This window comes from Blastomyces dermatitidis (assembly GCF_000003525.1).
Source record: "Blastomyces dermatitidis ER-3 genomic scaffold supercont1.8, whole genome shotgun sequence".
NCBI classification, from domain to species: domain Eukaryota; kingdom Fungi; phylum Ascomycota; class Eurotiomycetes; order Onygenales; family Ajellomycetaceae; genus Blastomyces; species Blastomyces dermatitidis.
Genome location: NW_025544781.1, coordinates 2,701,692 through 2,755,610, shown reverse-complemented (window position 1 = coordinate 2,755,610; position 53,919 = coordinate 2,701,692). Strand labels below are relative to the sequence as shown.

General features: G+C 34.6%; 5 protein-coding genes across 7 annotated transcripts; 2 read left to right on the top strand and 3 right to left on the bottom strand.

Annotated features, from left to right (window-relative positions):
• Positions 1–16,470: 16,470 nt before the first annotated feature.
• On the bottom strand, positions 16,471–19,274 carry BDCG_07414 (AT hook domain-containing protein). Of its 3 annotated transcripts, none has more exons than XM_045423206.1 (5): positions 19,201–19,274; positions 19,093–19,132; positions 18,664–18,998; positions 17,165–18,591; positions 16,471–17,082 (listed from the first exon to the last, which is right to left on the bottom strand). In XM_045423206.1, the coding sequence occupies exons 1-5, from the start codon at positions 19,208–19,210 to the stop codon at positions 16,849–16,851; spliced, it is 2,046 nt and encodes a 681-aa protein (XP_045282129.1). In that variant the 5' UTR covers positions 19,211–19,274; the 3' UTR covers positions 16,471–16,848. The 3 variants fall into 3 exon arrangements, with proteins under 3 accessions (XP_045282129.1, XP_045282128.1, XP_045282130.1); XM_045423205.1 differs by having other exon boundaries at positions 16,500–17,082; positions 17,165–18,594; XM_045423207.1 differs by having other exon boundaries at positions 16,520–17,082; positions 17,165–18,594; positions 18,664–19,005; positions 19,093–19,267.
• Positions 18,542–21,698, top strand: BDCG_07413 (uncharacterized protein). The gene is made up of 2 exons (XM_045423204.1): positions 18,542–20,026; positions 20,106–21,698. The coding sequence occupies exons 1-2, from the start codon at positions 19,535–19,537 to the stop codon at positions 20,601–20,603; spliced, it is 990 nt and encodes a 329-aa protein (XP_045278650.1). The 5' UTR covers positions 18,542–19,534; the 3' UTR covers positions 20,604–21,698.
• Positions 21,699–22,980: 1,282 nt separating this feature from the next.
• BDCG_07412 (chromatin assembly factor 1 subunit B) lies at positions 22,981–26,922 on the top strand. The gene is made up of 6 exons (XM_045423203.1): positions 22,981–23,447; positions 23,511–23,526; positions 23,599–23,701; positions 23,765–24,004; positions 24,077–25,178; positions 25,242–26,922. Exons 1-6 carry the CDS (start codon positions 23,344–23,346, stop codon positions 26,020–26,022), a joined length of 2,346 nt encoding a protein of 781 aa, XP_045278649.1. The 5' UTR covers positions 22,981–23,343; the 3' UTR covers positions 26,023–26,922.
• On the bottom strand, positions 26,433–32,353 carry BDCG_07411 (protein phosphatase). The gene is made up of 5 exons (XM_045423202.1): positions 31,234–32,353; positions 29,170–31,092; positions 28,942–29,094; positions 28,720–28,815; positions 26,433–28,604 (listed from the first exon to the last, which is right to left on the bottom strand). Exons 2-4 carry the CDS (start codon positions 30,610–30,612, stop codon positions 28,786–28,788), a joined length of 1,626 nt encoding a protein of 541 aa, XP_045278648.1. The 5' UTR covers positions 30,613–31,092; positions 31,234–32,353; the 3' UTR covers positions 26,433–28,604; positions 28,720–28,785.
• Positions 32,354–43,935: 11,582 nt separating this feature from the next.
• BDCG_17527 (uncharacterized protein) lies at positions 43,936–44,175 on the bottom strand (the record flags this gene model as incomplete). Its single annotated transcript, XM_045426638.1, has 1 exon — positions 43,936–44,175. One exon carries the CDS (start codon positions 44,173–44,175, stop codon positions 43,936–43,938), a length of 240 nt encoding a protein of 79 aa, XP_045282127.1.
• Positions 44,176–53,919: the final 9,744 nt, after the last annotated feature.

Here is a 53,919-nt window from a genome sequence, read left to right as displayed (position 1 = left end):
CAATTGCTCATGAATTGATTCACTTTTCTATGTTGATTTGAATAGAAGACACTCTTATTATTCAGAACAAGTGTGCTTTAATAAGTAGATATGTCTAGAGACTAAGAGATTGTGTTCTTTCTTTAAGTTAACAACTGAATAAGATTAATCTTGTCTGAATCTCTTTTCTTAGATCTATACTCAGATTGTAATAACTGATAAGTAGCTTGTTTACTTCTCAGAGTAATAGAAAGAAGACTCTACACTCTCATTCTTATACTCAGACAGCTCAACAGGCCTCTATTGACAAAGAATCAGACAAAGATGATATTACTCTGTACATGAAAGTCATAGAGAAAGCTATGAAGTTATTTCTCAGTCAAGATACAGACACTTATCATGAATCTGATAATGAAATTTCAAGCTCAAGTGCTATGCATACAGCACTCACAGAAGCATATCCTGCCAGCAGTTCTATGTCTAGAATGAGTCAAGATGGCATGATATTTATATTATTTAATAATCTTATGATGTTCTGTAATAGAATAAGTGCATGTCAGAAGATCATCTCTACTGTGAACAATTTCAAATCTCAGATTCACAAATATCAAAAGAATATTCAAAAAGTCATGAATACTAGGACTGTAATCATGTTTGACAGTATCAATTATCAGGCCTGATGTACAGAAATTCTTGCAGATGCTGAAGTTGTCAGTGAATCTGATATTCTTATGAAGAATTAACATGTCTGTTCAGAAGACATCAGTCAAGACACATTAAGTGCTGAAAAATGAAGTATTTATATCAAAGCACTGTATTGATATATGTTGCAGTTCTTATTAGAATCTGTACATACAATCATTGAAACCCTGGAGTCAGATAATGCAGTCGCATTGAACCGCTCCACTACGAACTCGCTCGATTTTTTGAATAAGAACCCGCCGATAGATCCATCGAAAAGCCCACCCGTGTGATGGTGAAGATATTCAGCCAAATGTGAACCAGATGTTGTTCAAGACTCCTGTGTGAGATTATCCCCTGTTCACCCCTATCACACCACAACCCCGGGCCAAATTGCCATACAAATTGTAAGGTGAAGAGACCTAGTCATATGCATCAATCTTCTTGATTTTGAAAGATCTCTGATCTGTGATTGTGAAAATATCTGAGAAGCAATCTCCGCGAAAACCCTGTTCATCTTTGATGTTTCAAAACATCAACATCAAGTCTCACCCTTGTACCGCCCTTCTCAATCTGACTCATTTTCAGCAGAAAAATACAAAAAGATACCTTAGCAACAGCATTTGATACATAATCAGTGAATAATGAGTCAACAGCACATCAATAACTATAAAATCAGTATATCTCAAGATCTGACTGAGTCTTTGATCTCTGCACAGTAAGATATATTAAATTCAGTTTTAATATCTCAATATTCAATAGATTCTGTAAGAGATTAAGAACAGTAATATCAGATTTCTATTGAATTTAAGAATTAACTCTATATTAATATAATCATTGACAAAGTCTTCTATTTTGAGATATAAATAACCAGTTTCTCTACATCTCACTGATAATATTTATATTATTATATAGAAACAGACTTATATTCTCTATAATATCAAGACTCTGAAGAGAGAAAGTCTTGATAGAGAGTATATAGTAGTACATATCTTAGCAGTTTCTATCTCATTCTTCTGCAGCAGTTAATGTAAAAAAAAGATCTTAGAAATAGTTTTTTACTTCTCTTGAAAAAGTAAGATTTTTTTCTCTGAATTTTATATAATATTCTTATAAAGAATTAAAAACAGAGCTGTTTTCTGTTATAATTTTATATTCTTTTAAGTAAGAATTACTTTTTCAGTGACTGAAAAGCTTTTATTAATACTTAATTCTTTTTTACACTCTTTATTAACTGATTTGAGTTGCACACTTATTGTGTGAGAAGAATTGAATGATTTAGAATAAAATTAAATAGTTTTAATCAATTTCTCTGTAAAAAATTGATTTATTTTTTGTCAGTGTTTCTGTTAAAAACTGTCATATTATCTGATTTATTATCAATTGATATCATACTTTTTCTCACTGTATTTCAAGAAAGAGATTATAAAGATTTTAGTGATTTATCTTAGAAATCAATTTTAGTTTATTACATTCTCTTCAAAAATCTAATCTAGTTACTGAACTAGTGTGAAAAAAATCAGATATTTTATACATAAAAGTCTGTTATTCTTCTTTTGAAACAGTCTGATCAACTTTTCAATTGAAAACAGACTTAGAAACCTCTTAATTAAAACAGTCTGATCAACTTTTCAAAAGAGTTTAATAAATATCTCAATTGAAACAGTCTGATCAACTTTTCATTGAGTAAGAATAATGAGTTTAAAAATAGACTCAGTTGATATGAAAAAAGATGCTTTCTTAAATACTATTCCTAAGATTGAAATTTTGAAGAGAAGAAAGAAAGAAGAAATAGAGAAATAATAAGTTCTTAAAATACAGAAACTTGAAAAAGTAAGCAAGATTCTTGAAAAGCAGTGTCTGAGTGAGATGAATGAAGAAGTTCTGTTAATTCTTCATACTCAGATTAGACAACTACAGAAAGTGATCAAGTTCAAACTTAGAATTTCAAACACAGTTCAAAAAACATTGAAAATTTCTAGTACAATCACTGACTCTTCATCTTACTCTTCTTCTTCTTTTTCTACTTCTTCTTCTTCTTTGAATCAGAAGAAAATATATGCTTAAGCAGCTGAATCTACTGTCTCTAAATCTGCTATCTCAAAACCTGCTCAAAATCCTGAGAAAACTGAGAAGAATACTACTCATACTTCTATTCATAGAAAAGTGAAGAAAAAAATGTAAAAAGAGAAAAACTTTCAAATCTTCAGAAATAGAAGACTTATTCTTAAAGACTTAAATCAGAATATTCTGGAAAGAAACAAGCTAAGCTCAAATCTCATTTTCAGAATTAGAAATGAAATTAATCAGCAGTTCTTTTCTGAGTTAATAACTGATATTAAAGTTCAAAAATTAGTTATAGCTTCAATTGAGTTATTCTTCTTTGAAAACTTCATCATTCTGACTACAATATCTAAATTCAGTACAGAATTTCTTATTCAGAATGAAAATCTCTGAAAATCAGCAGTAGAACCTTTGTTAAACATAATAATTCTATCTAAGAGAGATGAAAAATGAGATAAATTCATTCTTTATAATATTTTAGTTGAAAATTTTGAGTGTGAAGAAGAAATACTATATCTCAAAAATAAAGTAGAAGAATACAACTCTATTCAACTGAGAAAAGAGTCTGTATAATTAAATTCAATTGAGTTTAGATAAAGTAGAAGAAATGTCTCTATTCTAGTATATATAAAGACACTTGAACAGTCAAAGATCTCTGAAGTAAGAGTAGTAGATTTGAAAATGAGAGTTCATGAATACAAAGACTTAAGAATGAATCTCAAAGCTCTAACACAGTATTCACACTGTTAAAGATATAATCACTTTATAATCTTTTATTTTAGAGACTCAAAATATGTATTCTGTGTCAGAGATTACAAAACTAGTAAATATAAATATGAAACATGCTTAAAAAGAGATGAAATATATCAACACACTCTACTTAAATGCTCTAATTGTAAAGAAAAACATGCATCTAGCTCAAAAGAATGTATATTTACTTCAAGAACTCAAAAGAACTAAAGAAAAGATGAAGCTCAAAGTAAATCTAGAACTGAAGAGAATAGTCAATTCAGTAAACTCACAACTGTAAGTATAAAAAGAAGAAACTCTTAACTATTTAAATCTTCAAACTTCAATTCTTCAGCTAAATGTAAATAGAATTTGAATTCTCAAACTTCTGTTAAGATTAGAGAATTGAGAAATGACTCTGATAATAAACTAGATATAATAGAAGCAGTTGAGATTTCTACTTTTCAGAATAGTTATAATCTACTATCTGATAATAGTGATTAGATTCTACTCTACTCTCTTTTAGTATGAATATACAATAAAAATAATAAAAAAAGTTTAAAAACTCTTTAAAAATCATATTTATTCAAAATAATGTGAATAGAAACTCAAATTGCATTTATTCTTATCTTTAAATTGTATTTGAATAAAAAGTTAATTTTATACTGCTTCAGAAGCTGAATTTTAATACTGAGTAAAAATATGTCATTTCTCATTTAAGCTACTACTGCTTTCTATCTCAAAAGTCTGAGATAAAGTCAAGAGTAGTGATCTATGAAAGAAAGAGATTAAGATATTAATTTAATCTAAGATTTAATATTATATCTGACTCTGATATTCTGATGAGTGATATTATAGATAAAGAGAATGAGATTGATACTATACAGCTTATAAATATCTATAATGAAAAATCATTGAAGAAAAATAACAATATCTGAATAATTAATAGAGAGTTTCTAAACATAACTTCATTAAGAATCTCTATAATTATAGAAGATTTCAATGCATATTATCTCTGAAGAAATTCAGAATATAAAAAAGTAGTAAGAGCTGATAATCTGATTGAATAAATCTTTGAGCATTCAATAGATTTAGTTAACAAGTCAGATTAATAAACATTCTTTAGAAAAGACATGAAACAGAAATCTATCATAGATCTAATCTTTATATCACAAAATCTAATAAAAAAAAGACTTATAAACTGATTTATTAATTTAAATAAGACATCAGAATCAGATCATGAGATTATTCAAGTTAATATTAAACTGAGTGAGAAATAAATAAGTGAAAATCCTCTTCTCTCTAATCAGTTTAACTTTGAAAAAGCTGATTGAAAGACAGTTAAAGAAAGTATAAAATTATTAAAATCTGAAAGATAGAGTGAGCTATATTGAAATTCTGATCAAGATATCTCAAATAAAATACTTAAGAATAGAGTAAAGCTTATTACATCTATTATTTTAATAAGTGTTAAAGATAATATTTTAAAGAGAAAGTCTTCTAAGTATTCAAAATCTTGATGAAATAAGAATATCATATCTAAAAGAAAATAATTAGCTACTGCTAGAAGAGATTGAAAAAATAATATAATTTCTGATAAAGAGTTCAAAGCTGTCAGAAATGAATATTTTTTAGATATTAAAAGAGCTAAAATAGACTGCTGAAATAAATTTCTGAAAGAAGTATAAGAAAAGAAAGTTTTTAAAGCTTTTAACTATACTAAAACAAGAAGTATAGCAAAACTTTCAGTCTTAGAATATAAGTTTCAGAATGAATTATATACAGCAAACTCTTTTGAGAAAAAATATTAAGTTTTTATAAGAACTCTCTTTCAAAACTCATCAGATTCAGATTCAGAGAAAGAGAATATATCACTTCTTAACTATATTGATGAAAATGACTAGGAATAGTCTGATCTTATATAAGATAAATTAGAGTCAGCTATCTTCTCAAGTTCAGTTAAAACTGCTGCAGAGCCTGATTCAATTAATCACTTAATTATTCAAAATATATACATCTACTTAAAAGAATGAGTATTTTAAGCTTCTTTTTAATCTCTTGAAAAATGAATATCATTCTGAATGCTGAAGAGAACTCACTGAAGTGATTCTTATAAAATTTAATAGAAAAACTTCAATTTCTAAGTTATATAGAGTAATATCTCTATTGAACTGTCTAGAAAAGGTTTTAGAAAAGATAATAGCTACTCAACTATCTTTTATAAGCTCTATTAGTAATTCTCTTTTATTCAGTGAATAAATGAGAGATAGAAAACAATGTTCTACAATTGACACTATTCTCTCAGTTATTCATAATATTTAAATAACAAAGTATGAAGATCTGGTCTCAACTGCAGTTTTCATTGATATAAAAGAAGCATTTAATCATTTTTCAAAGTCAAAGTTAATTCAGACTTTGAAGATGTGAAAACTGTCACTTTCTTTAATAAAATGAGTTCACTATTTTATATCTAAAAGAATTATACAACTTTTCTTTAATATAATGAAATAAGACAAGACTGAGATAAAAATAGAAGTACTATAAGAATCTTCAATCTCACTCATTTTATTTACAACATACACTGTATATCTATTCAAAGATAGAAATATAAGAATAGTGCAATCTCTGAGTTATATAAATGATATTGATCTAGTCTACAGCTCAAAAACTATTAAAGAAAATTTAAAAGTGATTGAAGAAGCTGCAAAGAAAATCTTTATTAAAGCAGATATCAATTAAATTCAATTTAATATGAATAAATCTGAGTTAATTCATTTCTTTTCTAGATTCAATGAGAAAGAACTATCTCTAACTCTTTTAAATAGAGAGATTAAACTCAGTGTAAATATCAAATGATTAGAAGTATGATTAAACTTCAAGTTGAATTTTAAATATTATATTCAACAAAGAACTGTCAAGATAGAAAGACTATTAAACAACATAATCAGACTATTAAATACAGAGAGAGATCTATTCTTTCAGACTATGAGACAGTTATATATAGCCTGTATTATCTCCATAGCTGATTATGAAGTTTAAGTTTGATGAAATAATCAAGAGAATTTCACTGAACTCTTTCAAAGACTGTAAAACAGAACTTTGAGAAGAATTCTGAAAGTATTCAAATCATCTTCTATTAAAGTAATGAAAATTGAAGCTTCAATTCCTTCTTCTACTATTAGATTTGAAAAGGCCTGTATAAACTATGCTCTGAGAGTTATAAAGATGAGTTTAATTTATATAATTAGAGAAAGAGTCTCTTCTTTATTTTTATCAATTAATTCTGAAAATGAACTGAATTGAAATAAATTTCTTAATTGAAATGAAAATAATACTTTAAAGAAAATATTTTCTCAACTGTACAGACTATACTCTCTGATTAAAGATTAATTTTCTTCTTTAAATATTGAAGAAGTTGATTATAGAAAGATATCTTTCTGAAGAGAAAAGCTTGAATCTCTTATAGATTTACAGATAAGTGAACTATCTAACAAGAAAGAATATGAACAGCATTTAAAGAGAATTTTCACAATTAATATAGAAGACTCTGTTCTGATTTATTCAGATAACTTTAAAAATGAGAATTTAAATAGATTAGACACAGACATTGCTTATACTGAAGAGAATATCAATTTTATCTCAGATTTCTGAAATTTAGACTGTGAATCTGAAGTCTTTGATACTGAACTATTTATAATAGTGAAAGCTTTCAAACTCATTGAAATAAAATCTTATAAAAGAGAAAATAGTTTGAAAGAGATATAAATATTCTCTGATAGACAAGCTGCTTTAAAAAGACTTAGAAATAATCAGATTCATAATAATCAAATAAATCTTAAACTAATCTTAAACTCTGTTTTGAAAATTCAAAAGAGAAGAATATTAAAGCTGATAATTCATCTACACTGAGTTCCTGCTCATATGAATATTCATGACAATGAATTGACTGATTCAGCTGTAAAAAGAAGTGCAGAATTAAGCAGATCTATTTAAAAAATTATGTTCTGGTCTTTTATAAAGAGAAAAATAAAAGAATCTTGTTTAGATAAGTGAAATGAAAGCTGGCAGAAATAAAAGAAGAGTGTACATTATTCAATATTTGAAATAAAACCCAAGTGGAAATCTTGTTAAATTAAATGTAAAAAGAAAATATTCTCATCTATAATACAGCTAAAACTAGAATATGACTATTTCAAATCTTACATACAAAGATTTGATGATAGATTTGACTCAATAGAATGCTCATTCTGCAATGTAAATAAAAGTCCTGAGTATATTGTAATGCACTGTGCATTATACAACAGTCTCAGAGCCAGATTGAAAGAGAAGTATGATCTAAATCAATTAAATATGAGATTCTTATTCTCAATCAAGACAGGAATTAAAAACTTAATAGACTTTCTATCAGAAACTCAAGCAGCTACAAGAAAATGACTAAATTCAGAAATATCTGAATATGAAGAGAAGGAAATTAATCAGATATAGTCTGTTAAAACAGCTATATACTATCTTTTAATAATTTGTTTTGTTACAGTCTCTCTTTACTTTATCTTTTCCTTTTAATTCCTTTCTATTCCTTTTAATGTGTCTATCTTTAAGACTGTGTTCTCTTTTCTTTTGTCATGATATTGTCAAATGATTTCAAAGTATCAGAAGATGTTAAAACACTGCAATTTGTAAACAGTTTTTGTATTCTGAGCTGGAATTTTCTGATTTTGCATATCTGAAATTGATGAATGTATAATAGTTAACTTTACAGATATAGGAAAAACCCTGAGAACTAAAAGTTCTCAGGTAGATGTCATAGTCTCTGACTGCATACATCTATAATTAAAGAATAATAATAATAATAATAATAACCTTGATTGTTTCATCAAACTTGAACTTTATAATCAGCTACTGAGGTAATACAGGCTATGTATAACTGTCTCACAGCCTGAAAAGATAGACCTCTCTCAGTATTTGATAGTCTGATTATACTATTCAGTAGTGTCTCTGCCTTGATGATTCTTTATTGAATATGATATTCAAAATTCAACTTGGAGTTTAATCATACTTCTAGTTATTTGACATTTAAACTGAGTTTAATCTCTTGATTCAAAAGAGTTAGACTTAGTTCTTTCGCATTAAATCTGGGAAAAAAGTGAATTAACTTAGTTTTATTCATATTAAATTGAATTAGATTGATATCTGCTCTAACAAAGATTTTCTTTACTGCTTTCTCAATCACTTCTAAATTCTCTTTGATTGTCTTTGAACTGTAGAGTAGATCAATATCCTCTACATAACTTGAAGATCTCACTATTTTCATCTCTTTATTCTTGAATAGATATGCAGTGTATATTGCAAATAAAACAGATGAGATTGAAGATTCTTATGATACTTCTATTTTTATCTCAGTTTTATCTTGTTTTCTTTCATCAAAGAATAGTTGTATAATTCTTTTAGATATGAAACAATCAACTCTTTAAATGTTGAAAAAGTTGATCATGAGAAGTTATCTCCCTGGAGAAAAAAGCTTGAATCTCTTATAGACTTACAAATAAGTGAACTATCAAAAGAGAAAGAATATGAACAGCATTTGAAGAGAATTTCTACAATCAATATAAAAGACTCTATTCTGATTTATTCAGATGGCTCAAAAAATGAGAACTTGAATAGATTAGACGCAGGCATTGCTTATACTGAAGATAATATTAATTTTATCTCAGATTTCTGGAATCTAGGCTCTGAATGTGAAGTCTTTGATGCTGAACTATTTGCAATAGTGAAAGCTTTCAAACTTATTGAAATAAAATCTCATAAAAAAGAAAATTGTTTGAAAGAGGCATGAATATTCTCTGATAGTCAAGCTGCTTTAAAAAGACTTAGAAATAGTCAGATTCATAATAATCAAATGAATCTTGAACTGATCTTAAACTCTGTTTTAAAAATTCAAAAGAGAAGAACATCAAAGCTGAGAATTCATCTGCACTGGGTTCCTGCTCATATGAATATTCATGGCAATGAATTGGCTGATTCAGCTGTAAAAAAGAGTGCAGAATTAAGCAGATCTATTCAAAAAATTATGTCCTGGTCTTTTATAAAGAGAAAAATAAAAGAATCTTGTTTAGACAAGTGAAATGAAAGCTGGCAGAAACAAAAGAAGAGTATACATTATTCAAGATTTGAAACAAAACCCAAGTGGAAATCTTGTTCAATTAAATGTAAAAAGAAAATATTCTCATCTATAATACAGCTGAAACTAGGACATGGCTATTTCAAATCTTATATACAAAGATTTGATGATAGATTTGACTCAATAGAATGCTCATTCTGCAATACAAATGAGAACCCTGAGCATATTATAATGCACTGTGCATTATACAATAGTCTCAGAGTCAGATTGAAAGAGAAGTATGATCTAAATCAATTAAATATGAGATTCTTATTCTCAACTGAGACAGGAATTAAATACTTAATAGACTTTCTATCAGAAACTCAAGCAGCTACAAGAAAATGGCTAAATTCAGAATTATCTGAATATGAAGAGGAGGAAATCAATCAGATATAGTCTGTTAAAACAGCTATACACTCTCTTTTAATAATTTGTTTTGTTATAGTCTCTCTTTACTTTATCTTTTTCTGTATCTTTTTCTTTCAATTTCTTTCTATCTATCTATTTAATGTGTCTATCTTTGAGACTGTGTTCTTTCTCTCTTTTCTTTTGTCATGATATTGTCAAATGGTTTCAAAGTATCAAAAGATGTTAAAACACTGCAATTTGTAAACAGTTTTTGTATTCTGGGCTGGAATTTTCTGATTTTGCATATCTGAAATTGATGAATGTACAATAGTTAACTTTACAGACATAGAAAAAACCCTGAGAACTAAAGTTCTCAGGTAGATGTCATAGTCTCTGACTGCATACATCTATAATTGAAGAATAATAATAATAATAATAATAAACAATCAACTCATTTTATTAGAGAAAGTGACAGTTTTAACATCTTCAAAGTTTGACTCATCTTAGACTTTGAAACATAATCAAATGCATCTTTTATGTCAATAAAAACTGCAGTTGAGACCAGATCTTCATACTTTGCTACTTGAACATTATGAATAACTGAGAGAACAGTGTTAATTGCAGAACATTGTTTTCTATCTCTCATTTATTCATTAAATAGAAGAGAATTACTAATAGAGCTTATAAAAGATAATCTAGTAGCTATTATCTTTTCTAAAACTTTTCTCAAACAGTTCAACAGAGATATTACTCTATATGACTTAGAAATTGAAGCTTTTCTATTAGATTTTGCAAGGATTACTTCAGTAGCTTCTCTTCAGCATTCAGAATGATAATCATTTTTTAAGAGATTGAAAAAGAGCTCAAAATATTCATTCTTCAAGTAGAATTATGTGTTTTAAATAATTAAATGATTAATTGAATCAGGCCCTGTAGCAGTTTTAATTGAACTTGAGAATATTGCTGACTCTAGTTCATCACATGTAAGCTCAGATCACTCTCAGTTACTTTTATCAATATATTCATGAAATGACATATTCTCCTCTTCTAAATATAATGAGTTTTGAAAGAGAATTCTCATAAAAGCTGGACATTTTTCCTTAAAAGAGTTTGCTGTATACAATTCATTCTGAAATTCATATTCTAAGATTAAAAGCTTTGCTACACTTCTTGTTTTAGTATAGTTGAGAACTTTAAAAACTTCTTTTTCTTATACTTCTTCAAGAAATTTGTTTCAGTAATCAGTTTTGACTTTTTTAATATCTGAAAAATATTCATTTTGAATAGCTTTGAACTCTTCATCATATATTAAGTTATTCTTTCAATCTCTCTTAGCAGTGACTAATTGCTTTCTTTTAGAAGTGATATTCTCAATTCATTAAGATTTGAAATACTCAGAAGACTTTTTCTTTAAAATATTTTCTTCAATACTTATTAGAAGAATAGATGTAATCAGCTTTACTCTATTTTCAAGCATTTCATTTGAGATATCTTGACTTCAATTTCAATAGAGCTTACTCTGTCTTTCAGATTTCAGCAGTTTTACTCTTTCTTCAACTACTTTTCAATCAGCTTTTTCAAAGTTATACTGATTAGAGAGAAGAGAATTTTCATTTCTTTGTTTTTCACTCAGTTTAATATTAAATTGAATAATCTTATGATCTGATTCTGAGGTTTCATTTGCATCAATAAATCAATTTATAAGTCTTTTTTCAAATAGATTTTATGATATGAAAGTTAGATCTATAATAGATTTCTGTTTCATGTCTTTTCTAAAGAATGTTTGTTGATCAGACTTGTTAACTAAATCTATTGAATACTTAAAAGTTCATTCAATCAGTTTATCTACTCTTACTGCTCTTATGCACTCTGAGTTTCATTGAAGATAATGTGCATTGAAGTCTTCTGCAATTATAGAGTTTTTTAAGAGAGTTATATTTAAAAATCCTCTATCAATTGTTCAGATATTATTGTTTTCTTTCAATGACTTTTCATTATAGATATTTATAAGGTGAATAGTATTAAACTCATTCTCTTTATCTATAATATCACTCACTAGAATATCAGAGTCAAATATAATATCAAATCTTAAATTAAATTGATATCTTGATCTTTTTCTATCATAGATCACTACTCTTGATTTTATCTCAGATTTTTCAGAAAGAAAGCAGTAATAGCTTGAATGAGAAATGATGTACTTTTACTCAGTATCAAAGTTTAGTTCTTGAAGAAGTACAAAATCAACTTTTTATTCAAATGCAATCTGAAGACAAGAATAAATGCAATTTGAGTTTCTATTCACATTATTTTGAATAAATGTGATTTTTGAAGAGTTTTTAAACTTTTTTTGTTGTTTTTGTTGTATATTCATACTAAGAGAGAGTAGAGATAGAGTAGAATCTAATCTCTATCATCAGATAGTAGATTATAACTATTTTAAAAAGTAGGAATCTCAACTGCTTATATTATATCTAGTTTATCATCAGAGTCATTTCTTAATTCTCTAATCTTGACAGAAGTTTGAGAATTCAAATTCTGTTTACACTTAGCTGAAGAATTGAAGTTTGAAGATCTAGATATTTGAGAATTTCTTCTTTTTAAGCATGCAGTTGCAAATTTACTAGCTTGACTTTTCTCTTCAGTTTTAGATTCACTTTAAGCTTTATCTTTTCTTCAGTTCTTCTGAGTTCTTGAAGTAAATACACATTCTTTTGAGCTAGATGCATGTTTTTCTTTGCAATTGAAGCACTTAAGCAGAGTATATTGACATATTTCATCTCTTTTTAAGCATGTTTCATATTTATGCTCACTAGTTTTGTGATCTCTAGCACAGAATATGCATTTTGAGTCTCTGAAATAAGAGATTGCAAAGTGTTCATATCTTTGACAGTTTGAACACTGTTTGAGTTTTGAGATTCATTCTTGAGTCTTTATATTCATGAACTCTCATTTTCAAATCTGCAACACTTACTTCAGAGATTCTTGATTATTCAAGTGTCTTTGTATACACTAGAACAGAGGCATTTCTTCTACTCTGTCTGAACTTAATTGAATTAAGTCATACAGGCTCTTTTCTCAGTTGAATAGAATTGTATTCTTTCAATTCATTTTTGAGAAGTAGCATTTCTTTCTCACAGTCAAAGATTTCAACTGAAATATCATGAAGAATGAATTTATCTCACTTTTCATCTCTCTCAGATAGAATTATTATGTTTAATAGAGATTTTACTGCTGATTTTCAGAGATTCTCATTCTGAATAAGAAATTCTGCACTGAATTCAGACATTGTGATCAGAATGATGAAGTTTTTAAAGAAGAATAGCTCAATTGAAGCTATAACTGATTTTTGAACTTCAATATCAGTCATTAACTGAGAAAAGAACTGCTGATTGATTTCATTTCTAATTCTGAAAATAAGACTTGAGTTTAGCTTATTTCTCTGCAAGATGTCCTGATTTGAGACTTTGAGAATAAGTCTTCTATTTCTGAAGATTTGAAGATTTTTCTCTTTTTACATTTTTTTTCTCACTCTTCTATTAATAGAAGTATGAGCAGTATTCTTCTCAGTTTTCTCAGAATTTTGAGCATATTTTGAGACAGCAGAGTTAGAGATAGTAGATTTAGAGATAGCAGATTCAGCTGCTTAAGTATATGTTTTCTTCTAAATTAAAGAAGAAGAAGAAGAAGAAGTAGAAAAGAAAGAAGAGTAAACTGAAGAGTCAGTGATTATATTAGAAATTTTCAAAGTTTTTAGAACTGTGTTTAAAATTCTAAGTTTGAACTTGATCACTTTCTGTAGTTGTCTAGTCTGAGTATGAAGAATTAACAGAACTTCTTCATTCATCTCACTCAGACACTGCTTTTCAAGAATTTTACTTACTTTTTCAAGTTTCTGTATTTCAAGAACTTGTTATTTCTCTATTTCTTCTTTCTTTCTTCTCTTCAGAATTTCAATCTCAGAAATAGCATTTGAGAAAGCATCTTTTTTCACATCAACTGAGTGTACTTTTGAACTCATTGTTCTTACTCAATGAAAAGTTAATCAGACTAATTCAATTGAGATATTTATTAAACTCTTTTGAATTGAAAAGTTAGTCAGACTGTCTCAATTAAGAGGTTTCTAAGTCTGTTTTCAATTGAAAAGTTGATCAGACTATTTCAAAAGAAGAATAACAGACTTTTATGTATAAAACATCTGATTTTTTTCACACTAGTTCAGTAACTAGATTAGATTTTTGAAGAGAATGTAATAAACTAAAATTGATTTTTAAGATAAATCAATAAAATCTTTATAATCTCTTTCTTGAAATACAGTGAGAAAAAGTATGATATCAATTGATAATAAATCAGATAATATAACAGTTTTTGAGAGAAAAACTGATAAAAAATAAATTAATTTTTTGCAGAGAAATTGATTAAAACTATTCAATTTTATTCTAAATTATTCAATTCTTCTCACACAATAAGTGTGCAACTCAAATCAATTAATAAAGAGTGTAAAAAAGAATTAAGTATTAATGAAAGCTCTTCAGTCACTGAAAAAGTAATTCTTACTTAAAAGAATGTGAAATTATGACAGAAAACAACTCTGTTTTTAATTCTTTATAAGAATATTGTATAAAATTCAGAGAAAAACACCTTACTTTTTCAAGAGAAGTAAAAAACTATTTCTAAGATCTTTTTTTTTTTACATTAACTGCTGCAGAAGAATGAGATAGAAACTGCTAAGATATACACTACTATATATTCTCTATCAAGACTTTCTCTCTTCAGAGTCTTGATATTATAGAGAATATAAGTCTGTTTCTATATAATAACATAAATATTATCAGTGAGATGTAGATAGACTGGCCGATGAAATCATGAATTTCACATTTAATTTCATTTGATCTGATCTCATACATTTCTTGATGTGAATTCCACTGGGACTGGCTATTAAAAAAACATGTAAAGTGACTATATATCAGATCTTAAAATGAAATCATGACTTGAAAAAAATAAGAAAGTGCTCTCATTTGATCTCATTTAGTCTCATTCTTGACATAAAGTTACTATTTTTAGACATTTTAAGGTTTTTTTTAGACTATTTTTAATTTTTTAAAAAGTAACACTTTTTGATATCACTCAAATGAGATTTAAAGTCATTTAAAGCAATAAAAATAATTTAAATTGAGAAGTAAAAATCATGGTCTCATTTGAAAAATGTGATAAGAGTAGACAGTAAGTCTCACTGAAATAGTATGAAACTACTATCTAATGTTAAAACTGTGTAATAAGATCAGTTGAATTGATAATGAGACTGTTAAAAAATCTGGTTCTGGTTTCAGACACAATCACACGGTCAGTATAGATGTAGAGAAACTGATCATTTATATCTTAAAATAGAAGACTTTGTCAATGATTATATTAATATAGAATTAATTCTTAAATTTACTAAAAATCTAGTATTGCTATTCTCAATCTCTTACAGAAACTATTGAATATTGAGATATTAAAACTAGATTTAATATATCTCACTATGCAGGAATTAAAGGCTCAGTCAGATCTTGAGATATACTAATTTTATAGTTATCATATCTGCTAATTATGTATTGAGTACAGTTGCTGAGATATCTCTCTGTATTTTTCTGCTGAGAATGGGCCAGATCAGAAGAGGCGGTACAAGAGTGAGACTTGATGTTAATGTCTTGATACATCAAAGACAGAGAGGGATGTGTCTGTTGATTATGTACTTGATACTATTGCCGAGGTATCTTTTTGTATTTTTCTGCCAGAGGTGGGCCAGATTGGGAAGGGCGATATGTGGGTGAGACTTGGCGTTGATGTTTTGGAACATCAAAGATAGACAGGGTTTTCATGGAAGATGCTTCTCAGATATCTTCACAATTACAGGTCAGAGATCTTCCAAAATTGAGAAGATTGGTGCATATGATTAGGTCTCTTCGCCTTACAATTTGTATGGCAATTTGGCCCAGGGTTGTGGTGTGGTGGGGGTGAACAGGGGATAATCCCACACAGGAGTTTCAAACAATGTCTGGTTCACATTTGGCTGGATAACTCCACCACCACACGGGGTATGCGGTCGGCGATGGGGTCAAAATGCTTGTATGATCGAGGGCTTTTCGATGGATCTATCAGCGGGTTCTTATTCGAAAAATTGAGCGAGTTCGTGGTGAAGCGCTTGTCTTGTCAGCTTCACTGTATATATTACAGAATTTCTATTCTTTCACTCTGAAGCTTCATTATATATATTATTATACACATGTATAAATATTTACTCTGATTACTGATTTCTGTACTTTCTCTTTCTCTTTTCTTTTCTTCTCTAATGTTTTTCACTTTGTTATATAAGATCTATAAATCTTATACTGATTTATTCAGTGTAGATCTCTTACAATATTAAATATTAATTTTTTAAAATAAAAATTATATTCTTTTATTATTTTTCTTTTTAACTATAATTTAAGATAATTTATAAATCTTTAAAATATATGATAATTATATAATTAAAAGTTAAAATCAAATAATTTAAAACATTTGTAAAGATTATAAAAATCTTCATCAGTGAATGAACTGTTTACAAGAATTGCTGAGCATATGACTTAGTAACAAAAGTAGTTTAGTGTCATGCCGGATTACTTAAGCAATATGCTTCAACCGAGCAGAACAGAGGTTTGAATCTGCTGAGATAAGTATTGATTGGGAAGCGAGCTACATCATATCAGGCATGACGAAACAACCTTGAACGCCCTGAGGTATACCTCATTGCTAGAAAGAATAAAAAAATGAAAGTAAAATAATCGGAAAAAGAAATGGAAAAGGAAAACGCGAAGTATTGGACTAAATATGGGCTAGTCCAGGTACTGTGAACAACCAAATGTACTCAAGATTTAAAAATATTCCAGCAAAGCAGCCGTGCGCTCAAGCTGACTATTGAAGACTCTAATCTGATTCAAGATACCACTATGTGACCCAGGCGCCGTAGAGCTGACATTCTGAGCGACTGTCCGGAGGAGAAACTCAAGGCCGATCGTAGGGTCTGCGCTATGCTCATCGTCCACTTTGCGGCCACGGTCCATCGCAAGTTGAAGGTCGTGGAGGGAATTATTGAGATTATCATGTGCCTTATGGGTAATTAGTCAATAATGTGCTGTAGGGTTAAATGTAAAAGTAAAACATTAATCGCGCGATGCATGTAAAACATACCATTTTTAGTTGTTCATCTTCAGCATATTTCCGCCGCACCTCATCGATCCGCAAAGCAACATCCTCGCGCTCTTTCCGCAATGCAATCAACCGATTCCGGAGAGAAGCCAGATCCTGTTTCTCCCTTTTAAGGCGCGCGGATAAAACGAAGTTGCTATCCAGAAGCTCGCTCATATCGAAGAGCCGCTGCTCAAGCTCTGCGCCGAACAGCTCCACAGCTTTGCGTTTCCGAGTCCACTCTGCCCGTCTTGACGCATTAGACTCCTGCTTGATGCCGTCTGCTAGTTTGGAAGCTGTTTTCTCGAGCGTCTCGCGGCAGATCTGGCCAAGGACGTCGGCCGGGTTTACCCCGCTACGGCTGGGGTATTTATGACGCCCGGATGGGTCATCCGCCTGAGCTGTTTCGCTGGGTGTACCTTCATCATCGCCGGTCATACTCTGGAGAGCTGCAAGGTTGGCGAAACGGTGGACAATAACAGGGACAGTGGACCCGCGAGGTTTTGGCTCGTTCTCGGTATTTTGGTATTCCGTAGGCTTTTGTCTGCGTTGCTTCCTTTGTGGAGGTTTCGGCTGGCTGGGTTCCGCCGGTGTGCGCTCCTCTACCGCGTCCTCTGGCTGTAGCTGTCGTGCCTGGCGGCTACGTTCTTTGACTGCCCGGCTTGATTTTCGCTTTGGTTTTGTCGTCCTATCAGGCGAAGTAGACTGCCCCTGCAAGTCTTCCTCATGTCCTGCACTTTCTTTGTCGTTGACTTCATCTACAGGGTTTTGGTCTAGTTCTTCCGACGCTGGAATCTGTTCCTCAGCTTGATTCTCGCTGGCTTCAACAGGGTCACGAGGCAAGCGGTGTTTGGTTTTAGTGGCTATTTGCCAAACAGATTTTCTCTTCCTGTATTTCCGCGTCGGCAGTTCAACGGGTTCTGCAGCGGGCTCTTCAACATCTCCTTCATCCAAGTCATGCGGTTCAGGCTCTGGTTCCAGCACGGGTTCGGATTCTTTTTCAGGTTCCAGATCTGGCTCCGGCTCCGGCTCCGGCTCTGGCTCCGGTTCAGGTTCAGGCTCATGGTCCGGCTCTCTTCTCAGCTGGTCAACAACGGAAGCTCTTTTTCGCCTCTTATATCCCTGAACAACCGATTTCCGTCTTTTACTTTGCAGGCGCTTTTTGGGAGGATGCGGCTGGCCCTTCTCCTGTAGTGTGTCGACGGGCTCGGCATTCTGTATTTCAGGTTGGCCATCCGGGGCTGGTTGAGCATCGCTTTCTTCTCTATTCTGGCCTCGTTCAGCGGAGGGTTCGCGACGTTCATGCTCAGCTTCACTCAGTCCGGACTGTGTATTGGGCGAAGATCTCGCGTCACGTGCTGTTGTTCTTGGTTCAGTTTCACGTATATCGCTGCGAATGACGGTGTCTTCTGGAATCGGCTCAGAAGGCACTGCTGATTTATTGAACATAAGCAACACGTCGAATGTACTAATACCTATATAAAAATTTAATAGATTCTTACCAATTCTTCTCCTTTTGTGCTCTCGTCCATGATCTGGGTCATCATCCGGCGGGATGTCGAATACTGATGTCCTGCGAGGGAGTGTGTTTGTCCGGCTTCCAGGTGTGCTTCTGCTGGAAGATGGATCTTGAGATCTAGTAGGAGTCCGTCGAGTAATTTGCGGGGAAGTTCGTCGTCTGGAGTCTGGAGTCGGAGTCCTACGTGAGGAGGAAGGTTGTGTACGCGGGATGGTAGGCTCCGGCTCAGCTGTAGTAGGTGGAGCGCCTGGGGGAAGTATGTTTGGAGCACCGAACATAGAACCGAAACCAAAATCGATATCCTTTGCTGCTCGATTACTTGACACTCAATAACAAATCAGTCTTTTGCTTTAAGTTTTATTTCTATTGTCACATTCATGGGCCACGGCGCATGCTGAGAGGTATGACATACCCGGCCCCGCGCTGGCGCATCAACCGCCGCTCCTCTCGATCTATTCGCAATCCACATGTTAGCAATTAACACCACCCATGCATATACAGAGCAGGAATGCAATCATACTTGAAGCCATCCCTGTTTTGGAGCCTTCACGCTCGATTGATAAACGCGACTGTTCTGACGCGATGCGATTAAAGCAGTGTTGATTACTATCATGTGACGTCGGCGGGAGCTGACCGAAAAGGGGTTGGCGCCATTTAAACCCCAAAGAGGCAATTCAGAACTTCCGCCCGAAAGATGTAGAGAATATTGCATAGAGCTACGATTACATTGAGAAAGGAACACCGGAGACAACATATTACCTCTCTAGTTGCCAATTAGCTGCCAATTAGCTTTGTTATTCTCGCCGCACAATTGAGGAATATATATACGGAACCCGAACAACGGCGTATTAGTGATGGGTTGGTTTTGGGGTAGCTCTGACGGGAGCGATCCCACAAAGCAGCTTGACCCGTCTCTAAAAGACTTTCTCCAGCAAGAAACACCCGCAAGATATGACCCTGCAACCGTCCAGCCTCCATCATTACCCCAATCAGAACCATCACAAAAGCCACAATCCTCATCCCAACCAACACCCGCCGACGAATCCACCCCATCCGACAGACCGTCTGTTCCCTCCGCCTCCCTCTTCCCCGATGGCCGCTATGCGCACCTTTGGAAGGGCTATAAACCCGTCGCAGAACTAGAAAGCTCCAGCATGTCGCCAGCAGAAAGGGTTATTGACCAGTTCAAAAAGCGAAAGGAGGTTTTGAACATGGCGGCGTTAGAAAATTGCGCAGAGGAACAGATGGATTTGTCCCTCTGTTTCAAGTCAGGCACGGTGAAGGAACGAGCAACGATGTGCAGCGCGAAAAACTCGAAATTTTCAAGATGTTATTCAATGCAAATTGTAATATGTTCCATCTCCCTGATGTTTAGTTTTTTTCCTAGGTGGTATTATACTGATGGCTCGGTCGGCTTTCTACTAGAAATTCCTGCAAGCCCTAGGATATGCCTCGTCTTTCGAATTTGATGCAGATAAAGAAGAACGAATCCAGATGCATGCAGATAAGCTATATCATCAAATGCTAGACTACGAGCGGCGCGTAGAGGAAGCCAAAGCCGCGGGCCTAGAACCCCCACCCCCTCAATCTCTCTTCAAACCAGATTTCCAACCGTCTTCACCTTCAACTGCTCCTACAACCACAAACACTATAACAACAGATTCTCAACCGACAAACTCAGACCTTGAAATCCCAGGCGGCGAACAAGTCCCTGCGGGCGTGAAATTCCCAAAGCCACTCAAGGACATGACGCCACATGAACGCGAGTTGGAGTTACAGGTGTTACACAAAAAGCGAGCGCAACAGGACATATACCTTGAGGAAGTCGGCCCGGTGCTACAGGCGGAGAATCAAGCTCGTGATAAGCGCAGAGAGAAGCTTAGTGGCTGGTTTGGTGAGACGATTGCGAAGTACCTTGCCTAATGGGCACTCGGAACTAAAAATTTAATATTGGTGTATGTATTGTATATATGATGCTGGCGGTTACCTCTTCAGGTTATACCGCTTCCAGATGATTAAATTTCGCATCCTGCATCCGGAGTGTTGGAATTGGAGGGTATCCTCGACTTGCCCCGCCGAAAAAAGAAAGGGCACAGGACATGGCTGCTTATTTTTTTGTTATTTTTACTTCCCTCCTTGCCGCCACTGGTTGATCTAAAAAGTTCCCCCCGTCATGCATCCTCCGGCGTACGATTTCAAGCAATGATGATTTCCGAAGGCTGAACCTGACGGTTGGTCCTCAGACTGTATGATTATATTGTATGAAAATATTATCAAGATGACGACACAAAAGCCATTTCTGCCATTTCTATTCTAAGCCTCTTTGGCAAAATACAAAATCTTTAAATTACGCCAGAAGCACCTGGGTTAAAAACCCAAAAATTCTCCGGGCCCCTTAGGCGAAGGCAGCGCGCAGGCCTAGTACTTTCCTTAACACTCCACCGGTCATGGGATTTACAAATGGAAATGGCCCATGGCTCTGGTTATAGCTCCGTGTGGTTGATGGGTTCGTCATGCCGCATGCGTGGGCCGGTTGATAACCTCACAGTAGCACAATAAAATGGTGTCTCCCGGAGACGGATATATCAGGTAGTGCAGGCGACGGCCTAGAAGTCACCCATTATTTGGCTGCCAGTCACATATAGTTATAACAAATTGGTTGATGGGTGTTCTTCCCCCGCAAGTTATATGGGAACCAATGGCGAAAGTATTAGGTTTGGGGAATATGGCTCGAATTGCCCAAAGCGGGATTGTGTTTTTCGCTTTTGGGGCGAAACCACACCAGATTTGAGAGTAGGCAGGTCAGAAAAGCATAAATGTGATATTGTTATACATACGGAGTAGTTACTCCGTAGTAGATTGGTGGCTCCCACGGTCCACGACTTGAAAGAAGAATAGGCTTTTGGAGCTGGCGAATTGGACCAGGCCAATTAATTGGTGTCCTCTTTGACTAGTTGGCTGAGAACTTGCAAGTGAGCCGCCGCATGTTTTCAATCAATGACTTTCAGCACAAGGCTGGGGTAGTGATAAGCTGTATTCAGGGTATTCCGTACGGAGTTTTTCAGCTATTAAATCTCCAGTTACCTTGGGTCTATTAAATAGCTGGCCAGCCGTGTCACTCGCTTGCACGGGGATGGAGAACAGCTATATTTAAGGTAGGGTAGGATAACATTGATTAATATGGCTTGTTTTACATCTCAGCTAATGTAGTTATCAGATAAATTGTTTTTTTATGGTCAGTTTGATGATGTAACTTAGCATTTAGTTAGTTATTTATTATTACAATGTTAATGTAATCAACCACCTAACGCTCGTTTCCACCTAACACTCGCCTTTGTAAATCAATTACAATCAACTTCAAATATTCATATCTTAATGAATATTTATTTGAAACTATTCTAAAAAACAGAATGATAATTTGTAGATATATATTATATTATATTAAATTTCTATGAGAAAATAACATATAATTATTAATTTATTAAGCTTTTTAAAATACTATTTTAAAATAAAATACACAGTCTATATTTATAAATATATTTATAAATATAGATTATTTTCATATAAAAATTAAATATGTTATAGATTATATATATTTTTAATAAAATAAAAAATTTTATCTTGAAATTCTTATTTATTATTGATTTATTTAAATTTTTAAATAAATTTTTATAATTTAAAATACTATTTTTTAATAACAGTGTATTATTGATACTTTAAAGTGGTAATTTAAATAAATTATTTTATTAAATCATTTAAATAAATTTATATTTAATAAATTATTTTTCAAATTTTAAATTTTCAAGAATTGTCAATATTTTACTTGTAATTTATAAAAAAAATTATAATAAAAAAATAAAAAAATTCTTAAAAATTAAAATATAGAATTCTTATATAAAATAATTTAATATTTATTAAATTATAATATATTTATATAAGAATTATGATTTTCAATAATATATAATACATATTTCTTAATTTATAATAAAATATTATATATTTTATTTTACTGTATTTTATTTTCTAATTGAATTCATATTTTAATTAATTTTAACTATATTATAATAATTTTGAATTATATTATACTATAAGTCTTGATATTTATAGATTACAAATTAGAAAATTAAAATAATGAATATTTATTGAGATATTAACATTTAAAGTTGATTGTAATTGATTTACAAAGGCGAGTGTTAGGTGGAAACGAGCGTTAGGTGGTAGGTGGTTTGGGGTCGTTCGTGTTTGGGAATGCAAACAAAAAGCACCTGACTTGCTTCCTCAGCTTCAACTTCCAACTTCATCTTTTGCTATTTAACTAGTTACAAACTACAACTTCTCCTTCGTCTCTATCACTCAACCCGATAGATATATTTATCACCTTCTACCAATCACCCCCAGCTCACCGCCATCCACTACCTGCTTGCTCTGCTGTCAATTCATATCCTATCCTCTTGCATTCCATATCATCCCTATCTCAGACTCTCAATTCTGCCTCCGTTTATCTCCTCCCTGCCATACAGCTTGTGTCTCTATAGCCCTCAGCTAACACAGCTTGATTCACTCCCTGCATAACCGGTAGAACATTAGCGCTGCTCGAGGGCCTGAGGGGTCCTCCATCTCCCCGTCTGTCTTCCAGACCCATCGCCAATTGTCCTGGCACATCATGAAGGCTACTCCTCTCCTTATCTCCTGGCACGACGACAACGCACCTATCTACTCCACTCATTTCGATCCTCACGGCAAAGGCCGACTCGCTACAGCGGGAAAGTACGTTATATTTCCTGTTACATCTAAAATGCTCGGATTGATGCTAACACTAGGTTCTATTAGTGATAACAATGTTCGAGTATGAGAATCCATCCCTCCTCTTTATGCACCCTCACTCTCATGACAACGCCTCAGCTAACATCAAGTTAAGTTATGGAAAGTCGAAACAATCGGCGAGGAGCGAAGAGTTACATACCTTTCGACCCTCATTAAACACACACAGGCAGTAAACGTTGTCCGCTTCAGCCCTAAAGGTATTTACACGCCGCATCTACTCCTACGCGGAACTATTTATTGATATCGGTTGTATTATATAGGCGAAATGCTAGCATCTGCTGGGGATGATGGGAACGTGCTGCTTTGGGTTCCTTCCGAACTGCAGCCACATGGAAGGGCCCTGGGAGAAGACCGATCCGATGACAAGGAGACATGGAGGGTGAAACATATGTGCAGATCCTCTGGGGCCGAGATATACGATCTTGCTTGGTCTCCTGACGGCGTTTTCTTCATAACAGGCAGCATGGATAATATTGCGCGAATATATAACGCGCAAACCGGTACGGGCTACTTTATCCCATGGATTTATTTTGAGTAAAGTAAGATGTCTAACTTCGACGGGCATTTTGTAGGTCAAATGGTTCGCCAAATTGCAGAACATTCCCATTATGTCCAGGGAGTTGCGTGGGATCCTCTCAATGAATTTGTGGCAACGCAGTCCTCGGACCGATCAGTGCATATTTACACACTGAAGACGAAGGACGGGCAGTTCACGTTAACATCCCACGGCAAATTTGTCAAAGTGGATCTCCCCGCCCGGCGCATATCTTCAAGTAGCCCAGCTCCTCCAGATATTGGCCTGAGAGGTCAATCTTCAACCAGCAATGCTTTGTCATTATCTTCGCCTGGCCCATCAACGCCTGGAACCCCAATGACAACAGCCTTGCCTATGGATCCTCCACCAGTATCCCATAGTCGCCGTTCTTCCTTTGGTTCCTCCCCATCAATGCGACGATCGGCATCACCGGCGCCCTCCATGCCACTCCCCGCTGTAAAACCGTTGGAAGTATCCTCTCCAGGCCTTTTCGGAGGACTTGGAGTGAAAAATGCCAGCATCTATGCAAACGAGACATTCACGTCCTTTTTTAGACGTTTGACATTTGCGCCAGACGGAAGCTTACTTTTCACGCCCGCTGGACAATATAAAACTTCGCATGGACTCCACGGCGATCCTCCTAAGACTAGTGAAGAGGTGATAAATACCGTATATATTTACACTCGAGCAGGTTTTAATAAACCACCGATTGCCCATCTTCCAGGACAGAAGAAACCGTCGGTAGCGGTCAAGTGCTCACCTATTTTCTATGCCTTACGGCATGGGACAAAACCTACCCGACATATCACGCTCGACACCTCGTCTGGCGAAGATGCTTTTCCATCACTCCCGGATTCCGCGGTTTCTGCAACTACCCCAACAAGCAACCCCTTCATGGAACCCCCGCCGCCATTAAACACTTCGACATCTGACCTTTCCCGCCATCTCACTTCTCCCAAGACGACTGAAACAGAAAATGGGGCCACACAAGGAGGGCCTAGCCCTGCCTTCGCACTACCGTATCGGATAGTTTATGCTGTTGCAACGCAGGATGCGGTTCTTGTCTATGATACCCAGCAACAAACACCAATCTGTATAGTGAGCAATCTGCACTATGCCACATTTACAGATTTAACCTGGTATGTTCTCCCCTGGGTTGATACCTGCGCTCAGACGTTAAACACTAACATATCGCACATCAGGTCAAACGACGGCTTAACGTTAATAATGAGCTCATCAGACGGATTCTGCTCAACCCTAGCCTTCTCACCAGGAGAGCTTGGCCAAGTCTATAACCCCAGTTCAAGCGAGAAGGCCGAGCACATTCACCATATTTCTACTACCTCCTCCACAAACGCTACTCCTCTCCCCACGCCGAGCTTCGCGACATCCCCCTCCCTTTCCAAGCCAAACCCAATCTTCTCCGCCCCCACACCCACTAGCACAACAACCACAACAACCGCCACCGTCATTCCGGCCCGTCCCGCCAGCCCAGCCGGCTCCACAACCTCATCCATCACCCAACTCTCCGCAGGCATCCCCCAACTCTCAACCTCAACCTCCGGCCCAGGCTCGAATTCCAACTCCATGGTCATAAACAACCCAACACCCACCCTGGGCTCCGTCCCCTCCGTAACAGCCACAAACTCCGGCCCACCACCTCTCCAACAAGCCGGCCTACCACTAAGCACGCCTCCCCAAACGCCCATGTCCGGCGTCTCGCACAGTGCTACGAGTTCTGTCAGCGGTAGCGTGCTGGGGAAACGGGACCTGGGAACCGTTAGCGAGTCGGAGAGGGATGAGAGCAGGGAGCGTGGGAAGTATAGTAGTAGGGATAGTGGAGCGGATTTGGAGGGGGAAGTGACCGCTGCTGTGCCAGCGGTGAAGAAAAGGCGGGTCGCACCGACTCTGATTTCTGGGGTTGGGACGGTGACGACCCCAGTGACGGCTGCGTTAGCCCATCCATCCAAAGAGGCAAAATGAATTCGATTAAAATAACTTCTCCGAAGGGATAGCAGGATATGAATTATATGCTTCAGATCGGGCGTAGACAGTTTTTTTCCCCTGCTTTTCAGTTTTCAATAACGAATTCTTGACTAAGACCGACAGGTATTATTATTTGTTATTTTTTTCTGGTTTCTTTTATTGTTCGTTATTGTAATTGCACTTTTGATGAAATTTTGATATCAGGCGGGGCCGTCATTTTTTTTTTTATCTTTGTATGTCTCCCTTTCTCACTATTTATTGTCTCCCCATCTCAGTTCAGCACCTGTTTCCCACCACCCCTTGCGTTCTGAAATTTACTATTGTTTCGGTACACAGCACAATAGTCGTGCCTATTTTCCATTGTCCATGTCTATTTCCATTTCCCCCTAACACTTTTATATTTTATACTTGTTTTCATTTTCCTCTTCAAATTTTGGTTTTCCCTTCTCATGTCATTTGCCACTTTAATTTCCAACTTCTACTTTTTATTACCACCATTGATTGAATGAGAATACTATGATGGCATACTGTTACTACTCTTATCTATGCACCCTTTGAGAGGAATGATGTTTGTTCAGCTCAAATTTATGTCTTTGCAATCATTTCTCTCACCACATCCACCTACAAGTTACTATCATAATTTCAATTTCTTCCCTGTTCACTGTTATCTCAGTGTCACTTTTAGAATCTATATTTTCTCATTATGCACTTCAGCTTCTGAGAGAAATAACAAATAAAAAACTATCTCACACTAGATAGTTAATCAACTAGTTCTTGTGTATTGAATGTGCAATGCAACACATCATCATTTGTAACATTTAGAATAAAACCAGATTTCAGAATTTGTGTGTTACATATACATACATAAAAAATGCACAATGCACGCATATGTATAGCAGTGTATATATACATGGGTAGGTATGTACATGTACAATCAGCATCCTTATCAAGACAAGCCAATGCCAAAGTCAAAAAATGATACAAAAGAGTCTACTACTAGCAGCAGAACCAGAGCAAGAAGAGCAAGAGATAATCACTACAGTGAAGCATATACAAATTCAAAAGAACTGCAACACAAAGCAAAGCAATCATTCAAGCATCACGTAATAGAACTCATTCAGCAAACACAACAGCAATTTATATGTATATGTATGAATCTGGACCCTGGTCAGAGAAGCTCAGCGGCAGTAGCAGTATGCAGTAAAGTGGAGCAAGTAGTCATATATATATATAAAAAGAGGAATCCAAAAGGGAAACTGAAGATACAACAGAATCGCTTCCGGAATGTTTTGAACGGACTTTGCGGAACCACGTAGTAATACCGACAATATACCGACAATGAAGCACGGGAGTTGGGGAGTGGGCGGAGTGAAAATAAAAGCAGGTTTTTTTTTTTTTTTTTTTTTTTTTTTTTTTTTTTTTTTTTTTTTTTTTCTTCTTTTAAGTAGAATAGGAAAAGAAAAATGTGAGGTAACAAGCAAAACTATGAAGTAGTTTGTGGTTTGTGAACCGGAAGTGGAACATAAAGTGGGATTTGAAGTGATGGCGTCCTGGGGCAATGGTGGTGGATGGGCCTCTGGTCGTAAAGAGGAAGAAACAAATGCGGGCTGCATAAGCACGGCTGAAAACGAGATGTGGAGGAGGGATAATTTCACAAGACAAAAAAAGACACTTTTGTTGGTTTTTTAACGTTTAACGTCGAAAATAAAACAAGACGGGCGTACTAGGTAGAAGTAACTAAAAGTGGCTGCAGAGTGAATAAGGAGCAGCATCGACAATGGGCCAGATATAGAGGCAGCAAAACCAGACTAATTGTTGAGAGAAAATGAGAAAGAATAGTATAGCGTAAGGATACGAATGAACAGGAGTGAGAAGGAATAAAGGGAAATAGCAAGGGAGGAAAAAAAAAAAGAAAAGAAAAGAAAAAAACAACCAAGGGCAAGACGATAGAGAAGGAATGGAAAAACGGGGATCGCAGGTAATGAATTCTCATATCCCATAATATCCATCCAGCAATTTAGCACTCCTCAAGAAGATGTCCAAGGGAGTCTTTGGATTCTCCTTCAACTATGATCCCCTCTTCCTACCCACTGACCGGTTCGTCCACGCGAAAGGTATAGACACAAGACACATATATATGCTCGAACCCAATCGACTAAGTGTCTAGGAATATAGAATCCGCGCTATCCATCGACGCTTAGGAGCGGCCCCTGTGCTCCCACTATATGTGGACTGAGATCCCGATACTCAGTATCGTTATCGTTGTCGTTGCTAATATCGTTATTACCGTCGCCGTCATCATCATCGTCATCTTCCTGGCAATCACCGAGACCAAGAATATCGAGGGGAGGCATGCGTCTCATTTCAGAACCATACGCGACTGCACATTGTTCACCAATGTCGGGAGGATAGACATCCGGAGGCGGGTAATTCCGGAGAGCGGTGGACTGGTTGGCAACAGCTTTCGGGGAAAGGATCATCGGCGGCGATGCCAGGGAGGAATTAAGGCGGCGGAGCCGTGTACGGAAGTACTGGAACACCATAGGCGACAAAGGACTTAAGGCGGCACTGTCATCATTCTTCACGTACAAATACAAGGAGTTAGAATTTGTTTCCGTGTTCGGGACTGGAAGTCTAGAATGGTGGGGTATTTCTAGCTATTGGTAGTATCCAAAACGAAAATATAAAACCCACAAATTAAGCATGTTATAGATGTCAATATATGGTATGGGCAATGACGTCTCCAAAAGTTGCTCGAGTTTAGTAACTCTGAGCGGATACGATCGCAGGCTGTTGTTATATGTATAAGTAAGTTTAGATCCGAAGTAGATGGCAAGTATAATATATCGGTAGACAAGAGAGGTTTCCTCGTAAGAGCTGGATATGATATTATGAGGAAGGGGAACAAAAGCTTACAGGACTGTTCAACATGCTGTTGCGCTTGTTTCTGCCTTTCTTAATGTGGCTCTTCAATGCACTCGAATCCAGCGGCTTCAACAGTTCGAAACTGCAGAGTAATTCAGCAGAAACTGACATGATCGCCCCCCAGTTGTCAAATTCGCCGCAGTACTGCAGAAGAAAAGTTAGTTATCAATTTGGCATGGAAGCAGTTTGAAAAATCCGAAAACAAATATCAAAACTTACATTTGGAGCAGAAAACACGGTGACTAGGATCCGATCATTGAAGAACTCGTAGCCATCCTCGACCACCATATGCGCCCGACACACAAGGTCAAAGTCATGGCGCTGTAGAAAGTCCATGATGACTTTTTTCCCGAAGCAATAACTCACACCTCTCTCGTTGGGTTCCCAATCATCATCCATATCAGCAGGATCACTCCAAAGAAGGTCGTTAAGTAACCCGTAGTCCGGAACATCTGTTGGGCGAGCAATGCCACGGATGTCATCCATGTGGGCTAAACTTGGCGACAACCCACCATGAACGCAGAAGATCTTGCCAGCGACAATGGAGGCGATTGGCAAGCAATTGAAGGTATCGACGAACGTTTTCCAGATTTTGATATTGCATCTGCGCTTGCACTCATCGTAGAACCCGTAGACTCTCGTCACATTGGCGCACTCGTGGTTTCCGCGGAGCAAAAAGAAGTTCTCGGGATATTTTAGTTTATAACACAAGAGGAGCAGGATTGTCTCTAAACTCTGCTTGCCCCGGTCGACGTAGTCACCGAGAAAGAGGTAGTTAGCGGCTGGGGGGAAGCCGCACATTTCAAACAACCGAATTAGGTCGGTATATTGACCATGGACATCTCCCACGATCTTCACAGGTGCCGAGAGCTCGAGCAAAGCTGGCTGGGAGAGGAGCACTTCACGGGCTGCCGTGCAGATAGCAATGATTTCAGCATTTTTCAGACAGACAGCTTTGGTGACTTTAGCCGAATATCCTGCATCCAGAAGTCTTGTAATCATCTCATCGACATCGATTGATTTCAAGGCACCGATTCCCATTCCAGGCGAACCGTTTGTACCTGACTGGTCTGCAGCCGCTGCTGCATCATGGAGAACAGGGTTTATAGCACCTTCCCTCTTAATGAGGATCGATTCTCCTGGCTTCAAATGAATGGATGATGGGGTTGGACGTGACGGGGGAGCGTCGGAAACATGGTCAACTTCGCCTGACTTGCGCACGTCATTGAGGTTTTTATGGCCACGGCCTAGGGAAGCAGACTGAGAAGGGGAAGGAGGGGGGTCTGGAGCATCTACGTAAGAACGCTGATCATCCGACGTCGGGGGCTTGGCTGCGGGAGCGTTAGTGGTCGAGGAGATCGAAGAGATGCGATTAACTCGGGAATTTGCGGACTTTGCACTGGTAGCGGACGCGATGGAGCCTGCATCTGATTTGTCTGGTGAACCGTTCTCACCACGCGATAGGGTGGAGATTGAGCCTCTGGGGCTATCGTTCTTCTCGCTTTTCCCACCGGGGATTTTGGAGCGGATAGAGCCGCGGATAGAACGGGTTGAGTCTCGAGTGTCTGTTCGAGAGAAGGAGGGGTAGGATTGGAGGCTGTCGCCGGACTTTTCTTGAGCTAAAGGTGCACCATCACTGCGTTTCGATTGTTGCTGACCCATCGTACGTGGGCGACGCGTCTTTGGGTGTGACAGGCAGAATAGGAAAAAGGGGGAAGGGGGGGTAGAGAGTTATGCCAGCCGCCGTATCTGTGGGAAATTCTCAAATTCCCCGGTGACAACAGGCACGATGCTCTCTTCGCTGTGTGCGATCGGCAACAGGTTACGGCGGCCGGAAAAGAGTGGAGAGGAAGAACAGGAAACTACTCTCCACAAAGGGTCTTGTCAACGCCACTCGCGTCGCTGTAGTGGAAATGTCGATGCCCGGTTGATGATCCACGATTTCGTAGGGAGGAAAGGCGGGGGATGAAAAAGGCTTCAATGGTGACTTATCTCCAGGACCCGAAGTGTTCAGCGGATCATCTGGAGGTACCTTTAAGACAAACGGGTGGAAATATAGGGTATTGCGGGATTTAGCGAGGGGGTATCAGGCCAGTTCAGGTCGTGAATTCTTTTGAAAGAGGCTCTGGTAGAAAAATATCGCTGTTATCTCAAGAGGTCAGCTGGGTGTAGGGCAACGATGGATGGTAGACAGAACATAAAGCAAGGGAGCAATGGAGCGAAGGAAGGGAAGGGTAGTGTGGGCAAGCGATATCTATAGCCAACAGCAATAATAATACATACTGGAGTTGAAGCCTGGAGGGGGCAAGGTTCAGGGAAGCTGGATGAGATATTCGCCTCCCAGGTGGACAGACCAGCCGATCTGTACGATGGGTGGGAGGAGTACAATACAACAATACAGTGGCGGATAATAACCCAGGAAAACCACAACTTCAGCAAAACAATAGCAGAGGCCGGATAGCGCAAAATCTCAGACGGCAGAGCGGACAGAATAGCAAGATCCAAGACAGGAGTTGTCCGTGAGATGGAGTGGTTGCGTTGAGGATGCGAGAGCGACCTGAACATCTAGAACTCTGGCGATTCGAGATATGCGCTAGCTGACTCATCGCGGCTCATCCGGAGCATCATCGGGCCGAATCTAGATTCTCCCGCTTATATAAGACGCCGGGGGGGGAAGTATAAATAGCTACGCATCGCTACAACCAGTATCAACGAGATTCTACATGAATGTTGACAGAATGAACATACTAAACGGGATTACGCAGAGAAGTACTGTGGATTCCTCCATGAGGGCTGGGGACCTGCAGCTGTGAGACGCTACATGCCCAGACTTTGAAAGTGTGACAGCATACATGCCACCAATCCACTCTTCTCCCTGAAGTATCCTGCCGAAACATCTCGCTGATGCACTAGCCATGGCAAGAATGGATCTTTACTTGCTCATTTTGGCTTGTCTTCTCCAGGAAGACTCTTTGTTGAGACGGCGAGATGCATCCAGATCATTCCATGCTGGATGATATCCCAGTTCCATATCAGGGCTCCGGCTATCTAGAAATGAACGGGCCATTTGCTGCGAGCACCGCTTTGTTGTTAATGAAAAGGGGTACACATACGCACAAGCACGTGGTCCTTTGCCAGATTTGGCTCCAGGTATCACCGCTCCGCTTGGCGTAGAGTATGTGCGCGGTCAGAACCACGCCCAGGCCCAATCCCGCGCCACGAGGAAGAGGATGACAATCCGGGGGCTTGAAACCCCTCTAGCTCCTTTGTCAGTCTTGCACAGCATGAAAAATACCCAGATCCGTGGAATATAAGGCCGGGTCTCCAGGACCTTGGCGTCGGTATGCTCTGACTGAAATATATTCTCCTCCGAATCTCTCCGAATCTAGGATCTTTATCACACCTATGGAAGGGTGATTCGCCCGAGGCTGCCATCCCATATCTCTCATACATAGATGCGTTCTGCGGAAAGGGAAGGTTTTGAAGGGCCAAGAATGACTCCCGGGTCTGTTACTTTGAAGGTCCACTGGCTTGGCATGTTAGCCCCCCGCTTTTTTCAGTGATGCCATGAGCAAGTGGAAACGGAGCTGCAGGAGTACTGAGAATATTAGGGTTTTGCCATTGTCTCATACCAGCGCAATTGCAATAGCTGAGTACTTGAATACTCCCTCGCTTGGGATGAGAGTGGCATAGCAGAAATATCTCTCCTATCTTCTAAATTCAATTTACACATCAGTCATCTCGAATGATGCAGGTCAATTTGTTGTTATGGAATCCGAGAAAAGTGGCATATTCTCTATTGAATTCCGCCTAGGGTATTCCACTATACAGCACACACTGGCCCGGGATCTTCGTGTCAGTGGTCGAGAATCCCCTTCATTACAGAAAGATATAAATGGGTATACTGTGGCTTTGTCAAATTCGTTGACGGGTGATTAGGGGCCCGATCCAGAGGAATTCACACATTTCTTCCGGTTTCTTCTTCTGTTATGTGTGCCGTCTGCCGATTTCCCGCGATTTGGCTGTTCCATGGAATGAATTACCGCCATCCTTTATAGCCATTCATGCTATGGCTAGACAAGGTTTGATTGAGTGTAGATATAAGAACGGTAACTCCAGACTCCAAATATTCATGTTGTTCAGTTATGTCATATGACCTGTGCAATTTGAGCCTCACTGGGGTTTGTGGTGTATAAGCCAAAATTACCTAGCCATCGGCATATTAAACCTTTCCCTGGCTTTGATGGATCAATTGCCGAGTTTCAGCTTAGGCTTTGAGATTGGGCAAAATCAGAGATGGCGTGGCGAATCTTTGCGCCATTTACTCTGTACTTTCCTTTTAGGAGTTAGGAAATCTCGCTTATGCATATGCTGAGACAGCACGGAGTACAGCGTATGGATTAACTAGGAACGCGATCTTTCTAGATCTACAAATCTAACTTGATGATCACGTACCTTACCTAATCATTATTCACAAATGAAGCAGGTGGCGACCCCTGCAGATATATCCAACCTATGCATTCCCTGTGCGCTTGTCAGGAAAAAGAGGTTATACACTACTGAACGCCACCAACATCGTATTACTACAATATTTCTCATCATCATCAGCTTACTACAACACTTGTCTAATACTCGCTTATGCTAGCTCTCTTGGCTCACACATATATTTTACTATAAATAGCTCTATCTTTTGTATGAAATAGATATATTAGATAGTGCATGGATAATATAACAAGCAGATCTTGATACACATAAGATTCATATGTCTTCAACATATTCATCTGTGACACCCATTCCGACAGTTATGAGCCCGGTAAGCAGCATCTGAAGAGAAGCGTGATACATCAATCTCAATCCTCATTTGAATTTGATAACAATCATTTGAACTGAGACAATCAATTCTCATTCGAATTTGACAACAATCATTCAAACTGAGACAATTGATCCTCATTCGTATACAGTTCAATCTACTCAACTTGTTATACCTGATTCCCGGTAAGCAGTATCTGAAGAGAAGCACAATACACTGATCTCAATTCTCATTCAAACTGATAACTATTATTTGAACTGAGATGATTGATTCTCATTCATATACAGTTTGATCTACTCAACTGTTATATACTGAATCTCAATCCTCCCTTGTATACATTCCGATATACTCAACCGTTATACACCCCGAATTCTGATCATATTCTCAAATACTTGAACCGATTCCTCAATTCATTCAATATAACTGATATGACAGATAAAACAATGTCTAGTGCAACTGTAAACCTTAGTATTTCTGAAGATTGAAAACTTTGGTACAAGTATATGCTAGAATATGCAAAGAACAAGAAGATATCAGACTTTATCAATCTTGATAAACCTGATATCTTCTCTGAACTAGAAGAACCTCTGAAACCTGAGTATTCAGAAGAAGCTATCACAGAGATCAAGATAGTATATGATATGAAGATCACTGTGTGAAAAATCAAATATATGAAATATAAGAAATTGAATGAAGATATGACAAAGATATAAGATATTATATAAAGAACAGTGAATGTCACAGAGCTATAACATATACACAGTAAGAATAATGATATAAAGAAGATTATTTATTTATTAAGAGATTATCTCTCTCTCATAACTGTGAACTATCAAGATAATATGAGAATCTGATATCATAATCTCTGCAAAGCACTGAAAAACAGAGATATAGAGAAGTAGTTAAATGACTAATCTCTCATTGAAGATGATATCAAAGAGATGAATATAGCTGAACAGTTTAACTTGAAGAAAGACTTCTTAAATATAAATGTAGTTATTGATATAGATTATATATAAGTATGAACTAAGAATATTTGATATAATAAAGATGTTATATCTTTGATAAAGTTAGTTAAGAACTTCAAGAAATAGTATAGAGAAATGAGTATTCTTAAAGAAGATAAATCTATGAATTTTACTATTCTTAATAAAAGATCTCAGTAATTATTATCAGTAATATTCAGAAACTATATCTACAGAGTCTGTCACTGATACACTCAGTACTACTATCTCAATTCATTAAGAAAGTCATCTGAATGAAAGAAAAATAAGAAGAAGAGAACTCAGATTAATCAAGCTCTTAAAAATAAAGAGATGCATTGATTATGTAATATCTAGAGATTTATTTATAAATATGAATATAATAGAAGTTAATAAGACAGTTTTGAGAGAAATGATTCTGAAGCAATCTTTTTCTCAATCTATTAATTATCAATTTATCAATTATCAATCTATTAAGTCTCATTCTATAAATCAACAGATTTGAAAAATATTAATGAACTCTTCAAATTCTCACTTCTATCTTCAAAACTTCTGAATCTTTGATACTGATGTGAAACAGTATATATATAATAATTGATCACATTTTCTATTCTTTACACCTGTCAATGAGGATGCAGAAGTCTATACAGACAATTTCAGCACTAAAGTTAAAGATTATAAAACTGTTAGAATAATCATGATAAATAAAGCAGATAATCAGTTCAATGTCAATCTTATCAACACAGCTTATATTCTGAATTTTCATACAAATATCATTGCATGAAAACTGTGTTTTCATATAGAAGGCATCTATTATAATGAAAAAGACTTCAGATTGTGAAAATGTGCAGATAATACAATCTTTATACATGTTAAAGTATTTGAGAGATTACTAGTTACAGAATATAGTGAAATAACTGTTTTCTTAATTATTTTGAAATAATTCACTACTGAAGTCACTGTAGCTATCACATCACACATGAATTGACTGATTCAGCTGCAAAAAAGAGTGCAGAATTAAGCAGATCTATTCAAAAAATTATGTCCTGGTCTTTTATAAGGAGAAAAATAAAAGAATCTTGTTTAGATAAGTGAAATGAAAGCTGGCAGAAATAAAAGAAGAGTATACATTATTCAAGATTTGAAACAAAACCCAAGTGAAAATCTTGTTCAATTAAATGTAAAAAGAAAATATTCTCATCTATAATACAGCTGAAACTAGGATATGACTATTTCAAATCTTATATACAAAGATTTGATGATAGATTTGACTCAATAGAATGCTCATTCTGCAATGTAAATGAGAATTCTGAGTATATTGTAATACACTGTGCATTATACAATAGTCTCAGAGCCAGATTGAAAGAGAAGTATGATTTAAATCAATTAAATATGAGATTCTTATTCTCAACTGAGACAGGAATTAAATACTTAATAGACTTTCTATCAGAAACTCAAGCAGCTACAAGAAAATGGCTAAATTCAGAATTATGTGAATATGAAGAGAAGGAAATCAATCAGATATAGTCTGTTAAAACAGCTATATACTATCTTTTAATAATTTGTTTTGTTACAGTCTCTCTTTACTTTATCTTTTTCTTTCAATTTCTTTTTATCTATCTATTTAATGTGTCTATCTTTAAGACTGTGTTCTCTTTCTCTTTTCCTTTGTCATGATATTGTCAAATGGTTTCAAAGTATCAGAAGATGTTAAAACACTGTAATTTGTAAACAGTTTTTGTATTCTGAGCTGGAATTTTCTGATTTTGTATATCTGAAATTGATGAATGTATAATAGTTAACTTTACAGATATAGGAAAAACTCTGAGAACTAAAAGTTCTCAGGTAGATATCATAGTCTTTGACTGCATACATCTATAATTGAAGAATAATAATAATAATAATATCACATCACACACTTCTAATATTACTATATCTGAAAAATTGATATCTTTAAATTCTTCAACTTCTATAAAACCTTCTTAAAAACCTAAGATCTCTATAGCTACACAGTCTACATTAGACTGGCCGCTGAGATCATGAATTTCACATTTAATCTCATTTAATCTGATCTCATACATTTCTTGGCATGAATTCTGCTGAGACTGGCTATCAAAAAAACATGTAAAGTGACTCTATATCAGATCTTAAAATGAAATCATGACTTGAAAAAAATAAGAAAGTGATCTCATTTAATCTCATTTAGTCTCATTCTTGATATAAAGTTACTATTTTTAGACATTTTAAGGTTTTTTTTAAACTATTTTTAATTTTTTAAAAAGTAACACTTTTTGATAATGCTCAAATAAGATTTAAAGTCATTTAAAGTAATAAAAATAATTTAATTTGAGAAGTGAAAATCATGATCTCATTTGAAAAATGTGATAAGAGTAGATAATAAGTCTCACTGAAATAGTATAAGACTACTATCTAATGTTAAAACCGTGTAATGGAATCAGTCAAATTGATAATAGAACTATCAAAAAATCTGGTTCTGGTCTCAGACACGGTCACACGGTCAGTCTAGTCTACATGATATAAGAGATTAGAACATTCATTAAAAATCATCATTTAAAAGCTTGTAAATGATGCAACTGATGTTTAAATCACTTATCAAGAAGATGCTGTGAATGAGCTTATCACTGAGCTTTACAAACTCTGTCATCTATCTAATGCAAAAAATCAAATATCTAGACATTTTGACATTAGATCTCTAATATTATTTGAACGCCTATACACGGATATCACATATGGCTCTACACAGTGCTATAATAATGAGTGTTATCTCATATATTTCATGTGTGATTATCTTCATTTTCATATAGCTATAACAGTTATCTGAAAATCAGAAATCTGAAAAGCTCTTAGATAAGCTATTAATTGAATTAAATAATAATTTAACTGTACTATAAAGATTATTTGTATTGATAATGATACTGCAGTCAAGAAAGCAGATGCCTTTATAAATTAAATGAATAATGAAGATCTAGAGATAAAGTATTCTTCAGAGTATATTTATAAGTAAAATGATGCAGCAGAGTGAGCAGAAGCAATTTTAATAACAAAGACAAGAACTCTATGAATAGAATCTCTTCTATTATAATCACTTTTCCCTGAAATCACACTTACTGCTATCTATCTAGTGAATTGAATCTCTACTAGAATTCTAGATTGAAAGTCATCTCTACATGTATTGAAAGAATTTCTACAAATTAAATCTCACTTTTATACTTATCTTTGAATCTATGAATGTTGCATCTATACAAAGATAATGAATGAAGTCCTCAATAGAAATCACTCTCAGAAGCTAGATTTCTGAGTATATATTGAATATCTAATTGAATATGATTCTACAAACATCTATTGAATTTGAATTTCACACTTAGAATGAATGATAAGAGCAAGAGATGTGATATTTAATAAGAATAGAAAATTCAACTCAGAAGATCTCTAGATTGAAAGACAACTAAGAGATTGAGTATCTAAGAAGATAAAGCTTCTATATATGAAAATTTGAGAATCATTGATGACTTCTATCAATCAATTGAAAGAGATTATAAATACAGATATTGATGTTTTTCATTCTGAAGAAAATACTCAAAGCTCTGAAAAAATAGAGAAGGAAAATAATGAGTATAAATATCATAATATTTCAATTCTTTCTACATCAGATTCAACATCAGAGTCAACAGATCTCAATGTTAATATTAATACTTATTCAGCTGTGATGAATAATTGAATATGAAACATTGTATCTAGAGCTCATGATATCAGTACTGATTTTGATGAAGCTAATATTATTAAAGACTGCAGAACATGAAAACACAGAGCTGTTCATCTTATGACAGTTGAAAATGTCAAAGACAATTCTTATTGAATGATTAATAATGTATTCTCTCATTCATATTCATATACAGACTTCAATAAGTCTTAAAATTTATTTTCTAATACTGTTTTTACTGTTATCAATATTATAGCTACATCAACATTATTCATACTGACTTCAAGAATTTATAGATCTCAACTGTTAGATTCATTAAATCACTGAACAGATGTTGAAAAACACTTACATTGTAAAGAATTTGAGAATACTGCTAAGTAAGAATAGAATAGTATATCTCTACAGAATATATATGAAATTACTAGCAGATTACAGAGAGATATCTCAGTTATCTCTCTACAATAAGTATTCATCTATAGATTTGATAATAAAGATTTTCTTTTAAAATACCAAGCTTGTATCTGTATATACAGAGATCTTCAATCAATCATAGATCTTACTATAAAAGCTTATATACTAGCTATCAGAGATCTCTGAATCTTGTTAACTCTAATAGCAGTATTTAATCTAGATACAGAATAGCTAGATAAAATCAATATCTTCATTAATAATAATATTAATAAGCTAGTATATATGAAACTATCTGATGAATGATGAAAGTTGAAGAGAGTGTAAAATTTGAAGTATATAAATTATATACTAAAACTTCTATAAGCACTATATGAATTACACAGATCATCTCTTCTCTGATTAAAAGAACTATCTTTAATATTGAGAATACTAGACTTCATCTCTATATCAGAGAATTGATGTCTCTTCTTTAATAATCAATTAATTATCTTCTTCTATATGAATAATATCATCATTCTATCATAATGAGAAGATTTAAAAGAAAGAGATCAACTAATCAAAGATCTTAAAAATATCTATGAGATTTGACAGATGAGAGATTTGAAATGATTTCTCAACATACAAATAATATCTAATTATCTCAACTTAAAGCTCTAACTATGTCAGAATATCTATATTATTAAAATAGTTGATATATATCATCTTACACACATCTGTAAGATATATATCTTACTAACTAATACTCTGTTAGAACATTTTAATAAGTCAGTTATATTCATAAAAATTCATTGTTATCAATAATGTGTTGACTTCTATATCTACTCAGCAGTGATGACTCACTCTGATATTATATATACAGTGAATAAATGTCACGCCCCTGGCCGCGCCAAGGCCCCGCTGCGGTTCCATACGGCCCATCGCTTCCATGCGGATGATTCCATCCATCCCGCAGGCCATTCAAACCGGTTTCCAACCACCTTATGACATCATTCAGATATATCATAGAAAGATTCAATTGATGAATATGAGAACCTCACTTCTATATGAGGTCAGCAGATTACTCTTTCTTGATAATAAGACACTGCTGAGATATCACTCTGACTATTCTCACTTATGAAATGAGAGAAGAGTATCTGCTCATTGTCTATATAGAATAGCTAGATGCTGGCTTCTTATCAAAGAAGTCAGTGATTCATCTTTTACTTCTACTGAAATATATATAAGAGTTACTGCATATCTTATACAATCTTCTTAGTATACTAAGTATCATATCTGTGATATTCTCACAATAACCCTGTAGTCTATGAGCTCACTATTCAAGCAAGATAGTCAAGCTCATTTATACAGCTTCTTAAACAACTATCTCTACATAATACTGCTGACTAGTTATCACTGCAGTTCTGTTATATTACAATTCAAATCACTTAATCTGATTATATATTTGAATCAGTCAAGCTCTAACAGACTGATATGATCTCATGCATCTGTGTGAGAACTGATCTGACTTCATTCTCTGAGAGAAATACTACATCATTCTCTAGAGTATATACATCTCTATCTTAGCAGAAATCTGAGATTTCTGAACTCATCACATATTTTAACATGAGCTCTTCAATCACTCTGTCACTGCTGCAGCCTCTACATACCTACATCTATCATAAGAATAGAGAGATTAAGATTGAAGATTCTCTGAGATATAAAAGAAACATCTTGTCTGAATTTCACAGCTTTATCTGTATTCTTGAATGAAAATTCCACCTTAACTTAAGCCAGTATAATACTCATAAGATATAAGTTATATACACTTAGACTGGCCGCCGGGACCATGAATTTCACATTTGGTCCCATTTGATCTGGTCCCATACATTTCTTGGCGTGAGTCCCACCAGGACCAAGCCTCAAAAAAATCTGAAAATGGACCATTTCTGAGAGAAATGATGTGAAAAATGACCAGATTTAATTCAAAAACAGTGAAATGAAAGTAATTTTCCAGAATAAACTGTGAAAGATGATCATTCTTTCAAAATCAGAATGAGACTGAGACTGAAGGTCAAAATCAGTCCCATTCAGTTCATTCAGTGATTGCTTATATAATCAGAATTTGATAACAATTATTGATAACACTCATGAAACAACTAAATACATTCTTGTGCAAGTTTATTCTTCACTTTCTCATGAAAACTACACTTCTCTGATATACTGTAATCAGAGGTATTAAACTGTCTGATAATTCTATGTTTTACAATCATGAGTTTCTTGATTATTTCTTCTTGTAATTGTTCCCAGTGATAGTGATAAATATCTTAACTTGAGTTGAACTTTTGCTTCATTCTCACCTCTGTCAATGAAATTGTCAGAATATCACACATCATCAGTGCAACAGTTGAATATGTACTCTCAACAATTTTTCATAACTCTAGAATTGATTTGATGTGTAAATTCATCAGATCATCTTGAAGATAGCAGTCAAATTCAGTTTTACAAGCATGTAGTTTTGCCTGATTTTCAGTTGTAATTAATGTATGTAAGTTCTGTTTCAAAGTTAGTATTATAGTTCTATGTGATATGAAGTGTTATCAAAAATTGTTACTTACTAGAGAATTGTATTTCACTGTCTTCACATCTCAAACATCTGCTCATTCAAATCTCTGATAGTTAACATTGTAGTAGTCTCAGGCTAATTTGACATATGAGTCTCATTTCTCCTCTGTTCAATCTTGAGAAGTGTAGATATTAACTCAATGAGAGAGATCTAGTAGAGCTGCTACAGCATAATACTCTGTAAAAGATTGTTTCATTTTACTGTAGTAATATGCCAGTTTATTCCTTGCAGCAACAATAGCCTGCACTATAGTATCATCTCAGACTGAATTTCTTTTTGAGTGATTCAACTGCTTCTCAAGATGAGTAAATAAACTGTTATACACTCACCAGACTGACTGCAGCATTGATGTACAAGTGATTGAGACTGTCTTTGTTATCTTATAAAACTGAAACAGTAAATCAATCACATATTTCAACTGAGTTCACTTCATATTAGAAAGTTTCAATATCTGAATCTTTTCCTGATCAGAGTGTTGCACTCAATAATCAATCATCTGACACAATCAAAGAGTCTGAACAGTCATCTCATATGTTGAACTTCACTGTGTTCTAACATTCTGTATCATATTCAGTGATGTGACTGATTTATTTATTTGTTGAATATCATGAAATCATTGTTATTATTTAGAAGAGATACAAATTGCATTAGTAATGTTTCAAATCTATGATATTTAAATTATTAGTCAATCTATTCAAAATTAACAGTAGCATTATCAAAAAGTATTATCAAAAAGCAATATCAAAAAGTGTTATCAAAAAACATTATCTTTTGTAAAGTGAATGCAAAAGTTACTTGAGTAATCACTTTCATCTCATTCTCATTTCAAGAACCAGTCATCTCATTATTCTTCATCTTGATATTAAGATTCTTTATCAGTGTTTGCATCACAAGTTGAACCACATGAGTAATACAGAGAATATGACCTTGTTTATCATTTCAGAAATGCAAAGCCAATTTTTGCTTCAAGCTCTTCATCATAGTATAGTTATTCACAGTATTATCAGTTGTAATTGCAAGAAGACTGAGACTAATATCTCAATAGTCATTTTTAATCACAGTCATTAATATCTCTGTCATATAATCCCCAGTATGACTACTGATCAATAATTTAAATTCAATTAATGTCTCTCAATAAGTTCAGTTCTCATCAATGTAATAACATGTAACTCTCATAAATGCAAGATTATTTGTACTAGTTCATGCATTCACTGTGAGAGACACTCTTCAATGATTCTTCAACTCTGATTCTAGATATTGTATATTGACTTTGTAGTGTATCTCAAGGTTGAACTGAAGACAGAATCAATGTAGAATATGAAGATTTGAATTAAGCATTTGAAGAAGTGTTCAGAATTCAGGGTTTTCAATTGATCAAAGAGAAAGATTCAGAGATATATATATGTGAAGTAATTATTTATAAAAGTTATCAGATGAGAGTTGTGAAATCAGAGTACTGATACAGAGTCATTTTCACATGATTTTCTTCAAATTAGAAAGTTAGTATTATCAAAAATCATTATCTGATAGAGTAACTTACCAGCTCAGTAGTAATTTTCTAATTATTTTTCTTTTATTGTCTGCATTCTGATAACTTCAGATGTTGAGAAATTTCTTCAGAGCTATGATCAGTTTATGATAAATGTTTCTGAATGAAGTTACAGTGATTGCAGCAGAGAGATGACTCTTCAGTAATCTGCAATACAATCTATTGATAATTATTCCATAGTTCATCTCAATATTTGTGTTGAGTTTTTCATAAATTTCATGACCTGGAATCAGATATGAAGAATGAAGTGATTATTTATTATAATTGAAAGAGAGCATTCTGTGTTGAATTGTAAATAACATAGACTTTGTGATTCACAGTGATTTCTTGAAGAGTTTGTGAATCTTCAATAGAAGTAAAAGAAGTGAAAGAAGTGAATTCAGAAGATATAATAATAATTTGAGAAAGATAATAATTTATTTTCAATAACTGATCACTGATGTGTGTAAGAAGAATTAATATAAGAGAAAATAATCTTATTTCTTAGCTTAGTTATAATTTTAGTACTAACTCAGATTGAATATCATCAATGTATAAAAGTAAATAAACAATCTTGAATAATCTCTATCATATTTCTTGAAATATATTAATATTGTGAAAGAGAGTGTTACTAAATTACATTATCAGATGATATCATTAAAAATATATTAATATTATAAATATTAATATTGAAAAAATGTTGCTACTTATACATTATAGTGATTTGTGAATTATGATAGTTAAATATATATATATATATATATATTGTTCCTGACTTGATTACAACTTGTACAATAATTTTTAAAAACTTAAAATTAATTTCAATTATTAATAATTATGAACTTACAACTAACTAATATAAAAAGAAAAAAACTTTTTCTACTCATTATCTTTCTTCTCTTTCTCATTATTCTTATCATTCTTTATAATTCACTTCTCATTCTTCTTCTTCTCCTTCTTCTCCTCATCTGAGATGATAATCACCTCAAAATCTCTCTTCCCTGCCTTCTCAGGGGAGGGTTTCCACTGCTTCTTCTCAGCCAGGTCAACCTGTGTCTCAAAATCCCGCATTTCCTGGTCTGCTGTCTCAGGTTCCATCTCAGTGATAAGCAGATTGGCATACTCAGAGAGCAGGGCTGTCTTCTCAATGTTCTGAATTATGAAGTGCATTTAAGATCTGAACAAGGTCTCAATTCTCTCCTTCTCTGTCAGCTTCTGCTAATCAATTAGAGAACAGAAGTGTTATCAAAAATTATTATCTCTCAATAAATAAAAAACTTATCAGTTTTGACTTCTTTATCTCTTACTTCAATACTCTCTTAATCTTCTTCTACTACTGCTTATTTACAGTAATACTCTTCTTCTCTCTTTCTCTCTTCATCTTAGTCTCAAATCATTCTTGAGACTTCTTCTGATTTCATTACTGCTGTATGAGACTCTTCACTGTCTTCTTCTTCAATCTCTCACAGACAGTGTCATCTGTATTATTTCTATACTTAGTTCAGTCTAAATCTATCAGAAGTATTACTTAAAATTGTTATCATTCTACTCTCTTACAGAGTCTCTTCAAGATATTATAACATGCCTTGCAATCTGTCTTCTCTCACTTGAATGTCTTCTTCTTCTCTTTCTTCAATCTGTGACAGTGCTCACGCGCCTTGATGGTCCGCAGGACCACAGAATATTTGAAGGGAAATGACATGATTGATTTCAGTGAGCGTTGAAGAGAGATGAAGGCAGAAGAGGCGGCCAGAAATGATATAATAATAATGATAATGATGATAGTGATAATAGTAATGATAATGATGATAATGATAATGATGATAGTGATAATAATAATGATAATGATGATGATAATGATGATGATAATAATGATGATGATGAAAGAGAAAGTGCATTGAAATATATTACTGACTTATCAAATATAAAGAGACTCAAAGAAAATATTAACAGCTTTCAGTGATGTACAGAAATAGCTACAGTGTTACATAGCAATATTATCTTCATTCAATGCATGCACTGTTGATATTCTTTATATACAGTTATCATATAATCTGTATCAGAGATACATGCAGAAAACAGATCTTTGTTGCTAGGGCAAATGATTGCAGCAATTCTCTGTTTTCATATCATAAAGATAAGTTGTTCTCATTTCTTTCTTCTCTCTTTTCTCTTATTCAATCAATCACTAATTCCAAGCTGATATGAAAACTATTAAAACACTCTCAGAAACCCTCAAATTGAAGAGTATAGACTAATCAAATTTCAAATGCAGAAGAAATCAAATTATCTTCTATCTTCTACAGATTCAATTACCCATTCTCTTTCAAATAAAACAGCAGTCATGTCCTCCCCCCCCCCTCTCAATCAAATGAAACATGGCCCGCGAAAAGCGAGTACCACGCCAGGCCATAATGACCAACACGGCCCCAGCACACAGGGCTGCATATGCGCAGTGCATGCTGGACTGGGAGACTGCATGAGTTGCAAATCAGTGACAGCATCCCAGAGAGAGCTGTGCAGTGTGAGAAAGCTGCAACTCTCAGCTACATATGCAGAGAATGAATCACTGCAGTAAGTGCATGTGCATTGAAGTAATGCTTTTTGATAACACTCAGTTTCTGATATGATGAAAATAGAGTCTCTCTGTGAGATCTGTTTCTACCAGAAGTCTGAGAATCTTATATTTCTCAAGACCATCTTCACGCGCCTTGTCTGTGAAATCAATAAGAGAAATCATCAATTCCAGCATTCTGCTCTTGATATCATTCAAGTGACAGCAGAGTTCACTCTGATCACACTTTTTAAGTGTATATTTTCTAATTATTCACATTTATATAGATATATACTGATTATTTGTTAGATGATGTTAAGACAATGACTTATTATAACTGTGTTACTCTCACTGTGAGAGATACACAGTTAATAATGAATATTGTGAAGACTCTGAGAAGTGAGTATTTTAAAGATGCTGCAGCTCTGTGACCTTGATTTTTTTTTATTTTTATTTTTTATTTTTTTCTTTTTCTTTTATTTTTTTTTTTTAATTTTCTTTCTCTTTCTATCTCTTTTTTTCTTTCTCTTCTTTTTTTCTTTCTCTTTTTTTGTTTTTTTTTTTTTTTTGTTTTGATTTTTTCTTATTATTTTGTTTTTTGTTTTTTTGTTATTTTTTGTAGTGTACATTTTTTTTTTTTAATTAAAATGATATTAATTATAATCTGTGTTTAGAAAAGTAATAATATTTAATAACACTCTCTATTGAATTTTCAACAAATGAGCACTATGTTATAATATTATGTAAGTGAGAAATGATTTCATGATCTCATTTAATGTCATTTTCAATAATGAGATCAGAATGAAAATGTGACTAAGAATTCAAACATATTCTTTATCTGAGACTAGATTTTTATTTGAAAAGTGAATCTGAGACCTTTAATATTTGAAATAATAGAATTTGAGATCAATGTAATGAACACAAATCATGATCAGAAGTAATGCTTTTAGGCAATGTGATAACAGTAAAGTTTGATTCTGGTCTCAGACACGGTCACACGGTCAGTCTAATCATGACTTGAAAAAAATGAGAAAGTGATTCTATTTGATTTCATTTAGTCTCATTCTTGGCATAAAGTTACTATTTTTAGACATTTTAAGGTTTTTTTTAGACTATTTTTAATTTTTTAAAAAGTAATGCTTTTTGATAACACTCAAATGAGATTTAAAGTCATTTAAAGCAATAAAAATAATTTAAATTGAGAAGTGAAAATCATGCTCTCATTTGAAAAATGTGATAAGAGTAGACAGTAAGTCTCACTGAAATAGTATGAAACTACTATCTAATGTTAAAACTGTGTAATGAGATCAGTTAAATTAATAATGAGACTATTAAAAATTCTGATTCTGGTCTCAGACACAGTCACACAGTCAGTCTACTTCTTATAAATTAATTTATAGTTACAGATAAAAATTACTTAATACAATATTAAACTCATAAATATTTATAACTTTAATGAGAAAAAATTTCTATTAGAACTTGTTCATACTCTTAAATATATTATATTAACTACTTCACTCAAATCAGATTATATAATAGATATCAGTTAGAATAACAGTTGAGAATTTAAAATTGTGATTCGGAAGAACGTACGACCGTCGGATAATAACGCGGCCGCTTCCGAACTACTAGCGTACGAATGTAAAGGGGGCCCTAGCGGCCACTAATTAATTTAGTGTATGAGATTCAATATATAAGAAGCCGGCGTACGCCTGTAATCATACACTGGCTTAAGCAACCTTTGAATCACATCTGATAGCATGTCTAAAAACTGGTGAGAAGCGCAGGCTCCTCCAGAGTGTGATAATTCCATCTACAAAGTGATTTGTAGTTATCATGTCAGTGTGGTCCTAGAACACCTCAAAAGATAGTGTACAAAGAACAGTGAGTGAAAGAGCATTCAATTGATACTGCTTCACTTGTTGAGAGAAAACTCCATACTCAGGTGAATGCCACATATGCGAATGAATGAGGTGTGAGAAAAGGAATGAAAGTAGTGAACCAGATTCAAAGAAGATCACTCTTCACTCAAAGAGATAAAAGAGAGAGGTGGCCATCACTGAAGTTGTATAATGATAACAGTGATAACAATAGACATCATACAATCAACAAGAAACCACTGAAATGAATATCTTCTCTAGTTAATACAAACAATACTCTTCTCTGCTATCTGAATCAGAAGATATGCAGAACCTCTCAGAGGGTTTACTCAAAGCAGTAAGAAAAGCAGCTAAGACTGCTGAATCAGAATCAAAGCTTCATACATATACAAGAATTCTAAATAAGATCAAGGCCTTGCATACACAGTAACAGGCTGAGATGAAAGCTAAACAACAATTGACATTTGCTGCAGATCAAGCATTCACTATGAAGAGCTTCACTGACACAATCATCATCATTAATAAGAATAGAGAAAACCAGATCTTAGATCTGCAGCAGGAGATTGAACATTTACACAGATAGATGACTATGTCAAACCTGAAGATCTCATTACAATCATTTACAACCTCTTCAGAAGTGTACACATCATTGAAGACTGCTACACAGAATGAGAATCTGAGCATGAAATACATCAAGCTGAGAGATCTGTCAGAGCTACTAAGCTTCAATAGCAACTGAAAAAATGATGCTGTAATCAGCTGACTAAGTCAGATGTGATTATATTATTGAATTGAACATGAACTCACAGACAGATAGTTAACAGAATTTCAACAAGTCTTAAGATCTGCCATGTTTCTATGCAGAAAAGTGAAATCATTATAAATGACTGATAAAAAGATAAATCTCACAGACTCAGAGTGATATTCATTCTCATAAATATGAAATGAGTTTTTCAAATAAATCTTGCATAACTTTGAGAAAGTGAATATATGAGATAAGTGTTACAAACACTTCACTGAGTATAGATAAGTGAGTAATCTTACATTATACTTCACACACTTCAGCTTATACTATCTTGTATTAAATGAAGAGCTTTCAACATCTTTCTGTTTACAGATCTTTATTCATGATCTTACATCTGAGTTGAGAGCAGAATGAAAATACTTAATCTCACAGTCAGGTACAGTGAAGAAAGCATACAACATTCTCATTATACAGAAATAAGCAAGTCAATTGTAATAGAAAATACTGTAATCAAGTATATCTCAGTGAAGAACAGATAATCAGACTTCTATGACATAAGTCACACACTCAGATGTGATGAATCTAGATCTGAATGTCATCACTAAAGCACTGAATCCTCTGAAAAAGAAATTCCCTGAGTGAAAACCTTGATGTTATGAGTATCAAGCTTGCTTCAACTGTAGATATCAAAATCATGATGTAAAAGATTGCACTCAGCATGCACAGTCAAGAGAAGTAAGAGAGTCAAAAAACTAGCAGAATCAGTGAGCTCAGAGACACTCACTGATATTCTATAAAAAGTCTTCAAAGTGAAAGAGATGCCTGTGTTAGATGATTCTCTGAATTCTGTAAATATCAAGAGAAAGCAGGCTTCTGACTGAGATGCAGGTGAGAATGAAGTGAATGCCTATCTCAATGTCTTGAGACCTGAAATATTAATGTATAGAGAGCACTTGAGTAAGAATTAAGAGATGATTGCAAAAGTGTTAGCAGACACAGAAGCTTCTATATAATATATTGATGATTATATGATCTGAAGATTGAAAGAGGTTCACTGAGTGAAGAATTCCTGATATATAAGATTATCTAATAACTGATATCTGATATCATCTGTAAAAGTAAGAGTTCTCTTACACTTCAGAGAATGATCTTGCTATATTTGAGTGTGAGAGCTGCAGAACATGAAATACAATCTTATTCTCAGACTCAATTGGTTTCAAAGGTTCAATCTGCAGATTCAATGATGTACATGTCATATGCAGTTGACTGATAGGAAGAAAATGATTCATATGATTCTATTAACTGATATGAGAAGGACATTTCACATCTCTGATATAGAAGAGTTAAATCTGCTTACACATTAATAAGCAAAGAGAATAATTCATAAGATCTCATTCAAAAGCATTCTGTATATCATACAGAACCTGAAAGCAGAGGAAACCAAGATAAAGAATATGCAGAAGAATAAGTGTATGAAGAAGCTTCTGAAGAAGTATAAGAAGATCTTCTGAACAGATCTTTCATCAGAATTGTCACTGAAATGAGGATTTGTACATGAGATTGACACAGGGGACACAAAACCAGTCAATCAGAATGCATACTCTCTGTCACAAACACATCTTGAAGAACAGAAGTGTCAGATCACAGACCTTCTAGAACATGGTCTCATATAATCCTCATCAAGCATGTGAGGCTTTCCAGTTCTATTCATGAAAAAGGCAGGTGAAGAGTGATAAATGTGTATCAATTATTAAGCACTCAATAAGCTTATAATCAAGAATGAATATTCACTGCTACAGATTCAACAACAGTTGAATACAGTCAGAAACACTCAATATCTATCAAAGATTAATCTTCTCTCAGAATACTGACAGATCTGTGTAGATGAACTGTCAGTCTCACAAACTGTGTTTAATACATAATGAGAAAAGTTCAAATTCCTGGCAATATCATTTGATCTGATAAATACACCTGTCATCTTTCAAATAATGATGAATACAATTCTTCATAAACAGAATGAAATCTCATGTCTTATATATCTTGATGACATTCTAGTCTTTTCAAACTCATACAATGAACATCTGAAGCATCTCAATGAAGTGCTTATAACTCTGACAGAATATAAGCTCTACATTAAATCAATCAAGTGTGTGTTTGAAATAGAAGAGTTGAAGTTTAAAGAATATGTAGTGAGTGATGACTGTATACACCTCATTCTGAAGAAATTGAATGTCATAGTGAATTGACCACAGCTGAGAAACATACATCATATATGACAGTTTCTTGAGTTGACCTCATACTACTGCAGATTCATCAAGGATTTCACATAAATATCTGCATCACTCTCAGATCTCTTAAGAGAAACAGATACAAATCTGTGAAAGAAGAAGTTTCATTCAATCATCTGAAATACTGTGTGTGAAGAGGCTTTTCTTACACTGAGAGAATGTATAACAACATTCTCAGTGCTTATTCAATCAGATCATGATAAATCTTTCTACATTGAGATAAATATATTCAAATAAGCTATCAGAGACACTCTTCTACAGATGAGCAAGAACAGCAAGCTACACTCAGTGATGTATAATGATAGAAAACTATCAGGCGCTGAGCTTAATTACCCAGTGCATGAAAAGAAATTGCTCGTGATTAAGCATGTGCTGGCATTGTGAAATAGATATATCAACAACAGACATATGACAACAGTGATCACAGATCATGAAAGCCTCATCTATCTACAATCAATAACAAAACCTTTCAAATGCTTAGCACATTAAATCTCAGAGTTTCAAGTGTATGATCTTCATATCAAATACTGGAAGAGATTGAATGCAGTGATGCCAGACACAATCAGTTACAGACTCAATTTCATGAGTGAGAATTCTGTGAACCAGGCACAAGGGACATTTGCATTAAACACACTGAGAAAATGCAAGGAATCAGAATGAGTGAACATTATGATCTCTTACTTGAAGAATGACAAGATATTGAATGACAAGTGTCTCACAAGAGTAGTAGAAGAGATGCTTCTGAACTTCAAGCTGAGAAAATTGAAAAACAAAAACAACATTGTGCTTTACTGTGATCTAGAATATGCAGAAGCTCCCTATCTAGAACCTTTATTTAGATATGACTTGATGGCTCATATGCATAAGGAATTCAGCCACTTAGAAAGCCCTGAACTCATGAGTGTACTGAAATCAAGAGCATACTGACCAAGCATGGCTGAGAACATTCAGACATACACTCACAAGTGCCTGAATTATCAGATCATGAAAGAATCTAAGAAAGGGTTAGAACACAAGAAAGTATAACATCAGATGAAGTGTATGATACAATTATTCAAATAATGAGAGATGAATCTCATAGACATATTACTGTGAACACTAAATGAAAACTGATGAATAATCACTGCTATTGATTACACTACTGACTGGCCAGTCATGAAAGCAGTTTCAGAGATGATAGAGAAGATGATGATGAAGTTTCTACATAATGAGATCTATGTCAACTATGAAATACCGCGTGAGATTCTAACTGATAACAGTGTAAATCTCATGAGAGAAGCAGTGAGGCATTTCATGAGCCAGTTACAGATAAGACATTGTAGAACAACATCATATCATCTGCAGATGAACAGGAAGATGAAACACTTGAATGAAATCTTAGATAACATGCTGACAAAATATCTAGTGAGCAAGCCTATGAGACTATGAGATGAATATCTCAGACAGGCACTATTAGCCATGCGAATTCAGCAGTATGCAGTATGCAGTCTTCAAGTATTCATCATTCTATCTGTTGTATGAATTGCATCCACACATCTCAGAGAATGCTTCAGAAAAGATGAGAGAGAGAACAGCAGTTGCAGACACAACAGTTGCAGATGCAGAATCAAGATTGAAAGAGATCAGTCATGTATGTATAAAAGCTAATGAATTACTCCTGAACTGAGCAATTCAATTGAAAAGAATACAAGACTCACTTGTTAAGAAATCAAGTCTCAAGATAAAAATGTAAGTTCTCATACATAATAAGAGTTCTGAGAAGTTTCAACCTAGGTGATTTGAGTCATATAAAATACTCAAATCACATTCTCTGAAAACATATGCATTGAAAGAATCAGAGAGACAGATCTTACACAACTTAATCAATAATTCATAACTTATGAAAGCAAAGATACAAGATCTGAGTGAATTATGATTATTCACAGCACTATTATCAGTGTTGAAAAAGAAGAAGCTTACAATTGAAAAGTCTCATGAAGTAAGAGAAATCATAGATACTTATAAATCAGATGATCTCACTTATTCTGATCTTTTCATAATTATAAGAAAAGAATGAGAAGTAATGAAGAAATCAGGTGAATATCACACTTCAATAAGTGATAAGACTGTAGCTGATTGTATGATAATGCGCTGTAGACAGTGAGTGCAATGCAGTAAAGAGCAGTCTCAGAGCAGCAGACTTGTACATGAATCAGATCACAGAAGAAAAAGAAATTCAGAGTTGAATTCAACTGTTTACACCAGTTCAATCATGAATATCACAGAAGATGAACTATCTGAAACATCTGTGAACACATGAAATCAAGTCATCTCAACTCCTGAGAACACTCAGAGATCAGATGAGATTAGTTTTAATGAGCTGTTCACTGTAGTGATCTGAGCAGGTGAAGAGAGACAGTATAATGTATGAGACAGAATCACAAAGATGAAAGCTGCTGAACCTAGTCACTGAACACTGTATTATATAGAGATTGTGTAAGAGTAGTGACTAGCAGATAAAGAAAAAAGTGTAAGAAAAGAAAAGAGATAATGAATTGATTATCAACTGTAAGAGTCAGCTGTAAAAGATAAATATTATCATACATATCTCATTCATTTTCATATGTCACACATTTAATCTATTTCCAACATCACATCATCTGAAAAACATCAAAAACAAAGGAAATCTTAAAACTTGAGATCTGTAAGAAATTTGAGAGCTGTAAGCTGCTCTTACAACAATGCTGTACATGTCTTCAATTTCTCTACTGCTCTGTGTACAACATTAATGTCATTTATTACAAGATTGACTGAAATACTAATATAGAAATGCATATGCATACATGTAGAGAAATTGAAGAAGAGCACAGAACTCACAAGATCAGAAGTCAGAGCAGAGAGAATGAAGACAGAAGAAATAAAAGAGAAAGATGCAGGATCAGACAAATGATGAGAGTCATCTGAGACTGAATGCTTATAACTCAGTGTGCGTATGACCTTCTCTGCAGAGAAGGGAGAAGAAGTGATAGAAGAAGCTTGAGAGTGAAAGAGAATAGTCTCAGCAGTATTATCATCTTCAATCAGAATGGTCTCTGATGCTGAAGCAACTAAGAATCATTGTTAGTATATGAAAATTACAAAATCAGAGATGAGAACAGTTATCAAATGAACATTCACTGATCTTAGAGTTGTACATGCAATTGCAACATGCACAAGGCTTCTCAGAAAGAGAGAGAGAGACACAGAGAAATACAGGAAGCAGAACACAGCATGTGAACAGCTCATTCTCATAATAACATCTCAGACAAGATGTATGAGCCTCACATCTGTGAGTGTAAAAGAGTATGATATCTGCATTCTTGTTTCTGAAAACACAGATATCTTTTGCCTGTATCATGAAGTTGAATAACAGACACTAGAGAATAGGCTGATACAGATCTATCATTCTGAAGAAATTCATCAGAGTGA

What these genes read in the sequence shown, in the direction of transcription:
- BDCG_07414 (XM_045423205.1), bottom strand. An exon ending in ATGCGCCAGCGCGGGGCCGG is followed by an intron (nt 18,999 to 19,092) that starts GTATGTCATACC and finishes TTGAGTGTCAAG; the next exon opens with TAATCGAGCAGCAAAGGATA. An exon ending in GCACAAAAGGAGAAGAATTG is followed by an intron (nt 18,595 to 18,663) that starts GTAAGAATCTAT and finishes TCAATAAATCAG; the next exon opens with CAGTGCCTTCTGAGCCGATT.
- BDCG_07412 (XM_045423203.1), top strand. Translation starts at nt 23,344, where the DNA reads ATGAAGGCTACTCCTCTCCTTATCTCCTGGCACGACGACAACGCACCT. An exon ending in AATATATAACGCGCAAACCG is followed by an intron (nt 24,005 to 24,076) that starts GTACGGGCTACT and finishes GGCATTTTGTAG; the next exon opens with GTCAAATGGTTCGCCAAATT. An exon ending in ACATTTACAGATTTAACCTG is followed by an intron (nt 25,179 to 25,241) that starts GTATGTTCTCCC and finishes ATCGCACATCAG; the next exon opens with GTCAAACGACGGCTTAACGT.
- BDCG_07411 (XM_045423202.1), bottom strand. Translation starts at nt 30,612, where the DNA reads ATGGGTCAGCAACAATCGAAACGCAGTGATGGTGCACCTTTAGCTCAA. An exon ending in CCGTGTTTTCTGCTCCAAAT is followed by an intron (nt 29,095 to 29,169) that starts GTAAGTTTTGAT and finishes TTTCTTCTGCAG; the next exon opens with TACTGCGGCGAATTTGACAA. An exon ending in ACAGCATGTTGAACAGTCCT is followed by an intron (nt 28,816 to 28,941) that starts GTAAGCTTTTGT and finishes ATATAACAACAG; the next exon opens with CCTGCGATCGTATCCGCTCA.
- BDCG_07413 (XM_045423204.1), top strand. Translation starts at nt 19,535, where the DNA reads ATGGGTTGGTTTTGGGGTAGCTCTGACGGGAGCGATCCCACAAAGCAG. An exon ending in GATGTTATTCAATGCAAATT is followed by an intron (nt 20,027 to 20,105) that starts GTAATATGTTCC and finishes GCTTTCTACTAG; the next exon opens with AAATTCCTGCAAGCCCTAGG.